The sequence below is a fragment of the Vicia villosa genome, linkage group LG6 (genome assembly GCF_029867415.1).
Source record: "Vicia villosa cultivar HV-30 ecotype Madison, WI linkage group LG6, Vvil1.0, whole genome shotgun sequence".
NCBI classification, from domain to species: domain Eukaryota; kingdom Viridiplantae; phylum Streptophyta; class Magnoliopsida; order Fabales; family Fabaceae; genus Vicia; species Vicia villosa.
Window position 1 is genome coordinate 95,114,043 of NC_081185.1, and position 72,089 is coordinate 95,186,131.

At 35.5% G+C, this 72,089-nt stretch overlaps 3 protein-coding genes across 3 annotated transcripts in view; 2 read left to right on the forward strand and 1 right to left on the reverse strand.

Moving 5' to 3' along the window:
- The first annotated feature begins 21,651 nt into the window (after nt 1-21,651).
- LOC131609345 (mitochondrial uncoupling protein 1-like) lies at nt 21,652-25,971 on the forward strand. Its single transcript, XM_058881026.1, has 10 exons — nt 21,652-21,755; nt 21,866-21,951; nt 23,465-23,683; nt 23,778-23,856; nt 23,945-24,078; nt 24,188-24,286; nt 24,380-24,484; nt 24,660-24,734; nt 25,193-25,279; nt 25,642-25,971. The coding sequence occupies exons 2-10, from the start codon at nt 21,868-21,870 to the stop codon at nt 25,675-25,677; spliced, it is 918 nt and encodes a 305-aa protein (XP_058737009.1). The 5' UTR covers nt 21,652-21,755; nt 21,866-21,867; the 3' UTR covers nt 25,678-25,971.
- A 22,942-nt stretch (nt 25,972-48,913) lies between these two features.
- On the forward strand, nt 48,914-56,011 carry LOC131609347 (E3 ubiquitin-protein ligase HAKAI homolog). The gene is made up of 4 exons (XM_058881027.1): nt 48,914-49,054; nt 49,301-49,643; nt 50,715-50,773; nt 54,817-56,011. Exons 2-4 carry the CDS (start codon nt 49,389-49,391, stop codon nt 55,805-55,807), a joined length of 1,305 nt encoding a protein of 434 aa, XP_058737010.1. The 5' UTR covers nt 48,914-49,054; nt 49,301-49,388; the 3' UTR covers nt 55,808-56,011.
- A 13,455-nt stretch (nt 56,012-69,466) lies between these two features.
- Nucleotides 69,467-72,089, reverse strand: part of LOC131609348 (protein OCTOPUS) — a 2,695-nt gene continuing 72 nt past the window's right edge. Inside the window, exon 1 of the mRNA XM_058881028.1 lies at nt 69,467-72,089. This exon is cut by the window's right edge and continues 72 nt beyond it. Within this exon, the coding sequence (XP_058737011.1) occupies nt 69,627-71,882 (2,256 nt within the window). The 5' untranslated portion in view covers nt 71,883-72,089 and the 3' untranslated portion in view covers nt 69,467-69,626.

The following is a 72,089-nucleotide window of genomic DNA, read 5'->3' on the forward strand; positions in this document are numbered from 1 at the left end:
AATTGAGGCTAGAATCGTGAACGAAATCACTTTCCTTATAGTATTTCAAGCACTCCCAATTTGTCTTGGAGTTTCTACGCAGGAATACCCAGGATAATTCAGCCTTATCGAGTTTGCGCAGGACCGACGAAAACTCGAATGTAGCGAAGAGTGCTCTGGAATTATTCTAGAGGATTTGCAATTTTTCTGATTAAAAATTCTGAATCCAAAGTTATGATTTTATAGGCCATGCTGATATTGTTTCACAAGGTAGCGACCCTTGGTGAAACAATTTCTTTTCCAAGAGTTATGACTTTTGACCCACAGCATGGTTCACCAACGGTTGCAACATTTCATGAAGAGTTGCCAACTTTCAAATTCAAAATTCAAATCCACTAGCATATTTTCCTTGTCATTTTGGAACACACTCATATTATTAATTATAATTAATAATTTACAACATATATATATATATATATATATATATATATATATATATATATATATATATATATATATATATATATATATATATAAATGGTGGAGATTATGGGTGAATCTTTTTTTTTCTCTCTCCTACATTTTGAAATAAATGATGTAGGAGAGAGAAAAAAAGATTCACCCATAATTTCCACCATTTATTTTAAAATCTAATGGTTCAAATTCATTCTCACATTCTCATATCAAAAAGGCATTCTCATATATATATATATATATAATCAAAAGAAAACCGATATAAAAAGGGTAACAAGTTAGTCCCAAAAATTATGAGAACCTAAATAAATGTATACATAACCTATTCTTTACAAAATTATTCAGAATATCCAAAGGTATGGAATAAAAAATAACGGTAGAATCTATGTCGAGTGCAAAATTTGTCAAAAAATCGACATAAAGTTACCTTCTCTATAGATGTGAGTTATGACTAAATGAGAAAAACTAGTATTAGTAGTGCAGCATCGCCAGCGGTTTCTATAGATTAAAGGGACACGATTAATGGTTGGAGAAAGCTTTGACCACCAAAATAAAGTCGGTTTTTACCCAAAGCTTAGGTTAACTTCTATCAATGGCGATTTCCATAGCCTAGATAATAGCACCAAATTCTTCTTGAACCGAGAAATTGCAGAGGATACGCTCCGTAAAAGCAAGACTAAAGTCTCCCTTATGATTACGAAATAAACCACCACCGCCTACAGTGGAGTTTTCCTAAATAAAGGATTCGTTGCAGTTGCGCTTGTGCCAACCAAAGGAGGGCGGAGACTAAACAACTTCTTTAATAAAAGGAGCTTTGGGAGGAGTGATGTTGATCTTGAATTGTTTGATGAAGAGAAAATCCAGAATTGAAATGTGAGAAGCTTTTTGAGAGGATTTACCTGCAATTTGCACTTGTAACTTAATCCAGATGATGGTGTTATCAACAGAAGGCTTGTGGCTATTGTGCTTCGAGGAGTTTCAGACCTGCCAAATGACGAAAAGCAAGTTGATAACAACAGCAGATTGAATCAACTCAACCCGGGGAGCTTTATTCATGTAACAAATGTCCAACCATGCAGTAATAGAGCGTAGGTCGAAGCAATTTGAAAATTATTCATCATCCAATTCCAAAGACTTTTGGAGAATTTGCAATCAAATATTATATGCTGAAAAGAATCAACATCTTCTCTACAAATCGGGCACCGAGAGACAAGAGAAATACCAGTTTTCGTAATGAAATCGTCAGTGGGAATTTGCAATGGACCATTCTCCAAGCAATCATGGATCTTCTAGGGGGTGTTGATATGCCAAATAGTCTTGCTCCAAGGGAATTTCGGAAACGCTTTAGCTTTAAAATTGAAGGCGTCTTTAATCTTTAAACAGCCAATTGAGTTGTGCTTCCAGCTTAGAAAATCCATCGAATCATCAAAGGGAGGAAGGCACTGAGCAATGCGGTCATGCAGGAAAGGGAACCAGAACCAGTCGAGAGGAATGTTTCAATGGCCTTGAAAAGAGAGGTGAGCAATGCGATTGCAAGGGTTGATACCTTTAGTCTATAGAAACTTAAAACTCGTAGCGCTAATAAACGGTTCTCCAGCCCAAGCATCTATACATAAAGCAATGCTTCTGCCCGAAAAGAGACCAGCAAGTATTGTTCAGAAGATTATTTGATTCAGCCTTGATGCTGGTCCAGATTGCCGAGAAAATGTGGTACTTGATAAAGTCATACACTTTGAGGATCCTATTACGCAACAAAATTGCCTAGTCTTCGTTGTTGCTGTGTAGCTCAAAGATAAGCTTCAGATTCGCCGCTTCGTTCAACTAAATTAAAGATCTGACCCCCACCCCCTTTAAGAAAGGTTGGCAGGTTTTTTTTCCAAGAAACCACACAAACTTTCTTGTTAATAATGTTTCCTGTTCAAATGAAAATCCTGCAATAGAAGAGGTTGGCCAATTGTAAACATTAATGGAGTACTGTAAACTCGGTTTTTGCGAACTGACTCCTTGCTTTTTCTTTTTTTTTATATTTTGCAAGAGTCGCCACCGACTTTTATTTTATCCAACATTTAGGAAAGGCATAAAAGAACAGGAAAGACCTTTTGACAGATTTTGGGTTCGGGGGGTTGGTTATACAAAGGGAAGGTTTTAAGCACCCTTTGTATCCATGGTTATCCATGGGCTCTTAATTGCTTAGCTCACTTTTTAAATGCTTTATTGATTTGAAAATAGAAGAAGTGAAGATGGACAATAAGTCACATAGGTCTCTGAAGAGTTTCACCGGGAATAATGCCCTTCAAATACCAGATGAAAGTTTTGAAAATAGATGAGAAGTTTTGAAAATACGTTGTTTGAAAATGAAAGATGTTTGAGCAAGCAATTAGGAGTTACTTACTCTCAATTTATAAGATCCTTCCTGTGCATTTAATACTTTTCTTAAATGATGGTATGATTAAAAAAAAGTAATAAGAGGGAAAACCATAGAGGTGCAAGTGTGCAAAGTGCCTTTTTTTTTTTAAGTTTTATCTTGATTATTAATGTTTTAGCTCAAAGGTAAAAAAATATGGTCCAAGTGGACAAAAGGAAGATGACGGAAACATAAACAATGCGTCCAAATGGACAAAGAAAAAAATAGCGGAAGCATAAATAATATGTCCAAATGGACAAAGAGAAAATAGCGGAAACATAAATAATATGTCCAAACGGACAACGAAAAAATAACAGAAACATAAATAATATGTCCAAATGGACAAAGAAAAAAAATAGCGGAAACATAAATAATATGTCCAAATGGACAAAGAAAAAATAGCGGAAATATAAATAATATGTCCAAATGGACAAAGAAAAAAAATAGCAGAAATATAAATAATATGTCCAAATGGACAAAGAAAAAATAGCAGAAATATAAATAATATGTCCAAATGGACAAAGAAAAAATGACAGAAACATAAATAATATGTCCAAATGGACAAAGAGAAAATAACATAAACATAAATATGATGAATGATAAAATAAAGTATAAAGCAAGAAATATAAAGAACAATATAATAAAATGCGGAATTTAAAGTTAATTGTTAGTATGTTAGCACGTGAATCATCTTGAAGCTAGTCAAGTATATCCACGATGTTAATGGAGATCGATGGTGAGTGAATGATGATCTCAAATTTAAAGTTAATGAAAATTTATCAGAAGCTTGATAGAATCATAGCGACTACACGGTAAATTTCCAAAAGTCTTAAATCAATTGCATACAATCTCTGCCATATTTGATCTTTTATTCCAATTCGTGACAAAGAAAAAGATAAGAAATAATATCAAATAATATACAAAAATAAATATATAACAAATTAAACTTAATTCATTTTTTTGTGATTTTTTGGAATTGATTTTAAGTTAATTAACAAGCTAATTAAACAAGTAATTATACAAATAATTAAACTTAACAAGAAAAATATTCTTTTTTATGTCAAAAATTAGATTATAAAAATATAAACCTAAATCTAAAAGGAAAATATTTTTTGGAGTTTTCGATTGGTTGAAAATAATTAAAAAGCAATATTTATATAATTACTAATTAATTAAGCAAAATAAATTAATTATGAAAAGAAATAAAATATTTTTATGTTAAAAATTAAATAAACATTTTATCAACTTAAAACTAAAATTAAAACATTTTTTTTGAGAAATTGAAAATATGCATAAATATGGAGTTTTTAATTCATGAACTCCTAACACTACTACATATTAAAAATTACATTGTACTTACTCTATGATGTCCCAAGAGTGGAATAGAGTGATTGAAATTGATTGAAAGTGGCTATTTGAATGAGCCTTGATTTTTACAAGTTTCTTGAAACTTTTGAAAAATATAAACTTAAACTATGACTTTGTGGTGATTGTTGTTGTTATTTGTGTTCCTCCCCTTTTTTTCCTCCTCTTGAATGAAGAAAATGAAGTTCTATTTATAGGCAAATGATTTGATATGGAAGCCTTGCAAGTTGGAATTGTCATGATTAATTTTGTGGAAAAAGAATGGAATATTCTTTCAATGAGTGCATTTCTTTAACCATGGTTAAAACACTCAAGTTTTATTCTCTTCAATCTTGCAATAATATCTTTAAGCATCTTGAATTGGTCTTGATTGGAAACCATAAGCATCTTTGATAATATCTTTGAATTATCTCACTTTAATTAAACTTTAAATGAATAAAATTTAATTAAAATGAAATAAAAGTGTCATGAATCATGGATAGGTCGTGGATGCCCTTTAGACATATGGGAATCAAGATTGAATCACAAAAGAATTGGCCTTTTTGAAAAAGAATCAAGTTTTGGTCATTACTTGTTTTATGCATTCTCCCAAAAAAGGTTAACTTCATCAAGGCATATATCCCTCAATTTTGATCCTATGAAAGTGTTCTTGTACTTTTTGGAAAGCCCAAGATGTCCTCTACAAGCCACTTTGGAAGCGTTTTTGCATTTGGAGAAGTTATCTTGATGATATGGGCTTTGATAAAAAACTGCTTTTCGTTGACTTTGAAAATGACCTGTAATGCTTTGGCTTATATCTCTTAGGCGGAAGCATTTCTTGACCTTGGTCCTAACATGAAAGTTGTAGAGAATTGAATTTCCTAGAGAATGAGCTTTGGTTGGAATTTTTCTGATAAATTATGAGAGAGTTATGGTCGGTCAAAGTTCAGTTGACTTTTTGGTAAAAAACTCTAATTTTGCAATTTTGAGTTTTGTTGATTTCTGAACTTTTCTTGATGAATTATGATAAATCCTTGATCAATTGATGAATCTTTTGACAAAATATGGATGCTGACAAAAAATTGCATTTTTGACTGTCTGTTGACTTTTTGGTCAAACTGGTCGTCTGTTGACTGTTTGAGCTGTTGACTGTGCGTCCGAGCGAATCGAAGTTTGAAAATTTTCCTGGTGGTACTTTGAGATGTATGGAGATCCATGAAATCCATTTGAGGTCTCAAAAACTCGTTCTCCTGAAAAAAAACAAAAACCCTAGTTAGGGACTGTTTGTGTAGGAGACGGTTAGGCGTACCTGATTTTTATGCAGTGTTGAGTCTCTGTTGATCACGTGATTATCAGAAGACTTCTAGAACAAAAATCTTGGAAATATGAAGTGCGAAATATTGATTTGACTGATGGTACAAACACGGAGAATTGCGCTGATGGCGGGTTTGACTGGTAACTAGCTGTCCGGGTATTAACGTAACAGTTAAAGTGAAAACTTAACAGTTAAAGTTAATTTTTTATTTTTTTGTTTTTTTTTTGTTGTATTAATGGTGAAAAATTTATTTACCTGAGCTGTTAGAAAAACACAAACATAATAAATAAATAAAATATACTGTACGCAAACGAAATTACCGATAATAACCTTGAAAAAATATTTAATGCACAGAAAAATAAATATTTAACACACATAATATAATCTTGATAATTAAACTACCGTACAACAGATAGTACAACATTTAATACTAACAGTACAAATATTACATAATATAATGAACAGTACGACAAACAAACGGTACATTATTTGAGAACAAAAGATACGACAAACTTTAAAAATGACGATTAAAAACCCATGCTATAAATAGCAACATATAGATGATCGGGAGTGTAAGCAATGCAGGTCCGCATTTTTCAGGATTGTGCAGACAGAAAAAGGACATGATCACCGTAAAAATAGTGATGACTATAAGAAAAAGTGTATCTATCCACTTTGCCATTTTTGCCGGGGAAGAAGAGAAAATAATTATGAGATAGAAGTTTGAGAAATTTGGGAGATGAGTGAAATTTGATGTGAGAATTTATGGAAAAAATGAGGAGTATTTATAGAGTGAAAAGAGAGAGATAGAGACGTTGGAAATGGAGTGTTACCGTTTGAATAGTAGTAGGATTTGAAAAAAAAGTATGGTAGGTTTTGAAAAGAAAAGGGGTATAGAATAAAGCTAGGATTTGATTTGAAAGAAAAAGAAAGGAAGATATTTGAAAAGAAAGAAAGAGATTTTGAAAAGATAATATAATATAAAAATAAAAATTAGTGGGAAATAAAACCAATAATAATTTAATTGTTACCAGTATAATCTGAAACACGGACTCCGCGCCTGCAAATTTTAATTCTGTACCAACTGCGTCAGCATTATTTATCTGAAAATAAATCTCAAATAAACAGTGTATGAAGTTAAACAGTATTTGGCGATTATGTAAGAATAAATTTAACAGCGAACCAAAATACTGTATAAAAAATTCTAAAAATTGAGTATTTATAAAATCAGGATATTTATGAAATAAAAATCCAAGATTGTATAAAACTCCAAATTTTTAGACAGAAGTCTGTTGACTTCTCTTTTTAAAAAAAACGCAGGCAAATTTTGGGGTATAACAATAATGATCATAACACTTAGAAAATGATGGGATCTTAGAGGTCAAAAATTGGGGTGCAACAAGTACATCACCATGTTGTGGATAACGGATTTAACCAAGAGGAGTCTACTAGCCATGGAAAGACATGAACCCTGATCGCGACAATGGGGTATGTATATGATTATGACTGCAAGTACACAGTATATCGCGTAGTTTTAAAAGATATTGAACCCACAGGGACTAAGAATAGACCTAATGTAGTTAATCGCTACTACGTAAATTTAAGGCTAACATTTGATTGATTATTGATCAGACGGAAATTTAAAAGAAATATTATTGAATTAAATCTAGGAATATAATATCGGTATGCAATGGTCGGACTTCGGGGATCTAGTAAGCCATTGATGCGGATCATAGTTTAAAATCACTTTTCTGTAGAAATCATTAGTTAAAAAACCCTCCTCTCACACTCTCGTGTTTATTGATTATGATTTCACTATTAAAACTAAGTGAGCGCTCTCGCTGTATCAATTAAAGTTCAAAGTGATTTTTGAAAACCAATGAAAACTAATTACCCTTAAAGCTCTCTCGCTGTATTCAAGGTTAATGCCTAATTTCTAAGGTCCAGTTAAAATCTCAAACTCTCGTTTTTATTGATCCTAACTTCTATTGCTTTTAACTCTCGTTACAAAACTGTTTAATTAAGCGTTTAGAAATACCAGCCAGACAAATAAATTTGATTAATAAACTACATCAAAGGATTACTCGATTTCCCCCGGTTATGTGACCTTACATACCGATAAAAGGTATTTAGCCGGACATTGTTTTAATAGACGAATCATAACATATATAATAGATATAACATAATCCAGACATAATTTGATAAATTAACATAAACAGGCAATAGTAATTAAATGCAAATAAATAAACCTGAATTAAATTGTAGACTGGAAAATTGTATCTTGCAGTACCGAATCTTGAATCCGGGACGAAAGTAAATGACGAAAACAAAATATTCTCTTAAAACTAAAATGAATTTTGGAGCTTGAAAAAGAAACTGAATCGCAATAGAGTTTCCAGTGTGGAAATCTATTGCCGAAAATGGGTAGGAAAATAGGAACAGAACTGGAAAGAAAACAGATGAACTCTTGACGGCAGAAGGGTAAAACTTCGTAACCCCTTTGATTAAGGTCTTGTGTTGAATTTATAGAGCAGCACTAGGTTTTGAAATGTCTTGTAACAACATCTTACGGCGGAGAAAATGGAGGAGAGAAAATAGCGTAAACAGACTCCTCTTCTGGGTCTGGGTGTGTGACTTACGCCACACACCATATTTTAGAGGGGTGCCGAATGGAAGGGAGGGGGTGCACCGACCGGCGTGGGCCTCAGGGTGCCTAGTCACACACCATATTTTAGAGGGGTGCCGAACTTAAGGGAGGGGGTGCACCGACCGGCGTGGACCTCAGGGTGCCTTCCGTCTGGTGCTGGATTCAGTCTTGCGCGTTGGGCCTCTTTCTTCTGGGCCTCCTGCTTCTTCTATTTGCACCTCCTTACTTAAATGTCTTTTTAAGCAATTTCTCTTCATTTTAAGTCCTTTTTCCGACTATTTATTTTGCGTGCTCCGATTAAATAAATTCCTGAAAACAAATAGAAATACCGGCATAATACAAAATAAAATAATAAAATCAAAATAAAATAGAATAATAATGCATGTAAATTAAGCTAAATATATGATACGTTTTCGTGTTATCAAACTCCCCCACACTTGAACTTTGCTTGCCCCTCAAGCAAACAATCAAGAAAAAGATTTTTACACATGCATGACAATCATCTCGATTTGTACTCGGTCACGGTGATACTTTGTTAGAGACACGAAAGCGCAATGTAAACACTAAGGATACAGTAGCGACACTGGACAACTCCGACTTATGCAGACCAATTCAAATCATGCTATTACAGCTCATCTAGACCCTTTCGCTAAATTTTGCTTGTTCCCATTCGAGCACAATCACATTAAGCCCTTTATCTTCACACGCACATAGTAGAGTAACCAGTTAGTGACTCTGATTCTTATTAGCACGGGGCTCTGACACATTTCTGTGGTACCCACTTCTTTAACCAATTGTAAGCTGCGGGGGATCAAACTGTAATTCGCCCTACCAAGTTCAATATCAAATACTTTTGAACCAACTAACAGTAGGTTTCCTTATTGTTTGCGAGATATACATCCTTTGGGTTAAATGACCGGGTGAGGGTCACCTAGCTTAGTCGGAGCAATCTTTTAAATTCTTTACTGAAAAACTTTTTTCAGGATCATTCACTTATATTCATCAGCTCTCTATGTAGTTTGTGTTTAAGACGGTGCCGACTGCTGGATAAACTACTCGAAGCTACTTTAAAGCTAGAGATTAAAGACTTTGAAATAATAGGTACTTAAATTGAGTCTTGCACAAATCAGAGTTCTAGAGTGTCAAGACTGTAACAATTTTGTTTTCTAGTGCTTCGGTTCTAACATATCTTAAATTGTTGTATTCTTGTACTTTTAGAGCGTGTCAAGCTATGCGTATAAAGTAAAAAGGTTTATGGTTCAAGTAGGTGGAAAATTCGACAAACGAAAAATACTCGCATATATTAAACTTAGAGTACATGGATTGAAATGACAGGAAACTAAAATATTTTTTTTAGGGGAAATAACTAAAAGTACTAGAAATTAAATACTAAAAATTTAAAAACTACCGAAAATAATAAAGTGAAAACCAGCAAGCTTCCTCCCCCAAACTTAAACGTTGCTTTGTCCTCAATGCGACCTTGTGTGGTAGAAACGGTGAAAACTCACTACTCGTTTCCTCTTCCTCGTGCTCTTCCTCGGGTTCGTGCTCTTCCTCCTCTTCGACCTTCATCGCCATCTCTAGGCGGAACTATCCCATCATGGTACACATACTCATGTAAGCCTTCAACACGATATGTCAAGCAATGCATTTCTTCAGTGAGGTCTGCAATTCTTCGATCATTCTAGTATGCATAGTTGTGTTGATCTCTTTGCATTTCACGCATCAGCGTCATCATTTCACTCTGACCCGCCTCAATCCTTTGGTGACACTGAGTTTCTTCCTCGTGGTTGTGTATCATCTCTCTATACACATCATCCAGTGTGACTGGTTGATTCCTTCTTCGGGGTGGAGGTACAGATGGTCCTACAACATTTTCAGGATTGGGTTGGGGATTTTCATCAGGCTGGGGCTCTCCTTGATCCATTTCTTGTTCGACCTCATCCACATTATCTGCATTATTTTAATTATCTTCCACGTTCTCACCAGGAGGAGGTGCATCGAGATCATAGATCCAGTTGTCTCTGTGGTCTATCCTAGTGATCTCGATGTTTGGCAGTACAACACTACGAATTTCCCTGTTTCGCACCATAAGGTTGTACCTTCCGTCTGGTCTTGATTTGATAAGGCGACCAGCTCTGCAGTTGTTGATATTCATAAAAACAGGCGGTAGAGAAGGTAAATTTTCGAGCATATCATTCAGGTCGAGGGCTCGAGCTATACCAGTGACAACCCATCCTACACAAAAATGGTGTGTTTCTTTCTCTTGATACGAGAGCTTGAATGTGAGACATAAGGAAAGTGCTGGCGTTGATCCGATGATTGGCAAAAGCACAATAAAAGAAGTATAACTCCTTACTATTGACTTTGTTGATGTTGGTTCTTCCAAAGATAGTATTTGCTAAAATGCGGTGGAAGTAACGCATACCCGGGTTATGAATTTGCAAAGAGAAGCGCATGTCGGGAGCAATATTATCATTACCGGATATTCGACACCAAGTTCCATTTGAGGCTCCTTGCCAGTCAAGCTCGGGCGGAATTCTATAGTTGGCTCCTTCAACACGTGGGAACCGAAAAAGAGCACTAATGCTTGCTTGATTCATGGTGTATTCTCGGTTGAATAGTCGGAAGGTAGCGGTTCTGATAAGGTTGTGAGAAGCGTCGGTGGGTGTGTTGTAAATGTAAGAACTTAGGAACTCCAAGGTTAACGCCTCGTATGTGGGGTAGTCGAGTGTGCTCACGAATGATAAACCCGTTTGCCGGAGTAATATTTGCACACCGGTTTCGTACAGCCCCAAACTTCGCAAGCTATTGATATGGGCGAACCTTGATGCTTCCACCCCTTTCTGAGCGAAACGTCGGTATCGGTTTCGTTGAATTTCTCCCGCTTCTCCAATTCAGAAAGTAGCACCGGGGAACTCTTCTTCGTTTTGGTTGTTGAGGTTAGCCATAGTAAATTTTCTGCTGGAAGTGTGGAAGAAATTGTAGAAGAAATAGCAGAAAGATACTTGTGGTTTATGGTTCTGTTTGTGGCAGTGGTACAATATATATATATATATATATATATATATATATATATATATATATATATATATATATATATATATATATATATATATATATATATATATATATATATATATATATATATATATATATATATATATTTAGTAGAGAATGAATGAGTAGATTGAATGAGTGTTGAATGGAATTAAGGTGAGGTTTGAATTGAAGTTGAAAATGGAAATTAATTCAGCACTGAGAAGTTTGAACAAAAGAGAAATGGTTGCTCTGGGCTTGGAACGAAGCAAATGCGTGTTCTCTACATTTAAAGAAGGCGTCGAACGGAAGGGGGGAGGTCACACCGACCGGCGTGGGGCCTATTCTGGTGGACGGAAGGCATGCATGTACATGCATGTGCGTCTGCTTTGCGTGTCTGTATGTTGCACAGAGACTCCAATTTTGACCAAGACTTCATGCATTCTATTGGACCAACATTATTTGGCATAAATACCTTTGACTAGTAGTCAAAGTATTTGAATTGGGTGCATATATAGTTCTCAGCAGAGTAAATAATAGCCTATATTAGTAGAGATTCCAATTTGAATGAGTAGACTGAATTTTATTAAAATAGAAAGAAAAAAACTGAAAATTAAAATTTTGTTCTAAAAATGGAAATACTAACTAATTAAAAACTGAAATTTGAAAAACTAAAATTTAAAACTACTTAAAGCAGTAAATCCTAACTAAGCATTCCCTTCCCCCGCACTTAAACTACACGATGTCCTCATTGTCTAAATGTAAGAGCTAGAAATAAAAATTAGCGGTCTTCAATTAGCCACTTTTCGGAGGCGGGATGGACTGAAAGTGTTGATGAAAACTGTCGAGATTTGCCGTGACCAAATCCATAAATCCGTGGAAATCTCCTCGGAGTCTCCCTAAATCGGTACGAAGTACAGCAACGTCGGTCGTTGTGACTAGGAGTCTTATTGTCAATTATTCCTTTGGTATGCGACATGTGTGCGAAACACTGTCGGTACCCGGGTGTTCCTAGTTGTTTATCTGCAGAGATGGAATTGAAACAAGTGGGGGAGAAGCTTCGCTTCTCGATTATTTTCCAGTTGTAAGATGATTGGTTTAGTAGGCTGTTGTTGGCAATAGTGCAAGTGTTGTTGGAGGTTGTTGTTTCCCAAATCGAAGGTGACTCGGAATTAAGACTTGACTGATAATTGAGTTGGAACATCTTGAAGGAAGATAATTAGAGGTAATTGATAATTATTTGTAGGAGAGAGAAATTAGGAAATTGCAATGTATCAACTCTGCTGAGGGGCTGCGAAGTTGTCAGTTGAGTAGCCTTGCGTCTCGGAAAAGGTTCAGCTGCAAGTTGCAAAGAGGATTGTGGTCGTAATGTTTCGAAAATCGCTTTTCAGCGATGGGACGTGTTTCTCAAGTTATAAGAATGTTTGGAAGTGAAGAGATATGATAAGGAGTTGTTTAGAATGTGATTGATTTGAAGATGATGAGTTTTAGAGCGGAATTCCGTAAGAAAACCGCAGGAAACTTGTTGATTCGTTATGAAACTTCTAAAATTCATAACTGGAGTTCTGGACATCTGATTTGAGTTCCGTTTGAAGCGTCAGAAAACTAACGAGATGAAATTTGTTATAAAAATGGTTACTGCAACTGTAACAAATTTAACTGTGACAGGGCGATATTGGAAAGAGGTAAAGTTGCGGTTACTCTTATTCTTAGAACTAGACTTGTTTATTGGTACTGCACGAGATGTAAGTGTCAGCATTGAACGGATTGAAGAAATAATTAGAAGGTTTGTTGATAAGTAATTTTAAGAATTGAATATACCATTTGAAGAGTCTTGGGGATATCGTATAGAGCTTCGCTGCATGATGTCGATGTTGCATTTTGGATGACGTTGGAAAATTCATATCTTGAGTTCCGAGTGTCGGATTAATGTGCCGTTTGAACTTACGAAGAGGAGAGGTTATGTTCTACCTTATGGGAGAGTTATAAATACAGTAGAGTGATCCTATGAGGAGAGATTCTGAAGTTGGTTAAGGAAGCGTGAAACTTGTTGAATAGGAATGCCTACTACCGCGATTGTTTGAAACGAAGTTGAGTAGAACATGTTGTTGATGAATAAGTTGATGAGATGTTCGGTAATAAAGATGATTTGAGTGCCGATGGATTTTAGTGAGAAGTGAATTAGTAGGAGAGGTGAAGTAAAATTTAGAACGGTTGAAGTCGTATTTATGATGCCAAAGCAACGACATGTATAGAAGAAGAATTGTAGAGGATTTCTGACACCTATTGATGTGAGGAAGACTTTGTTGAGATTCTGAGTGGAATGATACTTGGACGCGAAAGATGCCATGAGATTTAGAGTAAAACCATGAGTTATGAATGTTGTCGTAATCTTTTGCTAAGATGAGGATTTTGATTTGGGACGGGATGAATAGTAATGTACGAGTACATTAGTGATTATGAAGTTTGGAAGTACTTAACAAGTGTGTGATGCTAAGTGACTATGAAGTGGATTGTGTAAAATGTTTGGACGTCGGTGTCTCACCGACAAGATCCAATAAGAGGGAAGTGTGCGAGTTGTAAAGACTCAAAGTGAATTATTTGACTATGACGATGTTAATGAGTTTGGGTGCAAACTCGGAAAGGACACTATTATGTGGTAACAATGGTTATGCTTAAATATGGTTGTCGACTATCTATTGACAAATTGAGGACTTGATCACCCTTAATATCTTGTTGGTAGTAAAGGAGATCATATAGATGGGATGAACTTGTTTTGTTACCTTAATGGTTTAAGATGTGATGAATACTAAGTCGTGAGAATAATCACTCACTATGTTGTATGAACTTATGAAGAAGTGAATATGAAAGAGTGCAACATGATGGACAAATGACTTAAGACAGGTAATCAGAGTCGCGCAGAAAAAGTGTGATGTGGAGTAATGTTATGAGTACTACTCGTGGGAAGTGAGGAATTAATATGTCATGAGCCTACATAGAGAAAATGTATTGATCTATATGTTGGATTTAGAATCCAGTGGATGTAAGAATGTCGTGTCAAAGAATTATAAATCTTTTTGAATAATTGCCGAGATGATGAATATGTTATTATGGTTGTGCGTAGTTAACGAGTAGGTATTCGGCGAAATTAAAACGAAGAGTTAATACTATATGATGTTGTAATAATTTTGTGCTGTTATTAAGATGATATTGTAGATTCCATATATAATGAGGAATTATGCTCTATGAAGGACGAAGTTGATTTGATTCTTAGTAGAGAGCGGGACTCAGTTTGAGCTATTTTGTAAGCAATGGTACATTGATGCTAATGAGTGTGATTATAATTACTTGTGTGTACTCGTTCCAATGGTTGGAATGTTTTAATAGATGTAGTAACTCAGGAATTTATTTCTGAGTGCGAGTAAGTATTGCTAAGTGGTAGATTAGTACCATGTATGATAAAGAATGATTCTTGAACGAATGAATAAAGAGAGTCATAATTGGGTAAAACTCAGAAATCTAATTGGTAATGATGGTTGTAACGAGTAACCAGAGTAGTGCAGCATAAGCGAAATGTAACGGGTTGGATAATTGTTGGTGTGACTTGAGAGGAGTCAGATAGTTGAAATTCAATGGTATAGGAATACGATTATTGAGTTTTCTTGAAGGAAGCAATTGGTGAAAAGTATATGTATTACTTTATCGCGCAAATGAGAAAGTGTGTTTCAGGTTGGTACGTTTGTATATGGGATGCAATGATGCAGTGTTGATCAGGTGTGATCATACCACGGGTTGTGTAATTATATTATTCAGTTATTGGGCGTATCGTATGGGTTATACCTCAATGAACTATTGTTGTTAACCTTTTGGAGGTATAACGAGTAGTACACCTTTGGGTGGTCAAATGCGACGTAAGAGCTGAGATTGAATGCGTGAGATGTGCTTCCTGTTAGTTATGTCAGATGGTTTTTTGAGGATCGACTGATGGAAATGTTACATGGGAACTGGAGAGTCAGATGAAGGGCTCTATCCGGAACTTTTCACTTGAAGTATGTTTTCGAGGACGAGAACTCTTTTAGTGGGGGAGAGTTGTAACACCCCATATTTTCTAATTTTAATTTAATCGAAAATTAAATTATTATTTAAAATTATTCGGTATTTTGTGGAATTATTTGGAAAGAATTATGAGATGGACTATTGGTCCAAATGTGGTGTTAGTAAAGAGGGGGTGCTATGTTAGTAAGTATTTTACTAAATTAAAATCTATTTTCATAAAAATAAGGAATTGAAGAAAAAAGGAAAATAGATGTGAAAGAGGAGCAGAAGAATAGAAGAGCTGATACGTGAAAGAGGAACAGAAGAGGAAGAAGGCTAATCAAGATCCTTGGCTAAGGTAAGGGGGGACTCTTCCGGTTAACATCTTTTACCGTATTATAGATAATAGGACTGATTTAGATGCATTGTTTGTGTCAATTGGTTATATGCTAGATTGGGGTTTTGGGATGATTTTGAGGGGAATTGTATGATGTGATGAATTGTGTGATTATATGATTGTTATGATGATTAAATGATCCTCTTTGTGTGTTATATTTGTGTTATAACATGTATATGGCTGATATGGTGGTATTTGAGGTTCATGACATAATTCGATTTGGGTTTTGGGGATTTTGGGATAAATCCTATAATGTTGTCAATCGCTGTGAGATCTTTGACTTTTGCCAGTTCGCGCCGCGAAGGTAGGTTGGCGCCGCGAAGGCGACAAAATATTATCATTTCGCCCTGCCAACATTGTGCGCGTCGCGAAGGCGTCGATTTTGGGTGACGCGTCGCGAAAGACGGATGGCGCCGCGCGCTGATGATAATATTTGAAAAATGTAAAGATGTGTAACTTTCAAACCGTATGATCGATTTTAGTGTCGTTTCTAGCACGACGAAGCTAATTAAATGATTTATACGATAAAATGGTGTTTTGAGTCGTGACTCGATTTTATTTTAAAACACTCAATTTTATTTGGTTGTGATGGTTTATGCTTACAGGTACATTGGTAAATGTTTTATTTGTTATGATGTCGTGGTTGTAATTGGTGACTAATATACATTTATTGTTGATGTAAAATATATGTTTGTTATGATTGAGGAGTAGCATAACTGTGTGTGGCTATTGATTGTTGCGTTGGTTGATGATTATGATATTCAGTTGATTGGTATTGATGATTAACATGTTGTATGTGATGCATGCATTTCATAATCATGTTGTGGGTTGTATCCCTTATGGTGGTGGGACAGCGGTAGCTAATTCTCATTGTGTGGGATTAGTGAGAGAAGTAGCCGAATCCTTATGGTGGTGGATCAGTGAGATGGGTTATCCCATGTTTGGTACCACATGCATATAGTTGCATTTGCATTAGGCTACTTGTATGATTATAACATGAATGGAAGATTGTCCAATGTTATAATATGTGATGATTGTGTAATTGTTATGATTTGTTGGATGACTTATGGGTTGTCTTTTGGTAATGTATTCTATTTGTTATTGTGTATTGATGAGTACTTCCTGACAATCTGAATATAATGAAATTGGATGAATAATGTGACTATGATGTGTTATTGTTTATGATTTGATAACATTTGTTAATTGTGAATGAGACTCACCCTTACTGTTGATATTTTCAGATTGAGGATAGCGGCTTTTGGCTCGGTGAGGATTAGCTCATGAGTCAGTTTGTTTAGTATAGCGTCGGTGTCATGCTCTGATATTGTAACACTGGGGAACGCTAGTTTAGAGTTTATGATGATACTCTATTTTGTTGTTATCGGAGTAATTTTGTGAGATATTACATATATGATGTTATGCTTATCCGTTGAATAATGTTCCGCTGTGTGGAAACATGATTTTGTTAAATTGATGATTTGCCCCTAAGTGAAGCATGACAATTGATTTATGATAATTTGTTTTAAAGTAAATTGGGGCACCCTTGTTTTCATGTTTTATTCTGAATTATTTTATTAATTTCCACGGAATTTAGAAGAGTGTTACACATTAATTGTTTAATAAACTTAAAAAAATTGTTTTTAATAACAATAACAGCTGTTAAATGGGCCGAGTCGGCCCAACTTCAGCCTGGTGGGGCAAGATGTTTAAACTTATGAGCTTTTGATCATAGCATATGAAAGGTTTTCACCAACCTAAATCCTAAAAATCTTTTTAATATAAAGGTCAAATATTCATGCGCTGGCTCTATAGTAATCCTCTGTCTTATGAGTAGATTTGTATAATTAATACTCTGGCTCTATAGAAACAATATAGAATGATCTGACTCAAATACTTGTGTATCCTTATCCATCTCTTATAACATTGGTCAATGAAATGTTATTTTATTTTGACAAATCTCCCTAAATATTCTTAATGTTTAATATTTTACTTAAATTTGTTAAACATTCATTAAATTTAAATTAATTAAGAATCCAGTTTTCAAACAAGATTGAAGTTTTAAATGGGATAATTTGAATATTCATGATAAAGTGAATTAAAAAGTTCTGAAAAACGGTGCAAAGTAAAAGCTTCAACTCACATATCCAGATTCATTAGCTCACTTTGCATTTATATAATTCTAGTTCTTTGTAGTATTGTTTTGCTACATGATATAATATATACAAATAAGAGTTGTGTTATTTAAACATCAAATTACTTATAATATAGATAATGATTATTTTTATATCTTATTTTTTAGGGACAATATATATAATTTAAAAAGTAAATACATTGAATCGTATTTGATATCAAAATAAAATTAAAAAAATTAGATGACATTTTTATGATTTAGGTGACACTATCAAAATAAATTTTAATAACATATTGTTTTTTATAGGATGCATTTTAGTAACATGTTTTTATCTTGTTTGATGCAAAAATTAATTATAGTACTGGACAAAAAATATAACAAAAAATTGGACAAAATTTTATTCGACTCAACCACATATCAAATAAAGTATAGAAAAAATATCTATTGATTATGTTCTTCGCTTCTAATTATTTAATATTTTAATTTATAAATATCAATATTTTTATATTAATAAAAAATATTATATAAAAAATTATATTATTTTGTCTATTGCATTAATATATTAAACAAAGTAGAGTAAAAAAATATTTTATTTTATTCCTCCTTATTATTTAATATTTTAATTCATAAATATTATATTTTATATACGAATAAATAATATTATAGTAAAAATTATACCATTTTGTTTGGTGAATAGACATATCAAGTAAAATCGAGAAAAAAATTGTCTAGTGCTTTAACCATCAAACACAATACAATACAAAAAATTGTCTTGTACTGTCTATTACTGTTCTGTCTAGATAGTGTATGGTTGATAGCTTATAACTTATGGTTTATGGCAGATGACTGATAGCTTATAGTTTATAGTTAATGGTTGAGACTCATAGCTAATAAATTGATTGAAGTGTTTGGTAAAATTAACGATTTAACTAACTTATAAATGTAAAATGTGACGTAAAAGATATTTAATAATTATTATTTTATTTTAAATCAAAATAAATTATAAAGTATAAAAGTGGATTTTTGTTAAAATAATAAGGATAAAAAAAAAGAAAAAAATGATAAGGTATAAGCTAAAAACGCTATTTCAAATAACGTCTGAAAAATAAAGTACAAGCTAGTAAAATAAACTATAAGCTTGTGATGAAAAAACCATTACCAAAAAGATCTAAATTATCATATGAGTTTATAAGTTTTTAGCTCAAAATTATGTTTTGCCAAACATGAAGAAAAATTAAGAGAGAGACTATTAAAAGTTAAAATTAACTAATATGTTTGAAATTTGTAAATTGAATATATTGTATTAATTAACTAAATAAAGTTAGAACTGATAATAGTAAAATTATTTAATATATTATTAAAAAAATTATTTAATAATTATTTTATATATATTTTAAAAATTATTAATTTATAGGTTTAATTACAACTTTAGTCTCTATTTTGTTTTTTATTTATTTTGATCTCTACTTTAAAAATCATTATTTTAGTTTTCTTTTTTAAGTTTTTTATGCAATTTTCGTCTTTATATTTTGTTTTTTTCTGTAAAATTAATTCCTATTTTTATATATTTTTTAAAAGAAAATTCTAAAGAGATTAAAATTATGGTTTTAAAAAATGAAAAGACAAAAAAAAAATAGAGAGACCAAAATTGCGATTAAGTCTAATTTATAAATATAAATATTTGGTTACATTATTACTTTATGAAAAACACAACTATTTAATGGTTACTTTTAACATATTTTGTAAAAATATATAAATATATTCTAGTCAATAAAATGCAAAGATAAGACTTTTAAATAAAGATAACTTGGAGTCAAATCATAATATTATTTCAAGAAAATTTTTCCGTCAAAGTTCAAACTACAAGACACATCAGATAATTCCTTTCCATCAAATTGAAATTTTATTTTATTTTACACAAAGGTTCTCTTATCATTTAAAATGTCGAATGGAAGATGCATAAATGTTTTATTTTTATCAATTTCGTAAATGATAGAAAGAAATTATTTTTTTATTGTAAATGATTATTATAAACTTTATCCTCATAATAAAGGAAATAAATTTATATTTTTTCAATTTTAAAAATTAAAAAAATTATATTTATTATTCTTCAACTGAATTTATGATTACTAAAAAAATAACTTTTATAAATATGATTTAAATTTCTATGTTATGGCTTAAATATTTTTTTAAATAATATTAAGAAATATCAATTTCTCCTGCTTGACGGACTCATTTAATTAATTTTACTTATTTATTATTTTGTAAATTAAAGTACTATTAATCATATATAATTGTATAAATTAATTAAATTGTAATAATTATCGAAGATGTAAAGGTTGGGAGGAGGAGAAGCAATGGCTGTGTATCGAAACTGCAAAGAAGGGGTGGCGACGATGCCTCCTGAAGCTAGCCATTGCTGAAGTAATCTACCAGATATGGCAGTTGCGCAATGACAGAATTTTTGGACAAAGGAAGACTAATGAATACATCATTATTAGAATCAAACAGACGATTGGTATTAGAGCTTGTACCAAACGAGTGTTGCAAAACCATATGAACATGGTTACATTGTCTGTTAGCTGAGTATTGTAGTGAATCTGTTTGTTGAGTAGTGTCTATATCCTTCTTGTAATATTGGATATGTTGGCTGCCTGGATCAATATTCGATCGGCATGTTATAACTGTTTTGGTAATAAAATTTCATATTTTACTCCAAAAAAAAAATTTAAATTGTAATAATTTAAATCTAAGAAAATAAAATACACATTTTAATAAATAATTTAAATACATTCTTTTAAATCACATATACTTTTTGGGTTCTATATTATAATAAAAATTCACTTTTTAAATTAATTGAATAAAAATAATCTTTTTTATAATAGGAAATGGATAGAGTATATCTTAAAATTACTTGGGTAATACGACAAACAGTTGTTTTTTTATTGGAACACAATATAAAATTAAAATTAAAATGTTGAGAATTTTTGTAATACACTTATTTCAAGCATCAATTCTTTTTTCTAAATTTATGGGCATTGAATCAAGCATCAATTCTTTTTTCTAAATTCATAGGTATTGAAATCAATAGAAAACTTATTTCTAAGTATCTATTCCACTTTTGAAAGATCTTGCGTCATGTCACCGGATCTCGATTTTCATATATAAAATAAATGTAACTATAATATCTCTTTGAAAATTACATCTCCATCATACTTTTTAGATTTAATCACAAACACATATTAATTGGTTAATCCACCCAAACATCATTAGTATATCTAATATACACCTACATATTTATACTATATATATCTATACTATATATAAAAGCAAAATATGAGTTTGATGTAGTATATATATTTTTTTCAATTATACTCTTTTGGATTTAATCTCAACTTCTCTTTTCTTTCATATATGATAATTTTTATACCTTTTTCATTATTTTTTATAAATAATTATAATTAAATAAAAAATAAACACATGAATAATACTATTTTATTTATAAGAAAAATTTCACTTTTTAATACATTGAATATTTAATACATTGAATAACTAATGTATTTGAACAATATATTGACTAGATACAATAATCATTCGATGTATCTAAAAAATGAACTCTTTCCTATTTGACTAGAAAGATATTTATATTTTTACCTGCATATCTACTAAAGAAAGCGGACGGCACAATTTTAATACAAATTTTATTTTATTGGTTGATTAAAAATGTATTCAAAAATATTATCTTAAGCATAAATGGATAATACATTTTCTAATACACTGTACACGTAAGAATGTGATCAGATTCATTCAATGAAAGCTAAGAAAATGATATTCTCCTTATTAAACAACTGTATTTTTTTTTCTAGAAAAAGTTTACATTTTTTATTCATTTAAAAACAATTTCTAAAAACTTCAAAATTTCTCATTGGCGATCAGTGGCATAAAAACCTTTCACTTCTTTCTCTCCTCCACAATTGTGCAAAATTTCAGGTTTTCTCTTTCTCCCTCTGAAACCACTTTTCTACTTCTTCTTGTTCGTTCTCTCGTTTTCTCTCTTAACTGTTTTTTTTCACTAACAGTAACATTTTGATTTTTTGAAGCTATGGTGGGAGGTGGTGGCAGTAATTCCGATATCTCCTTTGCTGGCACTTTCGCCAGTAGTGCTTTCTCTGCATGTTTCGCTGAGGTATATATCTATGCATGTCGCTGTATGTTCATTCCCTTTTCTTTAGGTTTTCATTAGATTGGGAATTCTGTTTACTGTGTAATCTGTTTTTGTTATCATCTTGCTGAGTAAAGTAAAATCTATGTAGCACTGACACATCTAAAAAAAAGTCCGTATGTGTCAAACACTGACACTTGCGAGTACACACTTGCGAGCACACGTTTAATTAATTTATTTTTTCAAATTATTACTGATGTCGTCGAATCAGTGTAGGGGTATGTTTGAGGTGTCCATGCTAGTGTAAAACCCGTTTGAGGTGTCAGTGCTAGTGTCAGACACTTGCACTGACACTTGCGAGCATGTTTAATTAATTTATTTTTTAAAATTATTATTGATGTCGCTGAATCAGTAGGAGTAATGTTTGAGGTGTCCTTGTTAATGTAAAACCCGTTTGGGTTTTGGAATTTGACCATTTTTGTTTCTGTTGTGTACTGTATTAATGGATCTGGTTAATTGTGTTTTGACTGTGAATGACTTTGTTTTGTGTGTTTTTAATGTTCTGGGAATTTGTGCTTTTGTTGTGGTATACGATGTTGACAGGTTGTTGTAATCTGAGAAAATTAAGTAGATGTAACCTCTCGTGTTTTGTGTTGTATTAGACACTGGACACATCTTTGACCTAAAGTTTTGGTGTTATGTAGATCTATAGTAGTGGATCAGGAAATTGGTTGGACTAGTGAATGTGATGTTTTGTTGTTGTCTAAGTTGCATGTTTTTTTACTTTGGTTATTAGTACCTTTTTGCTTGGTCAGAATTAAGTTGAATATGAGTTGGTGTACAAATCTGTTTTGTGATTATGTAAGATTTTCATGAAGGTTGGCTCATTTTGTGCTTGAGCCTTTCCAATTGCTAGTGGCGAGTCTTAGTGCGTGTTTGGATTGACAGTGAATTTGGCGGAAGCATGGTGATTTTGGCAAAACCTAAGTTTTGGAGCTTCAATAGAATTGTAGTTCTGTTGTGATTTTGTCAAACTCACTTTGATTCCAAACATGTATAGTTACATACATAGAAATGTTTTGTTAAGTGCTCTTATGTTATTACAGGAATTTGCTTTAAACTCATGGCTGTTATTTTTCAAGACGTAACATTCATTACAATTATTCTATGCTTGATGATTTGAAGTCCCAGATCTTGGAATTGGATATTAGGATTAATTAATTGTTTTGTTGAAAGTCTTAATTATCTGTTTGGGAGGAAATTTTTTGAAAAGCTGTATTTGATATTCACTGACTGAATCAGCAGGGAAGAATGGCACAATAGTTGAATAGTTTTCCATAAATTATCTTATATGAAACTATTTTTCGATTTATTCACAAATTTCTGTTGTTTATGGAGATTGATTCAGCTTATCGTATATTAACTATGCTGTTTTGCATGTTCCTTTCGCTTGTTAGATGTCATATTGTAGTGCTTTTTCAAGAATCGGTCCTACCGTATATTAAAAATTATATCCTCAAATTTATCTTTGATATAGATATGTACTATTCCTCTGGACACTGCCAAAGTTAGGCTTCAGCTTCAAAAGCAAGCTGTAGCAGGTGACACGATAAACTTACCTAAATATAAGGGTATGCTGGGAACAGTTGGAACCATTGCCAGGGAAGAAGGTCTTTCAGCACTCTGGAAGGGAATTGTGCCAGGGTTACACCGTCAATGTTTGTATGGAGGTTTAAGAATTGGGTTATATGAGCCTGTGAGTATTGACTGTGTCTCAGAGTGTTTGTTTATTTGAGTTCATATATCTACTTTTTAGTGTATGCAATCTGATTATTTGGGGTTTTTAACAGGTGAAGAATTTGTATGTTGGGAAAGACCATGTTGGAGATACTCCATTGGTGAAAAAAATTCTAGCTGCATTAACAACTGGTAAATCCAATTATATTTCTTCTAAAGCTCCCAATACATAATGTGTAATCATGATATTGAAACCCCTTGAATTTATCTTTATCAACAGGTGCTGTAGCAATTGCAGTGGCAAATCCTACTGATCTTGTCAAAGTTAGACTTCAAGCAGAAGGAAAATTGCCTCCTGGCGTGCCAAGGCGCTACACTGGATCATTGAATGCTTATTCAACAATTGTGAAACAGGTCTTTTCCGTTAACCTTGTATGATATGTGAAGGATGAAGATGATTATAGTCTTTTTTTTATGTTCCAAGCTCATCTTTAGTGTTATTTAATCTATACCAAACAAACAGGAGGGAGTCAGAGCACTTTGGACTGGCATTGGCCCCAATGTCGCAAGAAATGCTATCATTAATGCTGCTGAGCTAGCCAGCTATGATCAAGTGAAAGAGGTAGGTGTAAAAGACACTAAACTGCGTTTTTGAGTAAAATTTTGTTATTACTCCTGTTTCATTATCTTCATAACCTGTTTTTTTCTACTGCAGACCATTTTGAAAATTCCAGGCTTCACTGATAATGTTGTCACACATCTTCTTTCTGGTCTTGGGGCGGGTTTTTTTGCAGTCTGTATTGGCTCTCCAGTTGACGTGGTAATTTATCAGTGTTTACTTGTGAATATCAATGTTTGATTGTGCACTTTTTATTGTCTCCTCATGCTATATATAGTGTGTTAACTACATATACTACATTCAGTTGCTTGGTGACCTTCTAAACTATGCAGTTTTATCATTCCCTAATTCAATTTTTTCGGTTTTTCTACTTCAGGTCAAGTCCAGAATGATGGGAGATCCTAGTTACAAGAGCACCATTGATTGTTTCGTCAAAACATTAAAAAATGATGTATGTTTTTTTCTACTAATGTTACTTTTCTCTCTTCCTTGTTTTTCTTGATTTTAATCATTAACTGTATAAATTAAAATGCTTTACTGAATTTGATCATATCTAATTGTAAGTGGTGGGTGCTTAGTGTATTATCTGCAAGCATTGCGGGCTGAACAAACTTCATTTGAACTTTCAGTTTTTATGACATCTTTAAACATTCTCATTTCTCACACATGCTTATATGCCAAAATGGAATTGATCAATTTACTTTCTATGTTGCATAATATGCTTTTTTTCTTTGCATCACATTCTTTGTTGGGGAAGTGCAGAAGGAATTTTACAATAACTTATGTTTTAATTGGAGAAATCTTAAAACTGGGCCGCGTGATTTGCTTTCGTGTTCACGTATAGATTGTATCTGTATTTTGTGTGGTTTTATCAGTGGTATCATTTATGTCATTTGATTGGTTTTGCAGGGACCTTTAGCCTTTTATAAGGGATTCATACCAAATTTCGGACGGCTAGGATCTTGGAATGTGATCATGTTTTTAACTCTAGAACAGGTATGAGCTGAGTACTTTGTGATAAATCCAAAATTTGCAACATAAAAAAAAAAAGAAGCAATTTTTATGTTTAGCATCAATATGGCTTAAATGTTGATAATGGTTTGAGAAGCTTGTTAGCAAGCTATTATCTGCTTAGTTCAAATTTTCAAAAATAAAAACATTTCTCCAAATCAACCTCTTGTTCTTTTTAATTTAATTAAAACCAAACATGTTGAGTCAAACTGTTGTTATGATTGTAGACAAGCATGATAGTGACATTTATGTGTTACTTGACTATATTCTTAGTTCTTACATATGCATTCTCACAATTAACCTACAAATTTTTCTGTTAATTCCTATGTTTTTTTGTTTTGACGCAGACTAAAAAGTTTGTCAAAAGTTTGGAATCAGCCTAAGCTCAAACAAGCAAAGTAGAATTTTATGAGAAGGGTCACAACTGGTGGTGCAAACAGATATCACAGGAAAATAAAACTTTTCTTCTCTTCGATTTCCCTACTGTGACGAGTGAACTGTTTTTTGGCGGAGTAGAAATTAGGCATTAATAAATGATGATTAAACTTGTCGCTCATGCTAGCTGTTAAAGTTTCAAATCGCTGTTTTATTTGTTTGTAATTCTCTTTCAATATTACTCCAAACTGAATAATTGTTCGGAGAAGTTTGACAAAAAATGCAACAATACTTAGTGGCAACATACATCATTTATAAATACTAATAATCATGCACTCTATGTTAGTAGTGACTTGGGTGATCATTGTTTCCTGTTTGATTGAAAACCCCGAGAATAGAGAGGCTCAATAAGAAAGTGGTCTCACTGTTAAGCTGTGTGCAACTCAGAATTGAAATGAATTGTTGCACAACTGTCGCAACTCAAGTATGAAAAACTTGAAATTTTCTATTTTAGGTGTAGATTTCTTGGCCATACCAAATCCTTTTGTGCTAAAAGATTTGAGAGATTTAAATTGGCACCTCCATACTTTAACTGGACACCTCCACATGAGTTATGTTTTTACTGTTCTGCCCTTGCTTCGTATTTTTGGTTTTGTAAAAAGTACTGGCATGTGTGTATTGCGTTGAACACCAAGAGTCAAGGTACTATTAATCGCCGTAATATGGGTCTTCTCGCGCAGTTATTATCACATTTTCGAGTGATTGCACTCAATTTTGGTTGAATTTTTCTGCACTGTTTTCTAGTTTAGCAATCACCATTAACAATGTGCCCTCATCATCTTCTTGCCTTTCAAATTTTATTTTAACTCCTTGTGGATCATTCTTATAAGCATGACATTTGCAAATAAAATGTCCAAATTTTTTACAACTATAATACTGGTTTTTGAAATAAAATGTCCAAATTTTTTACAACTATAATACTGGTTTTTGCTCTTGTCATTTTTCCATCTTCCTCTTTTGCCTCAATTGTTGGCACCTTTATAATTGCTTGATCCACCACTTTTGTTGTCATTTCTTTTACCCTTTTGGAATGTTGAATTGTTGTTTCTTCTACTAATGGACTACTTTCCAATCACTTTTTTGTCCTTTCCAACTAAATAAACTAGGAAAGCAACTTCAGCCTTTGCTCAGTCAACATTCCTCTTCTTCATTCTTTGCTCACGAGTATCAAGAGAACTCTACAACTCTTCTTTGCTCATGGTTTAAAGATCATTGAGCTCTTTGATGGCAACCTCTACGTTATCGAATCTTAACGTCAACGATCTCAAAATTTTACCAACCACATATTGCTCGGTGATTGTCTCTCCGCAAGCTTTCAATTGATTCACCAATCTTATAATTCTTGTAGTAAATTCATTAATGATTTTCTTCTCCTCCATTTGAATTAACTCCATCTACCTCCTGTGAGTTTATAACCTCGCCACCTTTGCCTTATCAACTCCTGCATAACTTTTTTCTAAGATTTTTCAAATTTCTTTTGAGGATGTACAATCACCAACCTTATCAAAATCATTAGTATCAACATACTGATGAATGAGATACAAAGCTTTGAAAATTTTCATCTTCTTCTCCTTGTCCATAGTTCTTTGTGAAGCAGTTGCACCTTTTACAAGTGGATTAACACCGTTCTTGATTATTTCAAGAACATCTTGATAACTAAACAACACTTCCATCTGTTTGCACCACTTGTCATAATTATTCGCATTGAAAACTGAGAGATTTGCAAGGATACATTCATTGGAGATGGAAAACATTTTCGCACACTAAGTGTTTGATGAAAGAACCAGACTCTTGATGTCAAATGTTGGGTAAAACCTCAGTCACGAGAATAATGGTGAGTAATGAAAAAATTTTGAGAATGAGAGAATTATAGATAAAATATGACATTCTAACATTAATGACCCAACATAAATATTTAAATCATCATTCAAAATAATATAGCTAATCAACTAATAAAAAAAACTTTCCAGAGGCGTAACTGATTACATATTTGATATTTGGTGTAATCAATTATGTTAAATCTTTGTCTTTGAGAAAATTGAAAATTGGGAGGGGGTGTAACCCAAAACTGAACGTTGCAGAAAGATAGTGTAATTGTCTTTAGTTAAACTATTTTCTCAACACAATTATGTTTAACCAATAACATCAACATGATAGCATAATACAAACATAAAAGAGACATGAACCTACACATAATTATAAAAACACACGCTTCAAAATATATATAAACTACACATATTGATATTGCAAACATGTGAATCAAATTACTTTTATGCTTAGAGATGATATAATAGGTTTAGAAAATTTCTTTAGCCACCTCCCATGGGGTCATCCCCAGCGAAAATCCCAAAATACCCCTACTTTGGAAATGAACTTCCGAAGCGCTTTTTTTTTAAAAAAATTTCCACAATTCGGAAGTGCATCTCCGAAAACACCTCATGGGGGGTGTCTTCGGAGATGAACTTCCGAAAACACCTCATGGGGGTGTCTTCGGAAATGAACTTCCGAATTATGCAGAAACTGTGTTTTTTTTATGCTTTTTCTTAACAGTCTCGCATTTTAATTAAACGCAAACGCCAAATAAAATAAGCAACAGATAAACTGAAAATACTAATATGATAAATCAAATCCAAATAATATATACAATCCGAAAATAATAATAATACTGTGCGAAAGATACAATCCGAAATCAAAAAATAAATAAACCCGACCACTACTGGGTATGCCTAACCCTCTCACCCTGGGCCCTCCTCTGCCGCCTGTACCCCGCCGCACGGCCCGCATCAGTGACGATCATCTCCATCACGGCGACTGCCTCTGGACCGCCCTGATCAACGATACCTCGATCCAACGCGTCCCGCCCAAGCATCTCTATCCGCTGGAAGATCGGCATGAGATCAATGGCGTGGTCATCCTCGGCCTGCTGGTTCTCTAGGATCTCCTCATGTGCTGGCCTAGGAGCGCCGGGAACGTCGGGTCTCAGCAGAGGATGGGACACCCGGTAGAACCATGTGACGTACCCCTCCTCACTGTGTCAGTCCTGTGTGACCCGAGTGAGACGGTACTCCTGCGGTACCACATGATGCTGCCAGTCCTCCCATATGGCAGTGAGCTGCACTCGGGTCACTGTGTCGGGAGCAGCCTCAAAGGGTGACCTGGGTATCCGCTGCACGAATCCGAACTGACGCATGCACCGCTCAGGGAGATACCGGACCATGATGTCGGTCCCGCATGCCAACCAGCCTGAATATAGAGCAATGCCGTCAAAGGGGACAATCTGAGCGTAGTCGACGAACGGCCTCCAGGTGACGTCGTCGTGCATCGTGCGGTCCAAGTACAAACGGTATGGTCCCACCGTATCATTCCCCCTCTGGAGAGCGTATCTGGCGGCCCTGGCCATGGCGTCCACGTATGCAGGATCGATGTGAAAGCCGTGGATGCGGGAGAAGTAGGAGATGATCCAGCTCTGAAACAGAAACACGATAATGTATTAAAAATAAATATGAAACATAAATAAATAAATACGATAATGTGTTAAAATAAAACGTACCGTAAGTAGTGTGCAGGATACGACCAACTGCCTCGTCCTCCAGTTGGAGGCCTCATTCAGCTTCTGGTAGAGGTATGCCAGAGTAGCTGCCCCCCAGTTCCACTGGTGAACGGTATCCAGGTCCATGAAGTAGCGGAGGTAGGTCACATCGACGTACCTGGCACTCTTGTCCACAAAGCATGCAACGCCTACCACATGCATGTACCAGCACCGGAGAGCGCAGCCGCGGTGATACTGTGTGAATAGCTCGTCACCCTCACCCTCAGCCTCGGCAGCCGCGTCCAGGTGGTGCTCAAAATAAGTGCTTAGTGTGGTGAATGGACATGAGGCCCAGATGTCGTGGCGCACTCAAAGTGAGCAACCTCGTGCTCCATGCCCAAATAGAGCGTCATCCACTCAATGGCCTCGACCCTCTGGATCTTGGAGTGGGTCAACAGCGGCCCCCTAATCGGCAGATGGAGAAGACACTGCACGTCATGCAAGGTGATCGTCATCTCCCCAACCGGCAAGTGGAAAGAGGACGTCTCCTTGTGTCAGCGCTCCACAAATGCCCCCTGCATGCCGGTGCTGATGGTGGTGTACCCCGTCATGCAGAGCCCGCTAAGCCCTGAACCTCGCACATGGTCGTTAAACCACTCAGCTGCTGGTTTAAACAGACTGAAAATCTTCCGGGCGTGGTTCACCATTTTCAACGGCTCTCGCACCTGTTACAGAAAAAAACAAATAAGCAACATATATTAAATAAGCGACAAATAAACGGTTAAATTATAAAAAATGGTGACAATTAAACGGTTAAATTATAAAAAATACCTCTCCCTCCCAGATACGCCGAGCGACGTGATCGTGGTAGCTAATCAGCACGGAGGTGTCAAAGGGCCCTCCCGGATAGTCGTCCTCCTGCTCATCATCCTCCCCGGCTGGAGGGTCAACCTCCGGTACCCCCTCCGGCTCGTGGTAAGTCACTGCCGCCACCTCCTCCTCCTCCTCCTCCTCCTCTCGCTGGCGGGAAGAAGATGCCCGAGCCAGCCGACTCCTAGATCCTGAACCAGATGTACCCTCTCCCACGTCCTCGGATACTCGCACACGGCGTCCCCGGCCCCGCCCCCGTCCCTGTGTCGACGCCAGCTGCGCCGCCGCCCGCTCGCGTCTAGCCGACGCAGTCTGGGTCTCCCTACCCTGTCTGATGCGTGCTGGTTGGTTGCCTCACATGTTCCTGTAAACAATTGAAATCGATTAATATGCGAGACAAAATAAAAAACTAAAAAATTTGAACTTCTGATACAATTCGGAAGTTCATTTCCGAAAACTGGGATGGAGGTGTTTTCGGAAATGAACTTCCGAAACACCCCTGCGATGGAGTTTTCTGCAACTTCCATGGCAGACCCCAAAATCAAACATAAAACCAATTCAAAAAGCTTCTAAACAACCTAAATACTACTAACAACCAGTCCATATATCATTTATGCAATTGAAACCCTAAATAACATGCATTTGAATAATGAATCTAACAAATTCAAAACTTACAAATTGAGTGATTTGAGGGCTTTTGAATGTTGTTTAGCAATGTGATTGGAGCCTTGATGCAGCCTTGGAATTCTGTTTGCACAAATTTTCTCCTTTGCTTGTTTTTGATTTGAGTTAGGGTAAATGAATGGGGGAGGGGAGTGTTTTGATAAATCTGCAGAAATTGCAGTATTTCGGAAGTGAACTTCCGAAATGTTGTTTTCGGAAATGAACTTCCGAAATAAGACAATTTTTTCAAAAAAAAAGGCGCTTTCGGAGATGCATCTCCGAAAACACCTTTTTCTTGCATTTCGGAAGTGCATTTCCGAAGTCAGGGGTAGTATGGGGTTTTCACCAGAGGTGGACTAGAAGGTAGGGAGGTTGGCAAAGAAATTTTCTAGGTTTATCCTTCTTAGTATATTTTTATTTTTCTAATCGTATTTTATAATAACTACATTCTACAATCTTGGGATATACTCTTTTTTTTGTGTAAGCAAGGATATATTAATAAAGAGAACTAAGGGTTCTCAAAGCCTTTTTACACAAGAACGGGAAAAACCCGCGAAAGAAGAAATTACAAATCAATTAGAATTACGAAAGATATAACAAAGGATCTTTGTTAAATTCGTAAAAACTACAAATGGAATGAGTAATTTCCCCTATAAACCTCTATTTCCAAGTCAAAGATTTAATACCCCAAACCGTATTATTCACATTCCAAACTTCATTTCTAAAACAAATACTGTTCCTAGTTAGCCAAAGGAACCAAACGGTTGCTAACCAAACTACTCCTACTTTTCCTCCTTTCACCTTCTTTTTTTTTACAAAAAAGGGATCAATCCGAGAAACTTGATAAACAATCTTCTGCCATCTCTCCCACCTCCTTTCCAATCCATACCACCACCTCCCTCCATACTACCTCCACCGAATTACATCCGAAGAAAGAATGTTCTCTACTTTTCGGATTAATACTGCAAAAAACACATTTAGTATTATCCAAAGCCAAAGCAATATTCCTATGAACTAAAAGATCCTTTGTTGGAAGTCTATTAATAAAAAGCCTCCAACCAAAAGCCTTAATTTTAAAAGGGACCTCCATCTTCCAAATCAAGGCTAAAACATTATCATATTTATTAGGCGGACCATACGGAATAAAACCTTCCGCATAAAAATTATAACAAGAGGCCACCGAAAAAGATCCATCCGCGGTTAGATCCCAAAAAATATCATCCTTCCTCTCTAATGCCACTTCAAATCCCTCAATGAAATTACAGAAAGAATCAAAAACCAATCTAAGAGAAGGTTCGGTAAGATGAAGAGAATTAATTCCACAATTTCCCCACTTCCAACAACCATTTTCCCAACCTCCCATACCCGCCACCGACACAATCTTCAAACTAGAAACCGAATATAACACCGGAAATTTTTCTTTCAAAGAAACCTCATCACACCATCTCGCCTCCCAAAACGAAGTAGTATAGCCGTTACCAATCTTGAACCGACAAAGAGACACCAAAGGATCAAAATATTCATTCTTCCCTATCGATAAAAGATCCTTCCACCATATAGAAGAAGATGAAATAGAAGAAGATGGTAAAAGACAAGGAAACATACCTCCACCAAAACTCTTCACAGCGATGTCACCATAGCGAGCTTTCAAAATATTGAACCACAACGAATTTCGGCCTTCTAAGATCCTCCACCTCCACTTGTTAAGAAGAGCCGAATTGAACGCCAAAATATTTTTAATACCAAGCCCTCCTTTGTCAAGAGGGAGGCACACGTCCTTCCAACTAACCCAATGAATCCTCCTTTTGCTTTCCTCCATCCCTCCTCCCCAAAGGAAATTACTTTGCATTCTAGTAAATTCCTTTGCAACACAAACTGGCATTTTGAAAAAAGACATAGTAAAGATAAAAAGCGAACCAAGAATGGATTTCAAAAGAGTGATCCTTCCTCCTAACGAGAGAAAATAATCCTTCCAACCCGATAGGCGTTTCTTCATCTTAGCCAAGAGAGGAGTCCAAGATGAGAAGCTCCTAGGATTACTACCAATAACAATACCAAGAAACAAGAATTTACTTTCCTCCACTCTACACGAAAGAACATACGAGGCGGCATCGAGAAAATTATTTGTCGTATTAATCCCAATCAATTTACTCTTATGATAATTTATCCTCAAGCCCGAAGCTATCTCAAAAGCTTTTAAAACCACTTTGATAGTCCAAACTTGCCTCCAAGAACCTTCCCCCACCAACAAAGTGTCATCCGCAAATTGGAGAATATCCACCATACTACTACCATTAATACCCATCCCACTAAATTCTCCAATCTCGCAAGATTTCCTCACTAGACCTTCGGCTACAATAACAAAGAGGAAAGGCGATAATGGATCCCCTTGTCTAAGACTTTTCTCCACCACAAACTCCTTTGTCGGACAACCATTAACTAACACGGACATACTACTTTGAAAGATCAACATTTCCATCCACCTTTTCCACTTCGGTCCAAATCCCATCCTAGTTAACATGTATCTTAGAAAATTCCAAGAAACATTGTCATAAGCCTTTTCGAAATCCACTTTAAAAAAGAGACAACTTCTCCCCTCTTTCTTTGCAAAATCCACCAACTCATTTGCCACCAACACCCCATCAAGAAGATGACGATCCGGAACAAAGGCACTTTGACAAGAAGAAATAATCGAGTGAAGGACTTTTTTCAATCTTCCCGCTAAAATCTTCGAGATTACTTTATACATACACCCCACTAAGCATATAGGCCTATAATCATCCAAAGAGGTCGGATTTTGAGATTTAGGAACTAAAGTCAAAAAAGCGGAGAAAATAACTTGGGAAATTCTTCCTCCGGTATAGAAGTAATTTATGAAATTCATAAAATCCTCCTTAATGATGTACCAACACTTTTTTAAGAACAAGAAAGAATATCCATCCGGGCCCGGGCTCTTAGTGCTACCACAACACCAAATAGCATCCTTAACCTCCTTTTCTTGAAAAGGACTTTCAAGAGCATACTTGTCTTCGGGAGGAATGCTCTTAAAATCCACACCATCTAGAATCAACCTATTCGTGTCCTCCTCCTTGAATTTATTTGAAAAGTTCTTAGTTACTTCTTCCCTAACCTCATCCACCTTCTCCATCAAAACTCCATTTGAGATTAAAGGACCTATATGGTTTTGCCTTCTTCTCTCTTTCACAATCTTGTGGAAAAAACTAATATTCGAGTCACCTTCGTTTAACCATTTTAGTCTAGATTTTTGGACAAGCATGTTTTCTTTAATCCGCAAATTCAACCAAAATCTCTTGTTAGCAACATTCCTACTTATAAGAGATTCTCCTATCATATCCTCCGACAAATCCTCCAAAAGAGAATCAACAACGTTAATGTCCCTCACGTTCCCCTCTACCTCCAAATCAATTTTCCCAAAGACCGATCTATTCCACCAAATAATTCTCTCTTTTAGGCGCCTAAGTTTTTCTTTAAGTACAAAATCTCCTCTTCCTTCAACCTCTAAATCTTTCCATTCCTTCTCCACAAAAGGAATAAAAGAATTAAAAGCAAACCATTCATCATTAAACTTGAAAGGTTTGGGGCCCCAATTGATATTATCTTTAACCAACCACATCGGGAAATGATTCGATATATCTCTCTCCCCCACTAATTGACCCACCAACCCCCATCTATCAACCACCACTTCCGACACCAAAAACCGGTCAATTCTACTCATCGCCAAACCATTTCCACTATACCACGAAAATTTCTTTCCTTTACAAGGCACATCCACTAGATCAACATCGTGAATAAACTTGCTAAAAAGACCCGATCCATTATCAACCTCCCTTTCTATCCTTCCTTTCCTTTCGCTATTGTTTTTTATCGCGTTGAAGTCCCCGCCTATAATCCATTCACCATCCGAGAGCGAAGCTTTCGCTTTTAATAAGTTGTCCCATAACTCTTTTTTATTGAAAAGAAGGCAAGAAGAGTAGACATTCACCACATAATAAAAATTATCCTTCCAACAAACTTTAATACCTATATACCCTTCTCCTTTAAAGCTACAAATGACCTCCATCCTTTCCGTCCTCCATAAAGTTAGCATACCTCCCGACAAGCCTATGGAATTTGAGAACGAAAAATCGACCTCCGTATTACTCCACATACTCTTAGCCACAAAATCCTCCATATTAGTTAACTTTGTTTCTTGAATCATCACTATGTCCGCATCTCCCTTCTTTAATATAGAACTAATCCTCCTTCTCTCGAGGGCATTGCCGCCTCCTCGAATATTAAAAGAAACAATAATCATTTCCAAGTTGATGTTTTCTCCTTCCTTGACCTTTTTTTATCTACATCCTCCTTTTGACACTCACTGTTTAAGCTATTTAGATTGCTCCCACTCTTCAAATTACAGAAACCCATATCTTCAAACGCCGACCTCATCCTTACATCATCATCTTTGATCACTTTCTCCCATTGTTTACTATTGTTCGGTCCTGTCATACCCAAAAATTTGCCCACCATATTCAAATATTCAAATTATTTCAAAATTGGATTTTTTATAAAATTTTGAGGTCATTGACGTCTTGAATTTTATAAATATTCGATTTAAAGTCTATTTTAAAATATAATAATTTACTCTTAAATTATTTATATTTTAATAAATAGCAAAATGTTTTCTCATGCTTCATACACTTTCAATTGACTTTTATTTCAAACAAATAATATAGCGCAATTGGTAAGGAGGTAAGGCTTGCAAGTACAAAGTCTCGGGTTCAAATTGCACTTGTAACACTTTTTTCTTTTATTTGTTTCTAACTATATTTTTAATTTTATTTTCATTTATATTAAAAATCACAAAAAAATCATTTTTTATCATTTTAATTTTAATTTTCGTACTAATTAAATAGGCATTTTTTTAAAGTAGTCAATTTTTACTTTTATGTATTTTTTAGTCAAAAAATTACCAAAATCATAAAATATTAAAAAAAAATCAAAAATAGTATTTTTTTTTATCATTTAATTATTATTTTCGTATTTGTTTATTAGACATTTTTAAAATATTATTTTTTCATTAAAATCTTTATTTTTTGTAATTTTTGTCCAAAAATCATTAAAAAAAAATTGCAAAGATTTTGTTCATATTTTTTAATATTGCATAATTATATAGTTTAGGAAAGAATCAACATAATTAGTTAAATATTTCAGAAATCAAAAATCAAATTATATTTGATTTAGAGTTGTGATTTACTAATTAATTAATTGATTCTTTTAATATTTTTACTAACCTAATTTTTATGTATAAATAGCACTAGGTTCTACACTTTGAAAGGACTAACAATTCTAACCCTTACTCCGACTCTCTCTTCTCACAACCACAAAAAATATTTTCTCCTACTTCTCCTTCTTCAGGGTTGCAATTCCGGCTGCAGCACAGTAATAAATTTTCCAGCCTATCAGTCGAATTCTGAAACTACTATTTCGATTTGCTCCGGATTTTTTTCCAGAATCGCAAATTCCTCTTTTTTCTATTTTATTTGATTTAATTTCTATTTTTATATTTTCAAAAAAGTCTAAAAAAATTTGTAGTTCCACGTTCTTATTTTATTTGATTTATAATCAAGTTTTTATATTTTTTTAATTTTATTTTAATCACTTTTCTATTTTTTCATTTGTTTTCTTAAACGTAACATTGTGTTGGTTTATGAACAGGTTTTCTATGGATTAACCAAGTGGATGGTACCCAATTGCTTTTTTGGCCAAAAACCTTTTGGTATTTGGCCAAATCAAGGTTATTCGTAATTTTGTCTATAATTTAATTTTCTAAATCCCAATTATTTTCTTGTGTTATTACTATTACTATTACTAACATTTTTATTGTTATTATTTTTTTTTGCAGGTACCTCCTTTGGTCAAAGGGATCAGGTGTCAATTCTTCCTTACACTTATTTGTTTGCTTCATTGCCCTTGAAAATCTTGGTAAAATCTCTTTTTTAACCATTAACCCTAAAATATATAATAGGTAGATGTTGATCATTTTCATGAATTAGGGTTATAATTTTATCACATTCTTTATTTTTAGGCTAATAATTATTTTAGGCTAATTAATTTATTTTTAGGCTAATAATTATTTTAGGCTAATTAATTTATTTTTAGGCTAATAATTATTTTTAGGCTAATTAATTTAATTTTAGGTTAATTAATTATTTTTAGGTTTTCAAACCATGATTTTATTTTTGGCTAACTATTTTTCATCATGACTATTAATCACTGTTTTTACTAACCCTTTTTATTATAAATATTTTAAAAATCAGGGTTTGTCCTGTTGTTTTCAAAAACCTTTTAATTTCCCTTTATTTTTTTTGCCTTTTTAATTTCATTCGCCTTTTTATTAACTATGGTTAACTTGTTCCCCATTTGGGGTTTGCCTTTTATTATGTTTATTTTATTCATTTGCCTAATTTCTGTATCTGCCCCAAAGCCTTGTAATAGTTTAGGTTTATATTTCCTGCCTCTATTTTCCCTGCAGGTGTTTATTGTAATAGTTTAGGTTTATATCTCCTGCCTTTATTTTTCTGCCCACAGGTGTTTATTGTAATAGCGTAGGACTTTTAATTCTACCTTTATTTTTTAACTGCGTGGTTAGTAATCTTAGGGAGTGCAAGTCTTGTTTAAAATAAATTAGCTCACTAATTATAAGATAAATATCTGAATTGAATCACGTGATTGTTGCACTCACACACCTTTAGGGTAATCCCTCTTGTTGCCTGGGCCTTATGATTCTGTTGCCTCTAATTATACTAAATAATAGTCAAGTCCCTCGATTCCGAGGATACCTAAAGCAAGATTGCCTAAAGAGATTGAAAATCATCTAGTCCCTCGAAGTTGCCTCGGTAAAAGATGATTGTCCCAATTGCTAAGGCATCCTCGCATGATGCCTAAAAAGATTAATGACTATTATATCCTTTCCTTAGACTACCTGCCTTCTTTATGGCAGGGGACAGTCTTATGGCGAACGATACTTTTCTCGATGACCCTTAACATCCAATTGAAAGACTTCCTGCCCTCTCATGGTACGGATAGACCCTTTCACCCTGAAAAGCTAAAAGAACAAATTTAAAAACTTAGGGTAGTTGCTAATAATCGCTTGCTCTAAATTCAAAATCTTTTTCCCACTCTTTTCAAAATCAAATTCAAAAAGACTACGCTTATTTACAAGCTAAAGTTCTTCTTCGAAATCTTTTCTTATTCACACACTACTTTTCAAACAATTCAAACATTTTAAAAAACAAAGTGAGCTAAGCAATTAAGAGCCCATGGATAACCATGGATACAAAGGGTGCCTTACACCTTCCCTTTGTATAAATTACCCCCCGAACTCAAAATTTCTTTTAAAAGGTTTTTTCTGTTCTTTTAGCCTTTCTTAATTGGATAAAATAAAAGTCGGTGGCGACTCTTGCTTAACCGCACATTTCTTTACAGTCAGGTCACCGTATTACAGGTCCGATTAAGTTAATCTCCGAAAGAGATTCATAACACCCTTCAAAAGACTCATCCTTCATCATCGAATTAATACCACTCTTCGCTTTCGAGATAACCCTCCCTTTTTCCTTTCTCTTGCTCCTCTTAATCAAATTTGATTTATGCTTGAACCCTCTCCCCCACCAAAATCCAGAAGATTTTTGAACTTAACAATTTTCCCCTTTCTTTTCTTATTTTTCAAAGAACAATCAACATACTCAATATTTTTACCTGTCGAGATTGAATCACAAGATTCTGAACCACCACCGGCCTCCATCAAAATCCTCTTACCCGAACCCTCCCTCCTAGCCTTTCTAACCGCCTTATCAAACGATCCCGGCATTGAAGCCTTACTAGAATGGTGCAAAATATGGTCAGCCCCACTAAAACCTTCAGAACAAGGCACTGCTGCAATCGCTGGGGAAGAATTCCCCCTACTCTTATTTAAACACTCACCCCTGTTGAAAGGAACCGTAACGTTTACAGAGTTCTGCACAGCCACACATAAATCCTTCCTTATTTCTGCCCCTCTACTGACCACTGAATTAATAGCAACAAGAAACAGGATATTATCCACCGGATGATTAGTCTCCCCACACGCCGAAAAATCTTGAATGCTATCAGAAGATGAATCAACCTTAAACATCATCTCACTCCGCCCAGAATCATCGTCGGACCTAAAATCATCAGAACACACAGAATCCGAGGATTCTGGCCCAGGGAAAAGATGTCGAGAAATACTTGGCTGAGTTCGGTTTGACGGCGTTACCTCCTTGATCGCGAGCGAAAAAAGTTTCCCATCTACCAAGACCCTCACTGTTTCTGGAATTTTGACCTCTAATCCCAAAGAAATCTGAATCCTTGCCACCTCCATAGAATGTCCTTCTGCAGTGCTAGAATCAATACAAATCAAACTCCCCAACAACGCAGCCAGACTCGAAAAGAATTCCCCACTCCAAGCCAGAGGCAAAATCCCGTAAATGTTCAACCAAGTCGCGCGAGACGAGTCCACATCTTCCAACTTCCAAGGAGCAATTTCTGAAAACCAATCTTTCCACCATTCTTCACCCTCCTTAATGAAAGACTCCATGATACCGTCTTCAGATTCTTCCAATAAGCACTTGTTCGCACCCAACGGCGTCACTTTGATCGCGAAGAAACCTGCTTTTTCAATACATCTCTGTAAACTACCTGCTGAGCCATGACATCTCAAGCATCCGACAAATGCCTTAGACAAACGGAACCTAACGCTTTCCTTCGACGAAAATTCCAGACTTATGGAAGGAACAGATTGCCTACTTACAGGGACTTTCTCGGACAATGCCTCAGCAAACGTTCTTCGATCCCTGCTTCCCTCTCCCAACCTCCTACCAGCCCCCAAAAGAAACTTCGGTTGTCCACCGCATGGGACTTCTCGAATAAACCCAGGCCTTCCAAACCCTGCTTCCCTTCTATTCCTCTCAAACCGCGGCACATTGGCGTGCATCTTCTTCCCGTCAAACATAACGTTATCAACCTTCACTGCTAGCAGCCTGTAACACCCCTCTAATAACCCGCGGCAAATAAACAATTATTAAATCAGAGTAACATGTAGAGAGGTATCACAATTCATAAAAATGAAAAAAAAAGCACACGTCAGTATAAGTCATGCATTCACTGAAACACCTGAGATCATAACTCATTAATCAAATTCATGTTTTACACAGCGGAAATACTTCATTAAGTCAACATTATATCATTAATGTATCAGACTTCAACCAAAACAAATAAATATAGAGTTACAATCAAAACTCCAAAACAAGTGTTCCCAGTGTTACAACTATCAGAGCATGACACCTGACGCTAACTAAAAACACTGACTCATGAGCTAATCCTCACCGAGTCGAACAGCCGCTATCCTCAATCTGAAAATGACAACATGTAAGGGTGAGTCTCGTCATAATTAACAAATGTTATAAGGTTATAAAGCAATAACACGTCACAGTTGCATCATTCACCCAATTGTTTCATAAACAGACATTCAAAACAGGTCAAGCAACAACCAACGCATCATCAACATTTACAACACTGGAATACATCCAATCATGTTATAAATTATGCATATGAATGAACTGACACTATGCATGTGGTACCAACATCATCCAATGGGAATAACCCATGACCGATCCAACATCATCCAGATACGGCCCTGCCAGCACAGATTCCACACAATGGGAATCATGCCCTTTACTGATCCAACACACCCTTATGGATACAGTATCGTCAATGAATATGAATGAATGCAACATATATAACATACTTATACCATCATCACCATCATCATCATCAATATCATCATCATCATCAAGTATGTTCATATATATTAACATCATTCAATCACAATTCTATCATCATCATATAGAAAACATACACGTATTTGCACCAATCATCATCATCAATAAGAAATAGCATACATGTATTCTCATCATTCTAAGATCAATCAATCATCATCATATAGATTATTCAATAAGGTTCGTTTAGCTCAAAACGACACATTAAACGGACCAACGCTTAAAAAGTTATGCATCTTTGAACTTTTCAAATATCTCAAAGCAATCAACAGCACGCGGCGCCATCTCAGTTCGCGGCGCGAACTGAGCATCCAAAAAAATCCTTGGCTCTCTGCCAAGCTATTCGCGGCGCAAACATCTACACGCGGCGCGAAGCGAGGAAAAAGTTACGCCTTCGCGGCGCCAACACGGGTACGCGGCGCGACCTGTGCGTATCACAAATTCCTGGCATTCTGTCCAACTGTTCGCGGCACACCCTATGTACGCGGCGCGAACCGGTAATTTCAGAAACCCCAACCTGCAGAAAACAACATTCTACACATTCCAAACTCACCCAATTCATACCAGTACGAACCTAGGGAAATAGAATGCACAAACAACACGAAAAACACCTCATAATACATCAATCACGCATCAATTGAGACCATAACAACATAGATATCATGGATTCAAATATAGGGATCAAACATCATACTATTTGACTCAATCCCTAAACCTATCATATGACTCAATTGACCCGAATGCTACATCTATTCAGAATTATCAACCCCTAACCCGATAATAGATGATAATCAGACAAGTCCCCCTTACCTTAGACAAATTTCTTGATTCTTGGTCTCTCCCTCTACCGTTCTCCTTCACGTTCCTCGTTCTTCAGACTTCTGTTCTTTCACGTTCTTTCTTTGTTTTCCCCAAACCAAATGTTTTATGAAAACAAATGATAAAATTAGTAAAAAGGATTATTAAATCACCCCTCCTTCTTTTACTATTTCCTCATGTGGCCCAAATGCCAAAACCATTATTTATTCATTATTTTCAAAAAATCCTTAATAATTCTAATTATTAATTCAATATTCCGATTAAATTAATATTAAAATTATACGGGCGTTACACAGCCTAACATCTACCACATCAGAGAATCTAGCGAAACCGAACCGGTTCCCAAACCTGTCCCTTCTTGGAGCTATCGAAACTTCATAGATTTTCCCTAAACACCCAAACACCCCATACAGATCCTTAGCTTTGCATCTATCTGGAAAGTGAGAGATGAAAATAGAATCAACCTTGATATCATCAGTCTTCTTTCCCTTCGTGTATGTGTCCCATTGAGGAATCCAATTCCGGAATACTTTCTTTCTAGCAATAGCCCAATAATTATCGCGTTGCTGAGGGAAACCACACATGATGAAAACAACACTCGAACCTGAGAAAAAACAAAATACAGAAGCGAACAAGCAGAAACCACAAAGATACTGCAGACAGAAACACCAAAAAGCAAAGCGAGAAGAGAACGATTGCGGAAACCCCGAAAAGACGGTAAACCCACAGCCCTAAATAGAAACCATAAACAACCCTTCGATAAGGTCCCTGAACCCTAAAGCCAGGAGTTTAAACCAAAATCGAATTGAAGTATGGATCCTTTCTAGAAGCTTAGAGAGAAAACCGACTGGAGAAACGCAGGTGGGGGCTGCCAGAAGTCTATCGGAAGCCACCAGACATCTTCGTTTTGGACTGTTAAATTTATTTATAAATATATATACTCCTTTTTTTTCCTCCTGATATTTTATTCAACTTGATTTTTTTCGAAGATTTTTAATGAGATAAATGTTAATAACTTTTAATCCTTCCTACTTGAATTCCGGTATAGTTCCTCCAAAATTTATAATTTTATTATTTTTTTTAAAATTCGAAAAATAAAAGTATAAGTTATATATCATTAAAAAAGACACAACACTGATTTTTCAATATAAATATGAAGCGACTAAGGTTATGTTTTAGAGTATGGAAGAGGAAAGAGGGGAGTGCTTTGAAAAATAGGATTAGGAAAAAAATTTGTTTGGAGAATTTGATTTTCTTTATAACACCAAAAATTCTCTAATTTGATAAACTCAAAATTTGTATTAAAAAAAACTATTTAAATTTAAAATAGGGAGATAATTTTGTGAAACAACTAAAAAATGTAATTAAGTCTAATTATTTTTAATAATTTTTATTATTCTCATATAAATAATTTTTATTTTTTACTTTTATAATGATAAAATATTAACTCTCAATATTTGTAAAAGTTTTAATTAAAAAATTAATTTAGAGCATGTCTGTTTCAACTTTTTTAAAAATAATTTTTATTTTAAACAATTATAAAGAATATTTTAAAAAAACCTTAAATAAAAGATTGGTTTAAATAGTTATTATATTAGATATTTTATTTTTAATAAATTATTAAAATTTGAAGTTATTTTAAATAATTTTTCATAGAGAAAAAGGGACATGCACTGACAGTGTAAAATATTTTACACTGTCAACCAATCACAACCATGTATCTAATTAAAACACAATTTTATTTTAAAAAAACTAATATGACATGGCAAATGTAAGGATTTAGATTGGTTGTGTGTGTAAAATTAGTTTACACTGTCAGTGCACTACCTTTAAACTCTTTTTCATAAAAGTTATTTTTAAAAGAGAAAATAGGTGATGCAGTGACAGTGTAAAACTCTTTTACACTATCAACCAATCATGACTATGAATCAGGACAAATCACACTGTAATTTAAAAAAAAATTATATGACATGACAAAACGATTTGTTTCTGTTGGATGATTGTTAGCACCCCCAGTAACAACAACACTGATGCAGAACAAATAGAAGATACCAATACTGAAGCCCAGCCCAACAGAGGAGAAAGACCCACTCGCATAAGGACAAGGCCCAAATATCTCAACAATTATGAATAAAAGTAGATTACCAAAGCTGTACTATCCTAGGATTCTAGAAGGAATACAGCTCACCTAATAATATTGTTATCTTTCATTCCGTTAGAATATTTGCAAAGGATCCACTATCAATCCCTACAATTTAGGCTAGCCATTGGATTGATTGTGAGAATCTTTCATCTGCTGTACTTAATTTGCTATTTAAAGAGCAGTAGAATGATGAATAAAGTAAGAAATATTTCATTAGCTACTGTAGTTGTTCAGGAGGTATCCTTGTCCTATAACTCAAGGAAGTTCTTACTTAACAATTGGTGCTTTCCATTGATCCTCCCTTTCCATGGCAGCACGTCCCACAAACGCAGAACGTTTGGATGACTTAACTGAGAAAGTTGATCTCATCCTCCACCAAATCGCTACCCTCACCACCACCCCAACACCGCCACCACCACCACCCACCCCACCACCACACCCACGCCCTCACATAAAGCTTGAAGTCCCCCGTTTCAATGGCACCGATGCCATGGGGTGGATCTTCAAAATCACCCAGTTTTTTGATTACCACAGAACACCAGAAGAAGAGAGACTTACCGTAGCTTCCTTTTACATGGAAGGACCTGCTCTGAGCTGGTATCAATACATGTTCCGTAACAACCTTATCACCACCTGGTTCGAGCTTTTGCACGCCATTGAAGTGTGCTTCGCACCAAGCTATTACGACGATCCTAGTCAAGCCCTTTTTAAACTTTCCCAACGCGGTACTCTCAACCAATACCTCCACGATTTCGAAAGACTAGCCAACCGAATCGTCGGTCTTCCAACCCCCTTCATCCTCAGCTGCTTTATCTCTGGCCTCTCTCCGGAGATCCGCCGTGAGGTACAAGCTCTCCAACCTAACAATCTATCCCAAGCCACCGCTTTGGCCAAAATCCAAGAAGATAAGCTGGAAGAACATCGCCGCGGCTTTAAACACAAAACTGCACCTTCTTCAAACAACCCACCATCCACTACCCTCTCCACCATCCCTACCACAAACCCTACACAACCACGACCCCAATTCCGCAAATTATCCTCTGAAGAAATGTCATCCCGCCGCGAAAAGGGGCTCTGCTACAATTGTGAAGAAACATTTATACCAGGGCATAAATGTAAAGGCCGCTTCTTCATCCTTATTGCAGACGAACCAGATCCGGAAACCTCACCACCTGACCCTTCCTTATCTATTCCCACCGAACCAGCTGACCTTACCACCACCAACAACCTTGACGGTCAAATCAGCTTCCATGCCCTTTCCGGCTCCGCCGCTACCGCCACCATCCGCATCCTTGGCCAAATCGCTAATCACTCCGTCACAGTCCTCATAGACAGTGGAAGCACTCACAATTTTATACAAAGTAGAGTTGCCAAATTTCTTAACCTTCCATCGTCCCCTGTTAACACACTTAAAGTCATGGTGGGTAACGGTCATCTCTTGGAATGCCAACAACTATGTCATGACGTGGCATTAAATCTGCAAACACACCCCTTCACTGTTGACCTCTACGTTTTACCTCTTAGTGGGGCTGATATCATACTTGGGGCCCCATGGCTTAAATCCTTAGGCCCAATTATGATGGACTACTCCTCCCTGACACTTTCCTTTACATACAATAATACCCCAATTCTCCTCAAGGCAGATGCCAACCCAGGCCCACTTTCCATTTCAGCCCACCAACTTAAACGCTGTGTACAAACTAATTCAGCATCAGAATTTTTTCACATTCAAATCCTTCAACCCGACCCACCACCCACTCCACACCATATTCCCTCCATCAACACACTATTGCTGAAACATTCAGCCCTCTTCAACCCTAACCCAGATCTTCCACCCTCACGCCATACGGACCACCGTATCACATTACAACCAACCTCTTCTCCAGTTTCGGTCAAACCTTACCGCTACCCTTTCTCTCAAAAAAATGAAATCGAAAAACAAGTCAAGGAGATGCTCCACCATCAACTCATACGACCCAGCCGCAGCCCCTTCTCTTCTCCGGTTCTCCTTGTTAAGAAGAAAGACGGAACATGGCGTTTCTGTGTGGACTATAGAGCTCTTAACGCCATCACCATACGCGACCGCTTTCCAATGCCCACCATTGATGAGTTACTTGATGAACTCGGTGGTGCTTCATGGTTCTCTAAATTGGATTTACGCCAAGGTTTTCACCAAATACGAATGCACGAAACAGACATTGAGAAAACAGCATTCCGAACTCACCAAGGACATTACGAATACCGTGTAATGCCCTTTGGGCTCTGTAACGCACCCTCTACATTCCAGGCGGCTATGAATGACCTTCTACACCCTTTTCTCCGCCAGTTTGTTGCTGTTTTCTTCGACGATATACTGGTTTACAGCCTTTCCCTAGAACTCCATCTCATCCACCTAGAACAAGTCCTCACTAAACTGCTTGAAGGCAAATTCTTCCTTAAACAGTCTAAATGTTCCTTTGCCCAACGCCAACTGGTTTACTTAGGACATATCATATCCATTAATGGCGTACAACCCGAACCCTCCAAAATCCAAGCTACGATTGAGTGGCCCCAACCCAAATCCATTAAAGCCTTACGCGGTTTCCTTGGCCTAACCGGTTTTTACAGAAAGTTTGTCAAAGGATACGCTTCAATTGCCGCACCTCTCACAGCCTTACTTCGCAAAGATGCATTCATATGGTCCCCTGAAGCCCAAACCTCATTTGACCAACTCAAACTTGCCATGAACCAAACTCCCACCTTGGCCTTACCCAACTGCTCAATCCCTTTTGACATTGAGACCGACGCTTCAGGAAACGCTATGGGTGCCGTTTTGATGCAAAATTCTCATCCCATTGCCTTCTTCAGCCAACCTTTTTGTAACAAACTCCAACGTTCCTCCACCTATGTTAGGGAACTCCACGCCATCACTACCGCCGTCAAAAAATGGAGGCAATATCTCTTGGGACACCGATTCACCATCTTTACTGATCATAAGAGCCTCAAGGAACTTCTTTCACAAGTGATACAAACTCCTGAACAACATACATATCTTGCAAAGCTTCTCGGCTATGATTATTCAATCCAATACAAAACTGGAAAGAGTAACGTAGTCGCCGACGCACTATCACGAGCGCCAGAAGGCCTAGGTACGCTTCTCTCTTTCTCTATTCCTCACTTCCTCTTTCTTGATCATCTCCGCAAATCTCTTCAAACCAGCCCCACCTTCCACAAACTCTTCAAAGACATACAAAACAATCCCTCATCACACCCAAACCATAAAATCCACCAAGGCCTTATTCTCTACAAAAACCGTATCTGGCTAGACCAACACAGTCCCTTTTGCACACAATTACTAGAAGAATTCCATTCCACACCCTTAGGTGGACACATGGGCATCACCAAAACCCTTGCACGTCTCAAGTCCAACTTTTTCTGGGAAGGCCTTAGAAACAGTGTCCAAACCTTTATCACCAACTGTCCCACTTGCCAACAAACCAAACACATCACAAAAAAACCAGCAGGCCTCCTTCAACCCTTAACCATACCGTCAGCAATCTGGGAAGATTTATCTTTAGACTTCATAACGGGTTTACCTACTTCCCACGGCTTCTCTGTCATCCTTGTAGTCGTGGACAAATTTTCCAAAGGAGTGCACTTAGGCGCATTACCTACTCACTTCACCTCATTTAAAGTTGCCACTCTGTTCATGGATATCGTTTGCAAGCATCATGGCTTTCCTAAGAGTTTAGTCTCAGACCGCGACCCAATATTCATTAGTCGCTTCTGGCGGGAACTCTTCAAACTGTCTGGTACACAACTGAGAATGAGTACCGCCTACCACCCCGAGACAGATGGACAAACAAAAGTCTTCAATCGAGTCTTGGAACAGTACCTTAGAGCATTTGTTCATAAACAACCCAATCAATGGTATACATACCTTGCCCTTGCTGAATGGTCATACAACACTTCAATCTATTCCTCTACTGGATACTCACCTTTTGAGATCACCTTTGGGAAATCTCCACCCAACATCCCTCACTACTTATTGGGATCTTCCACCATAGAAGCAGTAGATTCACTTCTCACATCCAGACAACACCTCATCACCAAACTACAAAACACCCTCTCTAAAGCACAAGCACGCATGAAACTTTATGCTGACACTAAAAGACGTGACGTATCATTCAATGTGGATTCATGGGTCTATGTCAAACTTCGCCCTTATCGCCAGAAATCTGTTCACACTTCTTCCTACACCAAGTTATCCCAAAGGTTCTATGGTCCTTTCAAGATTATAGAACAAATTGGACCGGTCGCATATCGTCTGGACCTCCCAGCATCCTCAAAAATTCACCCTGTATTCCATTGTTCCCTTCTCAAACCCCATCATGGCCCAATCAACCACAATACTCCTTCATTACCTCCTACTGCCTTCAACAATCATCCCATCATCACCCCTCTCTCAATACTGGATTCTAAATGGGATGCATCAACAGATCCCCCTACCCGTATGGTTTTGGTTCAATGGCAGGGACTTAATCCGGAAGACACTAGCTGGGAAACTTGGACACACATTTCAGATACTTACCACCTTGAGGACAAGGTGATTTTCCCAGGCAGCGGTGATGTTAGCACCCCCAGTAACAACAACACTGATGCAGAACAAATAGAAGATACCAATACTGAAGCCCAGCCCAACAGAGGAGAAAGACCCACTCACATAAGGACAAGGCCCAAATATCTCAGCAATTATGAATAAAAGTAGATTACCAAAGCTGTACTATCCTAGGATTCTAGAAAGAATACAGCTCACCTAATAATATTGTTATCTTTCATTCCGTTAGAATATTTGCAAAGGATCCACTATCAATCCCTACAATTTAGGCTAGCCATTGGATTGATTGTGAGAATCTTTCATCTGCTGTACTTAATTTGCTATTTAAAGAGCAGTAGAATGATGAATAAAGTAAGAAATATTTCATTAGCTACTGTAGTTGTTCAGGAGGTATCCTTGTCCTATAACTCAAGGAAGTTCTTACTTAACAATGATAGTGTAAAAAAAATTTACACCGTCAGTGCACTATCTTTAACCTCTTTTTAAAATATATATATTTTAAAAAAAATTACAATTTCTACTTTTTATATTTATGTTATAAAATGTTAAATTTAATTTTTCAATTTATTAAAAGATAAATTTAATTCTTTTAATATTTTAAAAAACATTTTTGTAAAATTCCTTGTTAAAAATATTTTTTTTTTTTAAAATCTTTTTAAAGCTAGTACGTAAAAATATTCTGATTCGAATTATTTTTACCCCTAGTTAAAACGAGTCATTGTTTCGACACAAAAAGTGTAGTATTAGTTTATGAATTGCAGAAAACCAACAGTTTCATATACCGCGCCTGCGTCGCAACTCTACGAACGAAGAACGTTACAGCGATTCATCAACTTTCTCAGTTCACGTTAGTTTCTGCAATTAATCTTTCTTCTTATTCTCCAATTTTATCTTAAACCTAACTATGAAAAAAATAAACCCCTTTTTTAATTTAGGGTTTACTTGCTAATCATTTTTCCTTTTCATTTGTTTTGTTTGTTGTTTGCATTATTTTTTTTGCCTATGAATACAGGCTTCAGTAATCTGATGTTAATGTTAACCATTTTCTGTTTTTAAATCTAAAAGGGTTTTTCCGTTTGTTAATTTTTTACAGAAGGTGAATACTTTGGTATATTTTGTTCCCAATTAGAAATTCTAAATTGAAAGAGGTTAGGCTTTTAGGGAAGAAGTTGATTTGAAATATGCTTCAGATTCGGCTTAGCAAGACTTCTGCCTCTGATGGGTCGGCAGGGGTGAAGCAATCACCGGTAGAGACTGTTACAGTTGCGTGCCCTGACCATCTGGTTCTTGCTGATCTTCCTGTTGCAAAGGGCATTGGTACACCTTCTACTGGTTCTCTTGTTAGGAATGTGGGTCGTAGATCCCGACGCCAGCTTGGTGAGCGAGTTCATTTCTGCGTTCGGTGTGATTTCCCGATTGCTATTTATGGGAGGCTGGTAATTACTTTCTTACGTTGTTAACTGTTTTTAAATTGAGATTTCTGGTTGTTAGGATAGTTTTAATCACTACAAGATATAGATCATTGTCTATTATAACTTTTTCATTCAGGCATAGTTTCAAAAGTGTTTTTTTTGTCTTCTCTTTCGTGATTTATTATTTTCTCTAGCTTTAGGATGTAACCGTGAAGAAAATGTGGTTGGGCTTAACTGAACCCTACAAAACCAGCTTGTAGGGTGATGATTGCTCCCCACTTATAAGCACATGTTCAGGCCATATATCGTCCGATGTGAGACTCTTAACACATGTTCAGGCCATATATTGTCCGATGTGAGACTCTTAACACACCCCCTCACACCCTGGACTGAACATCTGAAGCATGGAAACAAATGGTGGGTGACCCGATAGTAGAAACCTGATAGCAGGTGGGTTTAACTCAACCCTACAAAACGAGTTTGTAGCGTGAGGATTGCCCCCACTTATAAGTACATGTTCAAGCCACATATTGTCCGATGTGGGACTCTTAACACTATCCACTCCGAAAATGTAATGTAGAAAAGAAATTTTATCAATGAGAATGTTATCTAAATTGCTGAATGGTAATTTGCTGTAGTAGTGGGCACTACACTAATTATTTTTTCCTCATATGCATAGGATTTTTCAAATGAAACTTATATGTGAATATGAGCTGTCGTATGTCCTTGTGTGCCATTGACTTGGTCTTGACGTTTCTTTTTTCTACTTGCCTCGAAATATATTACTATTACTATAATGGCCCCATGGTTCTATTCGTTAGCATTTATAGATGACACTCGTTATTTCTTCAATGGCTTTATTGTTTATCAGAAATTTGGTTGAAAATCACAAAATGTATTTTATACTTGCATCAAAACACACTTTTATCTTGTATAGTTTACAGTTCTAGATGTTATGGACACCTCCGGTGGGGATTTGTTTAATGACGAGGCTGCTATATTTAAAATTTTGATTGTGATTTTTCTTGCAGAACATATAATAGAACTCGTTAATTTCCTTGATGTTAGCTTACTATATGTTTTATGGTCTTGCAGAGCCCTTGTGATCATGCTTTCTGTCTCGATTGTGCTAGAAGCGATTCACTGTGCTACCTGTAAGTATATTTCTTATCTTCTGCTCTTCATACTGCTAAGTATTGGAAAACATTGACACTTCACTTTGAAGCTTTATGTTTGCTAATTATTTCATTTGCAATGTCTGTATTTGTTAGTTTCAGCCTAACCCGTGGTCTTTTTGCCAATTTCTTTCACACATTTCATTTACTAAGTTGAAATGTCTTCGGTAACTGCCCGTACTGGCGTCCTAATTCATTTTCCAATTTTACCTGAAATTTTTAAAAAATAATTTACAGCAGCAGTTTTTACCTTTCTGTCAAACCCTTGTTGCCAGATCTGTCAATCCAAAAATCTAAATCCTCTAGATTTTATTCTGAAGTGGTTAACACAAGTCTAGCAAAAGTAACTGCATAGAGGAGTTTTCCCGTTGCAAATTATTACTTAATGAAAGAATTGGTAAACCTGGTATGTCACTGAAACACAAAAAACAATGGAGAAAGTAAGAGATGATGTGAGATGAGAAGAGACGGAAAAAAAAGCAAGAGCAACTGCTGAAGAGAAAAATTCTGTGGTTGCATTCTGCAGTGAGGTGGCTATTAGAAAATATTTGCCACTGTTGTATGCAGTAATCGTCTTGTTTGCATGCTGTTGTCCGCTGTTTGAGTTCTCTGTTTGCTACTCTGACTTCGTTTCTCAATCATTGCCCCTCTGTTAGTTGTTTTTTAAGTTTCTTTTACTCATTAACTAAGTTGATTTGTAACAGTGTCGCTTATGCCTTTCATTTTCCAATCAAGAGGTGTATTGTATTTCTATGGGGATGCATTAAACTTTCCTTTGTTATATTATTTTCATTATTTGATTTTTTTTAGGACGTACAATTTTGGAATTCATTCTCAACTATTTACCCACTTTTTTCAAGTCCCTCTACTTATCCACTTGTTGACTCTTCTAACCTTATTCATGTTCTTTACCCGTAGAGCTTGTCGTGTTGGGATAGTTGATTTATAACATGATATCAAGTGGTCTTGATAGGATCCTTATCTATACACATAGGTCCAAACATCCAGTGCCCACTTAGAGGAATAGAGGGAGAGTTAGTTATGATGTGGTGCTGGATTCTAGGAAATCAGTTAGAGGCAAAAGGAGCATGTTGTGGGTGAGAGTGTAGTGAGGGTCATGGTTGTTAATTGCCAAGAGTTTGTTAGGAGAATTATTTCTCTCGTTGTGCTCCTCAATTCCATAAATAATAATATTCCTTCACTCATAATTTTGCGGGTTCTATCTGTTGTGCTCCTCAATTCTATCTGTTGGAATTTCTGCATTAATTGCGGCCGTTTGGCTTGCCATAATTGCAGCCTCCAACACCTTCATAGTGTTGGGTTTGAAGGGGTGGATTTAGTCCCACATTGCTTAGAGATATGGCCTGTGTTGTGTTTATAAGTGGGGGCAATCCTCACCTTACAAGCCGGTTTTGTAGGGATGAGTTAGGCCCAACCCAAATTCTGAGACTATCTATCAATTATCCGACCTGCTAGGTTATCGAGAGAAGCTATCGAATTGGCGATGTCCCTCATGACACTAGAGATGTCTGAACGTTTCGATGCGCTGGAAGTGAGGATCACTGCAGCGGAGGACTCCCTGCAATACTGCAACAAATGATGGGGAATTTTGTCAAATCATATTGATGGAGTTCACAAACTGTTAGATCGACATTCCTCCGGAAGTGTGTATTCATGCTCTTACACAGAAGATTCTGTTTCTGAATCCAAGTTGACAATGAAGAAGGAAGTAGATCCAGATGGGAATGGGTTTTTGAAGGTCAAACTTTCTAAACCGGTTTCCCAAGAAAAGAATTAGCGATAGCTTTAGGTGCGTGCGACCCAACATAGATGTTAGAAAAGAATGAAGGAAAACCAAATGATCTCAGGCTTGAAGGTCAAACAAACCCTTTCTCTGGCAAATGAAGTGGTCCAATAAGTTGTAAGAACAACCAAAATAAGGGTGATAACTCCCCATAAGGTTATTGCAAGGAAGGAGGGAGTGAAAGCTTCAGATGTGTGGACCTCAGTTAACCTAGTAAATCATCCTGCGCCGATACTTCCAAAACAAACACAACCGCCCGGGTTACTGGATCTGGGTGACTATGGAAACAATGGTTCAGTTGTACTGCTGGTAAATCCATTGGAACCATAGGAGAAGGCATCAAGTAAACCGACTCGGTTGAAGGCGGAAGAGAGATTACAATGGAATTCGGTCACAATCACACAACCTGCAAAGCTGCTGGACACTAGTAAGTTCTTGGGAGGTCCAGCTATTCTCCCACCTCCACCAAAAGGAAACACAATTACAGTCAAGGAGACTCAAATAACTAGATGTGAAGTCATGCTTCCACCACCACTGGACCCTCCAGACACAATCTCACATGTGATGATTTATGAGTTGCAAATGGTAGGCAAACTGTTGCGATAAATGCAGCGCCACCAAAAGGCAACAAAATGGAAGTCAAGGAGATTCAAACAACTCGATGTGAAGTCATGCTTCCACCATCACTGGAGCCCCCCGATACAATCTCACATGTGGTGGTTTGAGTCGCAAATAAAAGCAAACTGCTCGGGAGTGAACACAGATATACATTTCTCCGAGAACAGCAAACCCATTCTTGGAAGGAAGGAGTCAGGGGTAAAACGGATAATTTGTGAGTTTGGTCTTATTCTAAACTTAGTGGGTCAGGCCCAAAATAAATGCTGTAAATGGGCGTGGGAAATTAAAGTATAGGGAAGAGTAGAACCACCACAGTTGGCCCATATGATTGATAGTCCACATGTTCAAAAAATAATGTTCACACAAGGGTTACTCTTTTTGGTCCGACCTTATAAGATATTTTATAATATTCTAACACGACACAATTCAGAATCTGAGGTAAATCCAACGGGAAAGTGAAAACACGATGCCAAACCTTGTTTCCGTCTCTGGTGCGCGCTCCATTCTGTTGCGGCATTCTCTGAATCAAACAGTGTTTTCTCTCCAAACTAGTGTGGTCTGCATGGTGCACCTGGTGCGAAATCCTGTGACGCGTACGCTGTCTCAGTTTCATGATGTGGATTCCTGATCTAGGTCCTCTTAGAGAAAAAGAGTAAGAGTTAGTCATGATGTGGATCTGGATTCCAAGAAATAATTTAGAGGGAAGGAGAATATATTGTGGCTGAGAGTAGCGAAAGTCTTGCTTGTTAATTGCTAAGTAGGAGTCTAAGGCTCCGGGCTATCCTTTACTTGTTGTACGAGTCACTATGCTTCCTCATTATTTTCGCGACTTCTATCAAGTCTAGAGTTTGAAAGAAGTCTAGGTAACTCTGAATTGTATAATTGAGAGAGTACAGAAGATAGGATTCAAGAGAGATGAAACTGAGAATCTGTAAATATTTCATGAATTGTTTGTCTGTACTATACAACATAGATTCATAGAGAATACGACCTATCATAAGTTGCAACTTCCTAGCTGACTCAGCCTAACAGAACTAACTAGTAAATTAGTAATTGAAGACAAAATCAGCACAAACTTTAGTAAATTTGTAATTGAAGACAACACTCAGCACAAACTTTAGTAAATTTGTAATTGAAGACAACACTCAGCGCAAGCTGTAGTAGTTTAGTAATTGAAGACAACACTCGGAACATTATTTTATTTACAAGGTTATGTACAAGTGTAAGAAACATATTAGCTTTGCTCAAGAAATTTGAGCTGCTATATGAGCATCACTCTAATGGAATTCAGTTCTTTATGAGCTTGCGTCCACTAATAAAAAGCTTAATGTTAGCAAAAGATAGGGTAAGACTATTGCATTATCCAGGCTTTAAGGTCAATAGGCTCTTTCGTGATAGAGTATGTTAAATATAAAACTATTTGCATGCTTATATTGAAGAATTTGAATTTTTCGGATGATTGCTTCATGGTATCAACGTTAATGTTTGACCTTCAAGGATTACGTTATGCAATTGATAGCTTCCATGGGTAGAATTCCTCTTTTCTGTGTAGCATATTATTAGTATGTTAAAAAGGGTTTTCATCTTCCTTGGAACACAGGTGTGACGAACGAATCCAGAAGATTCAGACAGTCAAAGTGATGGAAGGAATCCTAATATGCGCCGCACCTCATTGTCTCAAGTCATTCTTTAAGAAAGCTGAGTTTGAATCTCATATCCATGAGAACCACGCCAATCTTGTTCGATCCAATGTAGATAAAGAAGATGGAAATGAGTCAGAGGCACAAAGTGTTAGGCAACCTGCAGCCTCAGATTCCACTGCTCGAGGCCCCCAAAGGCAAGTCTTTTCTCCGGGTTCAAATTCTCAACCCCATGATCTGGAAGACAGAACTCGTCGGCAGCCAGCAAGAGATCAAACTCCTTTAAGGCCAACAATGCAGCAAAAGCCACCATTTTTTGGCCAACAACAGCATCATCCTTCAGATACAATGTCTGGTTCTGTTGGAGGTATGCAACAGGGCTTTCATCAACAAAGTTTTGACATGCAGCAGCATCCCCCACAAGAACCTTCTCAGTTTACTGACAGGCCGCAATCAGTTGGTCCAGATAACTCATTTCCTGAGTATCCAACAATGCACCCAGGACAATCCACCAATATCCCGCCACACTCAAACCCAATGCTGAACCCACCTTTGCCATTCGGTTATCCCTCCTACCCGCAAGACCGAGCTCAGCCATTTTATGCTGCTCCCTATGATATGCCTAGGCAGGACTCAGCTTCTGATATGGGTGGAGACCCAAATTCATTAATGGGTTTCCCACAAGGTGGCCCAAATTTTCAAGGAAATTATTCCCAGCAATGGAATGCAGGAGGTGTTCCATTTGAACAAGCACAGGGTGGTGGTATGGTTGTGGATCCAAGGGATACCAAAGGATTACTGGCACCACCACAGCCCATGCACCTCCCACCACCTCCGCCGCCGCCAGCACACATGTTGAAACAGAACAACTATTCTGTTGAGCACGGACAAGATGGTCAGGGTTATGGTTGGCAGCATGATAGTCGTGACAGTTTTAGTGGCCAAGGCTAATAAGGTTTCCATTCATGCTTGGTATATGTATCTTGCATCTTTGAATTCTCTAAACTGCAATTTCTATTACATTTTGGCCTCTTTTTTTTTTGTACATTCTAATCAAATTGAGTTTTTCCTTTATTAATCAAAAAGTTTTTTTGTCCCATATGTGGTACTATATTCGCGAAATGAGAATACAATCAAATGTGTTGGAACTTGGAATGTATTGCTTTTCAACCTCATCAATTTTATTTTGATACGAGTGGTATCGCATACTTCAAGCTTGATAGAGAAGTAGAGGTATGAGTTAATATTCGACTGGAAACTCTTATAACTAGTAGGAGATCAACATTTTTGAGTTAATTATTTTCAAGATTCAAAATTAATCTCATTCATGCTGCTTTGATTTTGCTGAAGGCAAAAAATGCAGAAAAACAAAATAGAAAATCTATCATATCAAAAGCACAATTATTATCACAGAATTGAAATGAAATGGATCTATCATTAGCTCAACATCACAAAAGTTTCCAAATTTAACTTTTGATTGTGATAGAATTGATTTGAAAAGAATTGATGGAAACATAATTGACTAAGGAAGTTGATTGTTTGGTGATGATATAGTTTTTCAATTCTATTTGTATTGATTTTACTTCGAATTTCTAAATTTTGATTCGAAGCTCTATAGAATCTACACTAAACATACAGCCATAAAAGGGTTGTTGATGTTGAGTGTTGACTGAAATTGAAGTTTGCTTCGGGAAAGACCAATTACTTAACATAGGTTTTAGGTAGTGTTGGAGAGAGTCCGGGAATCAAGAATAAGGAGCCAATGGTTAGGAGGACCATAGGAAAGGGAAATGTGTTTCCCTTCAAATCTTTAAGAGAGAAGAATGTGTTGCAAGTGAAGTTACTTATAATTTAGGATAATTTTTTTTTTCTTCATAAAGTGACTTCTAGTTCAGAACAAAGAAAATATGTAGTACAATAGATTCATTGAAGATTGAAATAAAAACATTTGCATGGAAAAGCCATAGTTGAAATACCATAAGAATTTATTGTGTAGATAGCTAATGGATATAACGTGCATGAGTAGAAACCAATTACTACTTCAAAGCACAACAAAATACTATGAAAACTATTGAAAATTGAATTATAGAATAGCTTTCTTTTTGCGTGAAGAATAACTATCGGGACGGGAATTACAATGAATTAATTTGTGTTGGAGGGTGTAACTCTCGCCTATGAACTTATGTTTATGGTTTTATGGAGCTCTTGTCTCAACAAAGGAAAAAAATTCTTTAAAATCTTTCATAAATAAAAAAAAGTTTGTACCCTCTATAAATTATTTTATTACACATTTACACTAAACATACGTGAAAATGCAAAATATATTACATTTTAAAAAAGAAACATGATTCTATATTTTAATTCTCAGAGGATTTGTTTTTTATATATATATATATATATATATATATATATATATATATATATATATATATATATATATATATATATATATATATATATATATATATATATATATATATATATATATATATATATATATATATATTTTGTAAAAGCTTAATTTTTGTAAAAGTCATATGGTGTGAACTGTTTTTCATACCCTCTCTATGTAATATTTTTATTTATTTAATAAAAGATATAATCCAAGGACTGAGATTTACTTATGAGCTCATCTAATGGCTCATACATAAATTGCAGTGGTTTCTGGTATGGATTTTTTTCTTCAAACTATAAAAAGTTTATGAATTTGTCACTACCTAAGATTAAGTCTTGTGTCCTACTATCTTCTTTCAAAAAAATATTTGTAATAAATCAAATTGTTCGATTTATATTATTTTATAAATAATATTTATTATTTTATTTAATTATAAAATAATTATGTATATATCTATCATTTCTTGTATATCTTTTTACATTACTAAAATCATTTTAATAGACACAAAAAATCAATTAAATCTATAATATTATTGATATTTTTAGGTGTCATGGTTTTTTTAAAATAAATTAAGAGATTAAATTATCTGGTTCAATAGTTATCAAAATTAAATTATGTAATCGAGACACTAAATTTTATTGAATTAATATTGCATTCAATCAATAGTTCTCTAGTTCGACCATAAAACTCTTGTCCTTGTTGAGTCAATAGTCAAATCAATTTTTAAAATATTGTCATTACTAATTATAATTAAATAAAATATTAGATGTAGATATACATAATGTTTTAAGATTTTAGGTAGAGTTTTGTTTTTTATTTACTTATTTGTATATTTATGTAACATATTTTACATGTAAATATATAATTATAAAAAATTTCAATAGTCTTTTCATTTTATTCCTTAACATGAAAAACTTTTAAACAAAAGTTGGTGTAATCAAACAATCAAAACAAATTATCACTTCTCCACTTAACCAAAAAAATTGATCCTAGTCAATTAAGGTAGACACAACATTGGTTTACGAGCCTCACTTTTTAATTTTTCCATCACAAACTTTCTTTATCTCTTATCTTCTCCATAAGAGAGCAACATGTTAAGATGTTTTTCTCCTGCTTTTTTGACTTTTGGGGTCAAAATCGGTGGTAATGGATCTTTACAAATTGTATAGAAAAGGGAGAAAGCACAAAGCTTACTTAGGCTTGGTAATTGAAATGTGAAATCAATTTGATTCTTTTCAATATCTAGTGGGACTATGTAATGATCTTAAATATTGTGAAATAATCATTAGCTTCAAAATTTATGTCTAGCTCATGGGATCTGAGCTTTGTAGGGTTTTAAAGCAAGTGTAGTGCTTGTGATTTGGACTTGTTGCTTAATTGCTTTCCCACCTTGTTGATGGTTTTACTTGAGTAACTTATTCATGTGTGGACTTCTGTTACATACCTTATGTCCTTAGGCTCATTTGACCAGCTTAACCATAGACTTTTTAGGACTTTAAGAAGATTTTATTGGATTAAGATCAAGCAATCACACATGATTTTAAGCACTATTTTTTAAATCTAAAACCTTTAAAATATTAGGTGTAGAAGATTTTTCACTATTATCTCCCTCCATTGTGACACTTTCCTTGCCCTGGATCAAACACCAAGAATCTCTCCTACTTTTAGAAACCCAACCAATTTAAAAGAAACACTAATATTTGGCGAATCGTCACTTTGAATTAAGATCAAACAACCACACGAGTGAGTTGGAACATCACACGGTCGTTTAAAACTTTAAGATATTACATTTTTGAGTATTCTCATTTAAATTATGTTCAAGATTTATTTTTAATTTAGTGAGATTTTTAACTCACACTCAACACATCAACATTTATAACTTATGTCTTTATGTCAATTTTTTTAATTCATGTACTGTGGGTAGATTTGTTGACACAAATTTGTGTGTGCTTGGATTATGTATTGCTGACTCGCTTTAAGTGAAAGTGTTTGATGATCGATTGAATCATTATCAATTAACGTAGTTAGATGATGCAAAAATCGAGTGATAGTTGAATAGACAATCAATTTTAGATTGACTTAAATATTGTTATTGGATTTTAATGGGCTTATTAGTTGTGTTCAATAAAAAGCAAACAAACTATAAGGCGACCCCACAAACCAGCACTGGTATTCAGTTCAATCATGTAATATCATATTCGCAAATCCTTAGGAATCCTATAATCCCTATGTGAATTCAGTTCATTTATGTCTCTTTTTTACCTAGAAGCTAGCACAAGTCCCTCATTGTCCATGCCATGTGCGTCGCGGCCAGTCCCCACCCTCGTTAGCCTCATGTGTCACATTCCTACCAATTTTAAGTTAGTTTGTCTTGAAATCACATCGCACATGGAAAGGTTTGTTTCGATACCAATTTTAATATCTCAGACAACTTTAAGTACTATTGACTAAACCCCATAAACAAACAAGGGTCTTTTCAACATCTTTTGTCCTCACTCGCACACTTTTTGAGAAACTTTCTAGAAAGTCATCCATCCAAAGAGTGCTCTAAGCAAAACTCATTTAACATCAGAGTTATTATTGTATTAATTATTATTATTATCATCATCATTATTAAAACCTTTTAATTAAATAACTTAAATTAAGTTTTGACGATTGATTACACTACACATGATTAAATGCTTACGTCATCTTAAACTCATAAACTCTAATCGTATGATTCATGACAATCTTTGATTAAGTACTTAAGGATATTCTTGATATCAACCCAATGAGCATCATCAAGATCAGACCGGTGCCTACTCGTTTCATTTAAAGCATGTGAGACATCTGATTGAGAACATAACTTGACATAAATTATATATCTTATTGCAGATGCATATGAGTTTTTATTCATGCAATCCCTTTCATCCGTAGTTGAAAGAGATTATGTTTTTGATAGACACAAGTCATGTTGCATAGGTATAAATCCTTTCTTGGAATCATGCATATTAAAGTGTCTCAGTACTTTGTTTATGTATGTAGTTTCACTGAGGCCAAATTTTTTTGTGAGATCTATCTCTACAGATCATAATTCCTAATATATAGGGCGCTTCACCCAAGTACTTTATAGAAAATAATTTCCTAAGGCATGTTTTCACTTCTTGCCAGTTAAGGACATGTTTCCAATGAGTAATATGTCATCTACGTATACTATCAAAAAGATGATCATGCTCCCACTAACCTTCTTGTAGACGCAATGGTCATTTTCCTTTTTAATGAATCCACATTGTTTTTCACTTTCATCAAAATGAAGATTTCAACTTCTGGAAGCTTGCTTCCATTAATAGATTGATCGTTGTAACTTGCATATCTTTTTGTAATATTCTGGAATGTCAAATCCCCTGGGTGGCGTCATGTACCCATCCTCAAAGATATTCCAATTAATGAAAGAAATCTTGACATCCATCTTCCATATTTCATAATCATGATATGTAGTGATAACAATTAAAATCTAAATAGATTTGAGCTTTTCAACTTGTGAAAAGGTTTTTCACAGTCTACACCATAAATTTGCTTATAGACTTTAGAAAGTCACGCTTATAGGTATGTACCTTACTAACCATGTCAATCTTCTAATTCAAATACCCACATGCATCTTATAGGATTAACTCATATGAAAGGCTTTACTAAGTTCCAAAATTGGTGTGTGTACATGGAATTGGTACTAGCTAAAAATGCACAAAAAGGACAACAGTGTACTTGGAAGGTTGTATGTGATGTTTTAGGATTGTTGATGGTGTTAGAGCAAGCTCACGCGGAGTGGTGAGAAGATTTGAATCTGTGAATGTTAGGTGAATAAAATGCCTATTCCTCCACCATGTGGTTGAGGTATTTATAGAGGTCTATTGGGCATGGATATTTGGATCGAAGGAGTGGTTATTTTGCTCCTATCTCGGAAGCATGGGATGTGGAAAACTGTTATTCCCCTTATTATTTTGGAGAATATGATTTATCTGATTTGACTAATTAAGCTTTCCATTCTATTTGTGCCTAAAGACATGGAATTCCCCATGTTTTTTAAGTGGGTGAGGGACGATCTAACCCAAGCCCAATGGAGGTGAATGTTTCGACCAATGAAAGACTAGAAACCCAACTTTGGGAGACATGTGGTATTCGTACATGGTCCCTCAAGCACGAGGGATAGTAAAGGACAAAGTAATTTAGTTGGATCATCTTCAATATTCAAATTTGGGAGAGTCCCTCAAGTAGAACTTCAGGAGAATCCCTCAAGTAGAATTCGAGGCGAGTCTGTCAAGCAGAACTTGGGATGAATCCTCAAACGTGAGTTAAGGTGAGTGCGTGTGTACCATTAAATGTAGCTAATGATGAGTTTGTGTTAGGAATCCAATTGGACCTAGGTTCCTTACACGTGTCAAAGATGCGGAGAATATTTTTGCAACTGTTTATATACCTAGTAAGTGGCTATTGACTACCCCTACGGCTATATTTCATATCCATATAAAAAGGGTTCAACCCTAACTATCCACCTTATCAGATACTTTATCCTCCAAAGCTTTTGTTTAAACTCCATCAAGCTAAAAGCGACTTTGGTTTCTAGCTTCACCAAGTCTAATTCTCAATCTTCTAATTGCATGTATAAGTTTTTACTATTCCTTTGTTCTTTTATCCTTTATTGGAAACTATTAGGGACTTAGATTAGATTTGTAGGGTGATAAAGTCTTTGAACATTAGATAATGGTCTGAAATGTATCTGCGTTGTATGAGGAATGATGAATAGACTGAGAACTCAATTGACGACAGGCTCTTAGAAGTAGGCATCTTTGGGAGTTACGAGAGCACTAATAGCTCTACGAATTTTAATGATTCTCTTTCTTCATGTTCTTTCCCAGGAAATCCCAGCAACTGATGGTGGCTACAAAAGTTAAATACATGAGCGTTGGAGATTTTGGGACCTAGTACACCAGTGAGGAGAAGATTGCCTCTTTTCAACGACAAATCAACTTTTCCATCACTAGCGATGAGGAAAATGTTATTCTAGAGGCGTGTGCAGAAAAGGAACATGTTAACATGGCGGACCTACCTAACTCTCCATAGCCCTACTTTTATTTGCACCTCTCCGCTATTAAATATTTATGGATTCTGATCACCTTTACCTTGTTAGAAGCGAAGGTTCTTGGGATTTCCAACGTCGCTATTTCCTAAAATTTTCCCAACGACTAGGGCTTTATTAGTGCATTTAAGATAATTTGAGAAATTTGACTTGAATCATAGCTTGGCTTGACTCGGATCACATGATTCAAGTCATGACTTGAATTAAACAAGCCAAATTCTTATTTTCTCATCTTGATTCAAATAAATATTTCACTTGATTTGAATCATCAATTTTTCATTTGACTCAAATCAAGACTATTTTTCCATTCATTATGTGCCTTATCTCTAGCACATATAAAAACTAATTTCTTTCTCTCTCCTAAAAAACATTCCAGTGTTGATTTCTTGAGTATGAACAAGTGTTGTGTGAGATTCATTTTCTGAAAACTTCATCTTCGACCTTTATCCAAAAGTACCATTGTTGAGTTTTTATCAACTCTCTGTAAGAGAGAGAGAGAGAGAGAGAGAGAGAGAGAGAGAGAGAGAGAGAGAGAGAGAGAGAGAGAGAGAGAGAGAGAGAGAGAGAGAGAGAGAGAGAGCGATAATAGTGAGGGGGGTCATTAGGCGTTTTAATGTCGTTGTAAAGATTATTGTATTTTCATTTGAAGATTAAGATTGTGATTATGTTTTCTAAAGATTGACATTAAATGAAGAGAGTGAAGAGTTTCTTCTCCAAGAAAATTTTGGTAGGATTGAGTGATGATCGCTGTAGATGAGGTTTTGGAGTTTCTAGATCCTTTAACAAGTTCAAAGACTAGTACAAGGAAATTCAGTAGGATCGAGTGAAGATTGTTGTGGAAGAAGAAGTCTTTGAGTGCTTTGGCCCTTAGAAGGTGGTTAACTCAAAATTTAAGATCTTGAATGATTTATAGCCTAATTAGATGTGTACAGTAGAAGAAGAATTAAGATTCATATATATGTTGCTTATAAGTTTGCTTGAAGTTTTCGGTTCGTCTATGCACTTGTAAATTTTAAAATTTGGAAGACTAACTATTTCTGATGGCTTGTCATTGGAATCTAGACTAGTTGCAAGATGTTGGACATGTCCTCCACACAGAAGAAGGGGGTGAATTGCGAGGGTTTGAAAAATGGTAGTTTAAAATTTAATGTTTTCATTTTCAGAGCTCAAACATTTTTCGATAAAAGTGTTTGAATGAACGAAGCAGATAAATAATAATAGTTAAATTTTTTGCATAAACTAAAGAGATAAGGGTAAGAAGATGACACCTGAAATTATAGAGGTTTGATCTAAATGAAGTGATCTAATCATCTTCCCAGGACTTGATCTTAAGAGTATCTAGTAATTCTTATAAGCTTTTAGTAGGTTGAGCTTATGGACCCCCTTATACAAGAAAAGTGAAATTTCAGGTTAACTTCCAACCAAACAACGAAAAAAGAAGAAGATAAGTTGTTCCTTAAAAACACAAATTTGAAGTGTTTAGTCCCCAAGCTAAACCGAGATTTTCTACAGAATTTTCTCGAACCAAATGCAGAGTTTTGAACTGGAGATTATTTGAATCGAATCGATGTTTTATAGGGGCTGACCATAAACCAAATTGATATTTTACACCAGGTTAATCTCAAACCAAGTAGAGATTTTACACAAAGAGATCTCACAAACTAAGCATGTAACTTAGAAGCTAAATCCCCTAATTAAGCTTTTATCTAGTTTATATTTGAACCCAAACAAACACCCCCTTAAAAAAATTATTCAACCAAGAGAAAAAAATCTCTTGGTGAATTTACAATATCACTTTTTCTAGAATACAAAATCTCACGTAAACACAGTGACTTTCTTGAAGCGTTATGGCTAAATTAAAGTGAGAGAAAGAGGAAAATATTTTTAGAGAGATATGAGTGAGATAGAAAACTCACGTTTTATGTATATGGAAATGTGAAAGGAAAGACCTTTATTTACAGGATAGAGTTTAGCATAAAAAGGAAAGATCCATGGGTCAAAATAATAAGCCAATTGATTGAGACCTTAGGCCATTCGATTGGGTACCCCAAATAATTCTTTGCAAAGTCTCAAAAAGGAAATAATGGATAAAGAGATGTCATCATTCCTTAAAGCATTGTCACAATCGTTTATGGAAAACATTTGCACTAACCCTATCGATTGGGTTTATGTGTCAATCTATTGGATAGTTTAAAACTTGTCCAAAACTATTCTGACAGTTCATGATTCATCTGGCTCTGCTTCAAAACATTTTTAGGTTGTTTTATTTGAGAAACAGAGACTTAAAACATGTTTTAGTGTGAGTGTGTGTGTGTGTGTGTGTGTGTGTGTGTGTGTGTGATTAAGCCATATAACTTTATGAAAATTTCCTTGTGTTTTTACAAAACATAGTTCACTCAGACAGATCGGGCGAAGTTTCATACTTTATTTCTTTCACTTTTTGAAGCTTCAATAATTGCCAAATAAACCAATCATATAAGAACTTGCTTGAATCTTCTTGGATATGAGGCTTGAGATATCTTCAAGTTGAATACCATCATTAGAGGATAGAGATCACCAATCAACCTTAGTTCACCTGCTTGATCTGGAGGAAAAGCTTTGAACAAAATTGTATTGTGTATCATTAATAGCTTGACATAATTTAAGGTTGAATCAAGTTGCCATGCAAGTTATCATCATCAAAAACACATTATCAACAGCAAACCATGATATTTATCTTTAGCTTTGATCACTTTTTGAATTATCTGCAAAACATAGTTCCACACAAGCGAAGATGGTGCACCGAACCAATATAAATCTTGGAGTACACTTTTTCTATCCCTTATTTCTTTGATTTTTGCATAGGATTTGCATGATCTCAGGTTTTGATTTATTTGTAGTTTGTATGTGATTAGGTTTGTTACTTTGTAGCATTTTGATGTTTAAGCTTAGGTTTGTGTTAGATCTTGTTTGCTAAACATTTATTTATGATGATTATTTTGTAAATCTGCAATTTTAGATTGTTATATCAATTAATCAAATTTTATTCAAACTTTGTTTAGGTAAAGTTGGATTAATTACCATTTTGTTAATTATTTGGTTTATTATCATGTTATCATGTTTTATTATTGAATTTATTCGTTCATCAATTTGATTGTGAAATCTCTATTAATACAAATTTTAAACTTCTACTCCCGCACATTTTAAACTCTAATTTTGGAAAACTTTTGAAAACAATTTTTAGTGGCGAATATATACTCGACACCCCCTACACCCATACCAACCCAACAATTGACATCAAGATATGGTATTTTGATCACATCTAGCCATTTAAAAATGTTTCAATATGAGTAAGGATGATCCAAAGGGGCATATAATATAGCTTCCTTATTCAAGAGAGAATATCAAGCATATTGGAAATAATGTATGTATTTACACTTGATGTTAGTAGATAAAATACTTTAGATTGCTATAGAGGATAATTATTTTGTCCCAAAAAATATTGTCAATGGCATTTTGATTAATAAACCCCCAAAGACTGGAGTGGTGATGAAACTAAAAATGTCTTTAATGATTTGAAAGATAAAACATATAATAATTTCCACATTGAGCGGTAATGGGTATTTTTCGATTTCATATTGTAAAACGGATAAGACAATATGGAAGGCACTTCAATTTCTCCATCAGGGAACTAAAAACATTAAGCAATTAAAAATTAACGCGTTGACATAGGAGTATGAACTCTTCTATATGGATCTCGGTGAAACTGTAGCTTCCATGCAAATGAGGGTCTCCCACATAATTAACAAGTTAGAAATTTAGGAAAGACTTTATCTAATAAATATTACGCTAATAAAATATTAAAATTTATATACATGGAATGGCACTCGAAGGTGACTATCAAAAAAAGAATCCACTGATCTTAAATCACTAGGCATATCTACTCAATTTGAAAAGGTTACTGAGCATGAATATTAGCTAAAATGACTTGAAGCAAGTAAAGAAAATGGCAAAAAGAAAGAAAATGTTAAAGAGGAAAGAGAAGTATCTGTTTGAAGGCCTCCACTTCCAAGGTCAAGGTAAAGGAAGAAGAAAATAGCGTTATGATACAATAAATATATAAAGAGAAATATAATGGTCTAAATCATTCAGATAAAAACTAAGTGAAATTCAAACCAAACACCAAGGAAAAGGGATGATAAAACAAAGGAATCACGAATAGGACAAATGTTTCTTGTTAGTGGATCCCCGAGACAAGTGAAGAAAGATGTATTCAATTATATTTGATCATATATTTTCATTGTTATATAAGTGTTTGTTGTATACTAACTTTACTTGTGCAACAAGTTACATAATAAATCATCTCCATAGGTAAGATCGTTCCAATTTCTTAATATCTTTATTGTTGGCTTGATTTATCTTAATTACAAATTTATTTGATATGTTGTTCATATGTGATCATTTCTTTATTAAATGTGATCATTTGATTGTATTATATGTGAATAACATATCTCATTACATCATGATCATTAATATATTCTCATTTGTGTCAAAAAAAATTATTTGTATCGTTTTTATTCACATTAAAACTTTTCTTTTCATGAAAATCGTATTTTTCATTAAAACTTTATCAAACATTAAAATTTATTATAAAGAAAAATAATTTTTCATTATTTTTGTGTTGTATTATTCTAATCAAAGAATGTCATAATTTGAATCAAGAAGGTTTGTTTGCATTGTAATTCGAGTCACAAGAGTCTTAAAATCGAGTCAACTGAAATTTTTTGTGAAAACATTTCAACTCGAGATATGTGATTTGTGTTACATATTTCCTTGTCTCGAATCTAAGTGTACATTACAAAGCTTTTTAAAACTCATGACTCGAATCAAAAATCTAATTGACTTGAATATGGCTTTTTGTCATTTTAATTTGGGTTGATGTTAAGCTTGACTCAAATTAAGCATCATGTTAAATCTCAACCATCAAAACTTTTCGACTTCCAATCTCACACTTAAAATCTCTTATATAAATTCTGCATTTTTCTTGCCATTTTCCTCATTCACATCCCATTTGCACACTTCATTTCTTCAAACCTTTCTTAACCTACACCCTCTTAGTATCAAGCACCAATAATATTTATCTCTATTTCAACTTTCAAGTTCAAATTCAAGTTTCATCCGAGCTCCAACAATAGACAAACTTATACTACTTTAAATCTTATTTATAAAAGAAAGTTAATTTTCTAAATTTATTGAATAATTAATTTATCTGATCTATGTATATCTATTATACAGTTCAAATATATTGATTAATTGATTAAAAAATTAACCTGAAAAATAATAATTTTTCTGTCCGATATTTTTACCTAGGGATCCCCTAACGCATACATGCATTAGGCATTTTCTTTAATAGTTGGATTAACATCAAACTCTTAAAGTTTTAAGTTAAATTTTTTTATTTAATATAAATTAAATATAATATTTAAATTATAACCGTAAATTATCTAGCGCGTGCAGCAAAATTTTACTGCAGTGGGTTTCATTTCCTTTTTAGATAGTAACCGAGTTTAAACTTTAGAAGCAGAAAATCATTTAAATATACACAAATCGTGCAAAATATTGATCAAAACTATATACTATTTCCCATTGAATTAACATATGCTTGTTCTTCCCAAAAATAAAAAAGGAATTTACATGATTGTTATGAGACAACCAGAATCTGATCGGCGATCAGTTACTCTATATATAAATGAACACACCTCCCAAGTAGTAATATCCAAATCAAAAGAAACAATTGAACAACCCAACAAATTCTGAAATAATATTAATCAACCAACCCAAAGCCAACAAAGACATTTTTGGTTGCAAACAAATTCCAAAGTAAAGTAACTGAAAATATTCCAGATTTATCAATAAAATACTATAGAGCAGAAGCATTAAAGTACCATGCATGAAGAACAGAAAAAAAAAATTTAGACAAAATAATATTTATGGAAAGCAATAAAGGACTAGATTCCTGCTATTTTTTCTTATATACAAACAAATCTATGCATTAAGGAAAATCATATAAAGCTTCAAATGATGTTGACCTTTCATTCCACATGCACCAATATATTCTAGTTTCAAATAAACAATTAGCTCCAAACATTAAAAAAAATCTACAAAATTGTTCTCTTTTTCACAAGCGGCATGGTTAGGCCAAAACACCCCGTGATTTCATATTTCAGCAACAACTCCATGCCAAAACACCCCGTGATTTCATATTTCAGCAACAACCAAGTCCTATCTCACTGAATAAGATCAACTACTTAAATAACTTTTGCCATAATATTCTATCCAGAATCATGTTTCTCAGAACAGAGTTAAAAAATAACAAGAGACAAGAGTGCAGAAATTTGGCATACAGAATTGAAACACTTTTGAAAGCATCAAAATTATCTTTCCATCACACCAGCCAGCAAGGAATAGACATAAAGGTAATGAATGAATATATAGATATAACACAAAGCTAATAAGGTAATGTTTTAATTGGGACCATTGTCTGAGATAAGTCACATGTAAATAAAGTTTTGGTTAATTGATACCAACCAAGCAAGAAAAAAGCACTCTTGGAATACAACAGCTATGTATTGTGTTGTACTCAAAACTACAACTTATGACAAGCAGCAAAACCAGGTGGCATGAGCCCACCTTGTTATCACTTTTGCAGAAATGCATAACATTCCAAAAATTCAAGTTAAAATGCTCCCAAATTATAAAGAAAAAACCCAACATTGCACCAATCAGTTAAGCTTTTGCAGAATAAAGATACAAAAATGAAACAGATCCTGTCCAAAGTAGAGCACAATTTTCAGTGGCACCATACTGCCAAACCATATTCCTCTGCTTTTTTCTGGCAATAAAAGAAACAGCGTGCATGTTTGGTATATTTCAAAGTGTAGTTTTGCAAAATTACAATGGTTCAAGGTGATTTTATCTTTGCTGGTCCAAACATACACAACACCATGTAACAAGAAATAAGACTCATCACATTAACATCATCGTGTATCATGGTTAGTGTAAAAAGAAAGAAACATTGTTATTAAGAGTAATCTAATCTAAAAAGCAGTGTTGCCAATAACTGTAAAAGAAAAATGCAGGGTGTTTTTATCCAATCCAACCAACCAACCATGAAGAATACATAGCCATGTGTTAATTTTACACAAGAAATGCAGCAAATGTAACAACATGAAACCAAAGAACACCTTATGGAATTTCAATTTTTTTTGTTTTTTTTTTCTCTTTCAATACAACCTAAGTACACTTCTAGCAATAGAATGTGCCTGATTGGACCTTCCTTTCGAGGCACCGTTTCTCCGGCCACCAGGCGTTAAGTAGAGCTTCAGGAGACCGCCATTATCCATGTTGTTGTTAGGAGAGTATCTCGCACTTCGGTTCCTCTCCAACACTAACTCATCCCTTCCTTTTCTTCCAAGGTACCCATTACTACTCTGAACATCACTCTTCCTCCCACTGAAAATTCCTCCTCCCCCGCCCATGCTTCCTCCCATGCTCGGTGCATTCCTCCAACTCACACTACTATTGCTCCTCAATATCTTCCTATTCAAACCACCAGCACCACCAATACTACCAATTCCAACACCACCTCTAACATCCACATTCCTTTCCCCTCTAAATTCCTGCCATGATTCCGAGTAAGAACGTTCCACCCCATTACCATTACCTCCTCTACTACTATACCTATCATCTTCCTCCTCTTTGTTATTATTCCCTCCACCGCGACGATGTATAAATCCCCAAATACTCCACGCCTTGCTCCATCTACTCGAACTCTTCTTAGACCCTCCTTTACGATCACCATAACCGTTATTACTCCCAACGACAGAAGCATTATCTCTATACCCCAATTCAAAACTCTCAGAACAATCATCCCTCAAGGAATTATTCGAATTAGAATTGGAATTATTTGAATAATCCCTCAAATCCCTATCAACTTTCTGACCATGTAATAAATAATCAACACCAGCATTCGCATTAACATTAACACTAGCAGTAGCAGGAGTAACCTTAGCATTAGAAACAGGTTTCAATTCATCCAAATCAGCAACAACAGCAGCAGCAGTTTTTCGAATAGAACTAGACCGATCAAGGCTTTTCCTTCTCCTGGTTGAAGAATCAGAGTAATACTCTTTCGTCTGAGTCGAATTACCAGGCATATTAACATTCTCCTCACCATTCTCATTCAAAGGCGGTGGCTCCTCCACCGGTATAAGCGAATCAGTTCTTTGAACATGAACAACAGGAGCATCTTCAACCACAGAAAGCATAGTAGGTAAAGGCACTCTAGGAAATGTCTTTCCAATCAGATAACCATCCCAAGAAGCTCGAGGCTCCTCGAACGAGTATCGGGGATCGTCAAATGACATGCGAGCTATGTCAAGCGAGAATCGTGGATCAGTATCACAGGAACGACGACCAAAGCCATAGTCCGCGATCTCTGACTGAGTTTCCCGAAATTGACGGCCGATTGGCTTCTCCACCGGCAATAGAGTCGATGACCCCGAAACCGCGCCATTTCGCGGTCCACGCTTCTTAGCTTTCTGCTTCTGCCTCCATTTCTGAAGCTTCTTGCTGAAAACCGAAGCTGCAGACCAGAAACTTCCGGCTATTTCCTTCAAATCTCGACCTGAACTTTTCTTCGCTTGTGAATCTAGATCCATGTGCTCTTTCATCGGTTTCAAGGATTCTTCTTCAGCAAAAACCAACTCTGGTTCCGGTTCAATTTGAAAATCAGGTTCTTCTTCTACGATTTCGTGGAAAGTTTCCTCAATCACATTGGAAAGCTCTCGTTCCCGTTGTTGTTGTGGTTGTTGCAGTGGCTGTGGCGGTTCTAAAACCCTAATTTCGTCTTCGTCTGAATCTTCAACGACAATGTTATCTTCTTCTTCGTCGTCTTCTTCGTTTTCTTCTGACTCGATGAACGGTTGTTGAAGAGTGGAAGATGAAGCTAGGTTTCTGGTATCAAGCTCAGGGAGGAGACGCGGAGGTTCAAGTTTGGGGATTTTGCGTTCGTCGGCTTGATTGAAGAGGGAAAAGAGAGTGCTACGACCGCGAACGTCGCAGGATTTTCGCTGAGGCTCAAATGTACCGGAGAAGCCTTCGTTTTTGGAGGCGGAGAAGGATTTAGTGCGGCGGAGTTCAGGGAAGAGGGAGTTGGAGGAAGATGCGGTTGGGGGACGGTTATTGCGTTGGGAAGTGGAGGGACGGAAGATGGCTTTAAGTGCGGCGGCGGCGGTGGAGGAAGTGGGGGGTTTGCGGTTGGAGGTGGAAGAGGAGGAGGAGGTGGTGGTGTTGTTTGGATCGAGAACGGCGAGGCGTTCGCAGAGGCATGAAGGGCAGAAGCCGGTGAAGGTTTCTTGAGGGTGGATGTCGCAGGAGGTGGAGGGACGGTTTGGTTGTAGCTGTGGCGGTGGAGGTGGTGGTTGTTGTTGCGGTGGTAACGGTGGTGGTTGTTGTTGAGTTTGTGATTGGGGATTCATAACCGTAAATGGTGGTGTGTGATTGTGGAGAGTGTGGTCATGTTACGTTGAAGAGAAAAAGAAGAATGGTTGTGTAGAGAGAGAGAGAGAGAGAGTGAAGAAAAAGAAGAAGGAGAGTGTGTGTTTGTGTGATGTCTGTGTGTGTTTGTTTGACAAAGAAAGGGAGAGAGAAAGAGAACTGTTTGGTTTCCAACGGACACACACAAA

Bases quoted from the DNA above. Each gene is read 5' to 3' on its own strand.
- LOC131609347 (XM_058881027.1), top strand. From the start codon at position 49,389: ATGCTTCAGATTCGGCTTAGCAAGACTTCTGCCTCTGATGGGTCGGCA. The intron at 49,644-50,714 runs GTAATTACTTTC...ATGGTCTTGCAG, and splicing joins TTGCTATTTATGGGAGGCTG to AGCCCTTGTGATCATGCTTT. The intron at 50,774-54,816 runs GTAAGTATATTT...CTTGGAACACAG, and splicing joins AGCGATTCACTGTGCTACCT to GTGTGACGAACGAATCCAGA.
- LOC131609345 (XM_058881026.1), top strand. From the start codon at position 21,868: ATGGTGGGAGGTGGTGGCAGTAATTCCGATATCTCCTTTGCTGGCACT. The intron at 23,684-23,777 runs GTGAGTATTGAC...GGTTTTTAACAG, and splicing joins GAATTGGGTTATATGAGCCT to GTGAAGAATTTGTATGTTGG. The intron at 25,280-25,641 runs GTATGAGCTGAG...GTTTTGACGCAG, and splicing joins TGTTTTTAACTCTAGAACAG to ACTAAAAAGTTTGTCAAAAG.